Source organism: Mytilus californianus, unplaced genomic scaffold (genome assembly GCF_021869535.1).
Source record: "Mytilus californianus isolate M0D057914Y unplaced genomic scaffold, xbMytCali1.0.p SCAF_13, whole genome shotgun sequence".
Lineage (NCBI taxonomy): Eukaryota > Metazoa > Mollusca > Bivalvia > Mytilida > Mytilidae > Mytilus > Mytilus californianus.
Window position 1 is genome coordinate 40,844,188 of NW_026262615.1, and position 60,948 is coordinate 40,905,135.

Genomic DNA, 60,948 nt, shown 5'->3' on the forward strand with positions numbered 1-60,948 from the left:
CAGATGTTCATACTGGAGGTGAAAATGGTATGAAAAATACTAAAAAAACATCATTGAAACAGAACAGCCACTTGGAAACATGCATAGGTTTTCCCATATTTTCATACCATTTTCCAGAAAATCTGCCCCCTATCCAATATATATGGCATCATTAGTTAATGAAGTTCTGTATTGTCAACTTATATTATTTTTTTTAGATTTTTTTAAAGACTAAAGACACTTTTAAGACAGACTATTAAATTTAAATGTTTCTTTGAAGTAATAATATGTATGGCTAAAGTCAAACTTGTCTAGACTAGTGGCCGTAATGAGTCACAGCTATTTATTTTACAGGGGGCCAGGGGCGTAGCAACTTTTACTGCAGGCACATTCGCCATACCAATTATTTTTTAAACACCTCATTGATATACCAATTATTCTTATGATATGGCACAAACCCTTCTAGAAAGGACATTTTGCCGTACAAATATTAAATACTTTCCCTGCTACGCCTCTGATTAATCCCTTTTGAACTCTGTGTCCCGACGGCCAAGTCAGAAAATACTTAAATAGCTCCCGACACATTCAAAGGGGGTTACGCCTCTGATTATCAGAGTGAACTCCATTTCAGAGATACTTATTGCTATTATAATCATTTCTAACTATTTATGTCTATGTCTACGTAGTGAACTGTACATAAATGTCATTTTTTTTATGTGGCCAGTGTGGGGAAAAAGGACCCCCCTTTTTTTCCCAAAATACATAAACAAAACAAAACCGTAATCGTATTTAAAGGATCCGGTAAGTCTTAGAAAACATTAACCAAAATGATTAAAGGAATCATGTGCAACAGACTCAAATATAAGTGAATATATCACATGCATGTTTCCGCGGTTTCTGCAAATTCAGTGAAAATCAGTTCAATGGAAATGCTCACAAACGTCATCAACATTTTGGTGATATGATGCATAAAAGAATAAAATATTAATAACTTAACTTACCTCAAACTTGCTGTCACTCGTCTTGCATCTATAAAGTAAATATTAATCGACCTTCGGCGTCTTTCAATTTCCTACCTAGCTTGCGGAAATGTTACAATTACTCTAAAAGAAACACGAATCCGGATACGGTCTGATATTCAGGGAAGTTCTCGTTTTTACATGTTTCGGTTCCAATTAAAATTAATGTTTACATTGTTTATAATAATGTACAGACGAGAAGCAAAATACTTTTCTTTAAATACAAAATATTTATTGGCACAAAGTCATTAATTATAACAATGAATGGTTCCATTGAAAAGTCAGTCCTGTACAGTAGTATTGCATATAATAATATTTAAACAGACATATATTTATAATGAAAAGTTTATAGGATATTTTAGAAAAATGTGAGTGGAAATAATTAGACCATATTACAATAATCACATGGGATGTTTTAAATCTGAATTAGGATAAGAAAAAATTGACATGAAAAAATATTACGGCCTTTTCACTGGTTTCAACAACCAGTGAAAAGGCCGTGATATTTTTTATTAAGCATGAAAGGACAAATTATCACGGCCTTTTCACGGGATATTGAAATTTCACGGTCTTTTTCTAACATCAAATATTTTTCACGGCCTTAAGAAATATTTTTTTTACAAAAGTCACGGGGTATTTTCACGGGGTTTTCACGGCACTGTGATATTTCACAGACATTTCACGGCCTTTTCATGGGCTGTTGTTACAGTAGTGATAATGGCCAAATCAACCAATAAAATTCAGAAAATTAATTAAGCATAATGGATGCCTAGCTCTTAAAATTCCATCAACAAACGCCTATAAAAAATTGAAAAGGTGTTGTAGCAGAATATTTTTTGTTAACGCATTTTCTGTTCATGCACTGTAGATAAGAACAAAATCAATGTAGAGACCTGATAGCGTATGTAGGATATCTTGTTTTGAGGTCACATGTATCAAAATTTCTACTAAATATTTCTGCACTAAGTATTACTATAGTATACACTTTGAAAGTAGACCGAATATAAGGAAAAACAGATAAGATAAGAGGGCGATGTAAAGAAGGCGATGAAAAGAAGGCGATGGAAAGAAGGCGATGGAAAAACAGTGTTATTTCGACTTTATTAGAAAAAAAATACAAATAAGACTGGGCGTATCCAAAGCATTACAATCTAAAGTTGGAACGAATTATCCTTTTTTTTTTTTGCATTATACACTCGTATATCTTAAAACTTCTAAGTACTTTCATTACTCAGTTATAATGTTTAGATATTTTAAAAGACGTTAAAAACAAAATACTCATTTAGACTTAAACCAGTGAACCAATAATTTCAATAAATCAACACAATGGCAACAACAATGCAGTAGTTAATATGCCAATCCAACAAATGTACCTATTCTGAGCTGGTAATATAAGAATTATGGTGAAGTATGATTGCCAAAAATACAACTCTCTACTAAAGACTAAATTACATAGAATACAGTGAAAAGTTAGCTAACAAATGACATAAAGTGGCATTTTGTACCCTGTGTTTAGCTAATTATCTGAAAGGAAAATACAAAGAGACCATATAAATTTTGAAACATTGGCATAATAAGCTATCTGATGACATCTGAAGTGGGTTTATTTCATCCTCAAGTTGTTTATCGTTTCCTGTATTTAAAGGAATTGGATCTTATGTTTTCAGTCTTGTAAGCCATTTTGATTGGCAGTCTAACTCATGAGAAATTTTTTTTTATTTAAATAACTCAAATATTATTGTTGTCTAATTTGTTGATAATATTGGCCCAGTAGTTTCAGAAAAATATCTTTCGAAAATAAACGAATGACGACGGATGTAAAATGACGAGAAAAATTCAACTGACCTTTTGGACCAAATGTAAGTGAAACGTTATGCTGTGCACCACATGCACTTATATACTGTTTTAAAAAAATGACATAAAGATCCAAAATTCTTTATGTGCGGATCCATCGTATGTTGGTGTTGAAATGAAGAAACGGGAAATGAGAATAATCTTTCACCAAAGTTTATATGTATTTCTAACTTTTTTTAAAAGAACAGTGAAACCTGTGTATAAAGGTCACACGCGTGATTAAAGGTAACTGGCCTCATTAGAGATATTGCTAGTACATTGAAGCTGAAAATGCATAGGTGTTACTACAGTGGCAAAAGACGAAGGTTACTAGCTAATACTTTGGTTTTTTTTTTTTTAATACAGATGACCTTTATTGCAGATTTGACTTTATATATATAAAGGCCTTTATTGCGTGCTTTCAAACATGTTTTAAGTTTTTAATTGTTAAATTAGCTATGTTTAATTTTTTAACACAGAGCTCTGGTTCAACATGTTGTTTCGTGTAAAATACGTTGACTATATATGATGAAGAAATGACAGCACCAAAATAACATTAAAGGCCTTTCACATATTGCTATTGAAGTCAAATAAAATGTTCACAATATGAAAACTTTTTGTCAATCTCTAATGTTTCGGTATAACCTTTTTTTTGCCATGAATTTACAGGTTTGTGCATATTTTGTAGTACAATAATCCAGCAAGTGAAACAATAAGTCTTATATAGGATAACAGTATGTGTGTTCTTTTAAAATTTTCATAGGTTAATATATTTCCATATTCATTATCTAACATTTCATATACAGTCAATACGCATGAATGCCTAATTTTTATAGTAAACGCTGACATTGTCAGTTTTAATGTTCTCAACTCTCCACCAGAGACTAAATTACATAGAATACAGTGACAAGTTAGCTAACAAATGACACCAGAAGTGGCATTGTGTACTCCGAAAGTGGCATGTTGTACCCTGTAAATGTTCATTTATCTCAAAGGGAAATACAAAAAGACCATATAAATTGTGTTACAGTGAATAACACGCTACCTGATGACATCTGAAGATTTATTTTTTTTCAAACTGAAGTTGTTTATCATGTCCTGTATTTTAAGGAATATGCTCTTTTGTTTTCAGTCTGGGAAGCCATGTTGATTGGATGTCTAACACATCAGATATTATTTTTTTATTTAAACACTCAAAGATTATTGTAGTCTAATTTGTTAATAATATAGGTCCAGTAGTTTCAAAAAACATCTTTCTAAAAATAAACAGATGGCGACGGACGGAGAGTGACGACAAAAATTCACATGACCTACCTTTCGGCCAGATGTAAATAAAATGTTATGCTGTGCACCACATGCACTTATATAATGTTTAAAAAAATGACATAGAGACCATACATTGTATATGTGCAGATCCTTTGTATGTTGGTGTTGAAATGTAGAAACCGGAAATGAGAAAAATCTTTCACTAAAGTTTAGATAAAATTGAGAATGGAAATGGGGAATGTGTCGAAGAGACAACAACCAGACCAAAAGGCAGAAAGCATGCCACCAATGGGTCTTCAACACAGCGAGAAAATCCCGAGCCCGGAGGCGGGCTTCAGCTGGCCCTAAAGAAAAATGTGTACCTGTTCAGTGATAATGGACGTCATACTAAATTCCGAAGCATATAAATGAACTAAAATTAAAAATGCATACAAGACAAATTTTTTTAACTTGTTTATAAAGAACGGTGAAACATGTGTATAAATGTCTAACACGTGAGTAGAGGTAACTAAACTCATTAGAAATATCACTATTAATTTGAGTCTGAAAATTCATAGGTGTTACTGCAGTAGCAAAAGAAGAAGGTTAGCACCGTTAGAAGCTCATACTTGGGGTATTGTTTTAATAGATGATGACATTTATAGCAGATTTGGCTTTATATATATTGACCTTTATTGAGTGCTTTAAACATATTTTAAGTTTTTACTTGCTCAAATTGGCTATGTGTCATTTTTTAACACAGAGCTGTGGTTCAACATGTTGTTTGGTGTAAAAGTATGTTGACTTCATTATGATGAAGATATTACAGTACCAAAATAACATGAAAAGCCTTTTACATATTGCCGTAATAAAACGTTCACATAATGAAAACTTTTTGTCAATCTCAAATGTTTCCTTTTTTCCCATGAACTTATAGGTATTCACATATTTTGTAGCACACTGATCAAGCAAATGAAAAACTACATCGTATATAGAATAACAGTATGTGGGTTTGAAACTTTACATTCTTTCAAAATTTGCATATATATATATATATAGGTTAATATATTTCCATTTTCATCATCTAACATGTCATTTACAATCAATACGCATGAATGCTTAATTTTATAGTAAACGCTGACATTATCAATAGTGTGCTCATTATTTCATATCGATGTCGAATCACTGTCGAAATGGCAAGCACTTCTAAGTTTTGCCATATTTTTCCAGACACAAAAAAACAACATTCCAACTGTTGTCTTTTTTTTATATTTCAATTGTTCCAAAATACGTCAACCCCATAAAATTTATATTTTGGGTACAGGTAAATAGTTTTATCTACATTGAATTTGACTCGTGTAATCTTCCAACCAAAGTCAGTTATAACACTTATACAAAATTTTCAAATCAATTATTTTCAGCCCCTTCTGTAGTATTCTTCACAAATGTTGGTGACAAGGAAGATCCCGCTCACACTTGTCAGTACGATCCCAAATGAATTTATAAATATTACTTTACGTTGACATACCATATAGTCATCTAGACCTGATACAATGATGAAATCGACGTTTTAAGTTCAAACAATGTAACCAGGAAGAAAACAAACTATAACTAGTCAACAAGAGTCACGGTTACTTGCATGATAGTCGAACGAAAGTTTTAAATAGATAATAGTATACTTCAAATGATTTCTATTTTGATATGCCCAGGATTTTTATAGCTTGCCGGTATCGTGTTACGACTGTTCATATCAAATGTACGTCAATCTATAATTTTTCAAAGTTAATTTCTTGACAACTAACATACACCCTTTTATTAGTCATAGTTATGCTTGATAACTCTGTCGTTGCAACTTGTTGAGTGCAACATTTTAAAAATATTAAAAATTGTATCCATTGAATATGTTTATTTCCGACTAGATATAAATATAAAAATGTTTAAGTAAATTTCAATACGTCCTTACTCATAACTGTTTTATGTGCTACACTATAGACATGATAAACCAAACGTTCAATTAACACGTCTGTTTGTTTCTTTACACAAGTGTATCGGCAAAGTATTTCCGTTAGCTTATTTTTGGAGTTGGCACAATTTTCATTCTTTATATAACGTGTAATATTATCAATTCGTATATTTTAACTAATTTGATTCGTTTAGGGATAGTCACATGTTAAACTATATTTTCGAAGGTAGATAGAAAACGGCGGATTTGCACGGTTATTTTTAGAATATCTAAAAACCGATATACTTTGTGACGTCATCTAATGAAATTCATAATATTGTTAAAGTTTTTAAAAGTGTATATTTATGATCGATTATTTGAAACAATAATCTTCAAATACATAAGATGTACACAAAAAATAAAAAAAAAATAATTGAAATAACAACCAATAAAGTGACAATATGATATCTATAAAATTTCAACAAAATTAAATGATCGAAAAAAGAGAACTTGATACAAATATGGTCGGAAATTAATAATATAACAATTATATAACAATATGATAATATAACAGATAAATTCGACCCAAAGAAGTATATCGACCTCGGACTTCGTCCTCGTTCAATATACTTTTTTTCAGGTCAATATATCCTTGTATCGACCTCACACAAAGGCTATAATTGTATTATTGCAAAATAATTTGTAGAAACCATCTGGGTTTTTTTTCTTTGAAAACCAGTACACATTTTACAATATACAAATGATATATGTTAAATTGCCTAGTAAAAAAAAAATTGTTCACCCAAAAAACTGAAGTGTCCTTGAATTACTTTCTAATACATTATGGGGTAATGGGGCATACACAATCAAGAATAATCATTATTGTACCTCATGACGGATTGTTTTCAATAGAATGTTAACAATTTGAGTCTACATAGGCCGTGTTCACATTGAGCTAAACTCGGTGTGGTGTTAGGGTACTCTACACTTTAACTTTTAGCACGTTTTATTGATAAAAATCAATGTTTACATGTTAGTAGTTTAAGGTTTTCACTACATACAGTCTATAGTCAACGTAGGCCTTGTGTCGGTTAAGTGTTCATAGTAAGGATATCAAGAACATGGATTTTCTTGTGAATATTTAAGGAAGTTACATATTTTGTATAAAAATCACTATTATAATAATATTGCAAATTAATTTATTTTCCTATTGATATGACAAAAACTCAAAAATTGCTCCCTTAGAAACATAATTAGATTTAATTGCCTTAGTAGACCATTTGATTTTCAGTGGTAGGGGGAATATTTTGCTGATGGAATATTCATTTTACACCGTTTGACAGTACGGCTTATTTATCAAGCGAGATTTTTGTACGCAACTATTTCTGGCAAAGTCCTGCATTTTGTATGAGAAAATAATCATTTTCATCATGTCTTTGACAAGGTTATTTTTACAGTCAGTACCATTCCTGACTATTTACTTCCAAAATCACCTAATATGTGACTGAAGAATAGAAATATGCTCACTTAGATCTTCTTCCTATCGGCAATAGAACCCTTGCCTAAGTAGGGTATCTGTTTTGGCTGTGCGGGATGTACAAGTACTCAGCCACGTCCATCTTTATCTCGGACGTCCTCTATTACAGGATTTACCTATTGTATTTATTTTGAATTTTTTCTCGTCCTGAACATGCACGAAATATGCTCATTCAATCTTCTTTCAATCGGCAATAGAACCCTTGCCTAAGTAGGGTATCCGTTTGGCTGTGCGGGATGTACAAGTACTCAGCCACGTCCATCTTCATCTCGGACGTCCTCTATTACAGGACCTACCTTTTGTATTTATTTTGAATTTGTTCTTGTCCTGAACACGCAGTCAATTTATATTAAACTAAGATTTTGAGATTTTTGGAGCGTTTGAGTCTTATACAGTTTTTTGGTTTTTAGACATATCATGAAAATTGGCTGCGGGAAAAAAGTGGCTGCTATCTTGATTGGCTGCTAAAAGTGGATCCCAGAAAAAATATTTAAGTAGCGAATAGCCTCGGTCAACACCTTTGAAATCAGGTATGTCTGGTTCGGAACTTTGCCGTAGGGGGTTGCCGAGAAGTACCCAAAGCATGTGTGGTTAATATGAAAAGTACGTTAAGGGACAACTTTGCATGCCGTACAAAATAGTCCACGTAGGATGTTTATAGAAAATACTTGTTCACATTAAAAAAGAGATAATCATTACATATATATCGTATTTTTTTTCATTTCATATATACAGAAATAGATATAAATATGGTTTCAACTGAAATACTGGATATTTGAGGATGCCGAGTGTATGGAAAGTTTGTATGTATTTTTTCTAACGTGCATTGCATTTATTTATTTAGTCCAAATTGGTTTGAATTATATATATGTATATATATATAAAACACGATTCCGCACGATATTTTATTAAATGAATAGTGTCCTCCGAAAAAAAAGTAGCTGCTATCATCATTGGTAGTTAAAACGGACTGTCATCTTTTGATAATCACGGAAACCCGGGAAGATGTCGAATTGCGCAGTCAAATTGTATTAAACTAAGATTTTTAGATTTTTTGGAACGTTTGAGTCTCATACAGTTTTTTCGGTTTTAGACATATCATGAAAATTGGCTGCTGGAAAAAAGTGGCTGCTATCTTGTTTGGCTGCTAAAAGTGGCTGCCAGCTTGAGTCTGGTACTTTATGATCAGTATCTGAGGATAATCAAGTTTCAAAAGAACACCGTTTTTACAAAAATACAAAAGGCAAATTGCTCATCGACATTTCAATGACAAAAAAATGTAAACAAACATAAATAAATGCAATGCACGATAGAAAAAATACATACATACTTTCCATACACTCGGCATCCTCAAATATCCAGTATTTCAGTTGAAACCATTTTTATATCTATTTCTGAATATATGAAATGAAAAAAAATCGATATATATGTAATGATTATCTCTTTTTTAATGTGAACAAGTATTTTGTTAGTTTGTCCCTTAATGTCAGGGTGCGGAAGTTTCTCGCTGCATTGAAGACCCATTGGTGGCCTTCGGCTGTTGTCTGCTCTATGGTCGGGTTGTTGTCTCTTTGACACATTCCCAATTTCCATTCTCAATTCTATGATTTGTTTTTCATATCCTTAATACATAAGCTACTTTTTTTTTTCAAATATCATTCCATATTACTGTTTTAAATCGTTCTCAAAGTTATTTGTTTTAGTTTAATCAGAATCTTTGAAAATTGTGAATATTTGTAATAATTTGATATTTCCGATCGTGAAAGATCGGGTACCGCTTTTTGATGATCATGAAAAGGGTCGTGAAAGATCTGTTGCCGCTCCATTTATTCCTTTAAGCAAAATTCATCGAAAACGATCAAATCATTCTTTAAAAGGGTGATATGATAATTTATTTTCGTAATTGCTATAGTAAAATATTGGATTTGCTTGACTAATTTCGCTTCACTTTAGTTTGTGAACAGGGCTATGATTGTTCAATACAATTGGATCTGATTATTTGCTAATAACACACCGACAAGTTACCTTATAATAATATAAGTACTTCTGTGAAATGAAAATAACAATATAAAAACCTCATGTGCCCGAAACGCATCTTTTGACTCACTCACATAAGGAACGCCAAAAAGCCAAAAACCTGAAAGCTGGATGCACATATACTGAACCACGTCAAGAGCAATACGACCAAATCGAACTTTCTAGTACAAACTCTGGCTCATTAATTTTTCGCTAAGACACTAATGACGTTTTACATATTCAGAGCTGCAGCTGCAAGTTCCTGAATATCGTATGCATTGAAAAATGTATAATCCATACGGGGATGAAGTTGGTAAATTGTTGCTAAGGTAAGGAACATTTATAATTTCAAATTTAAATTAATTTCGTTTGTCAGAGATTCAGGTATTGAGATGACCGCTGTAGTCAAATTCTGATTATATATAGGTCTGAATATGAAGCTTAGGAAGCTGTGCATGTGGTGTCTGTAATCTCCAGTTCGGGACTATTACTTGGAGACAATCAGAAAGATTTATATTGTTAATGGAAAGAACATCTTCAATATACCTGTATGTACACTTAAATGATATAGCTTCTTTGATATAACCCTTACTAAAACAAAAACGTACACATTAAGATATTTCCAGGGAAAGACCACCAGACCCCCTCTCGCTTCACACATTCGTGGATGCATTTAGCATTATAAATACAAACACATTTACTTTTCGACAATTTGAGCTCTTGCAGGGTTTATTATCTTGGATTCTGTGTTAGCGCTGCCGCTTAAATGAAAACCGGTCTAAATACAGGGGTTTATGTATACACGTATTTATATTTCACCAAAAATAGCATTAGTAAGTGATTACAAGCTTCAACAAATTACTGAAGATGTGGTTTGATTGACAATGAGACAATTTCCACAAGAAACAAAATAACACAGAAATTAACAACTATAGGTCACCTTACGGCCTTCAACAATGAGCAATTTCAATACCGCATAGTCAGCTATAAAGGCATGCACAGCATTATTAAGGAAGTTGAATTGTTGTGACAGACAAATTTCCCTTTTTTTCTGATTTGTTCCACCGTTTAAAAAATACAGCAGATTTTTTATAGATTTTGAAGTAGAATTACACTTAACTGTATTCACGATCCGATGGCATGGTTTTTTGTTCTAAGTAAATAACGTTATTTCATATCGGTTAAGAATTAACTTATTTTATTGGATAACAAGGGGCCACGTGACATTCCTTATTCTTCAGTAAAAAAAAACCATCGGTCTTTAACGGACCAGAAAACCTGTCGTCAACGGACTTTTACATGTTAATGACCAGTGGGGCGTGGTTTCTCTATTCAAAGTTATGTCCCTGTAATCGCAATCGCGATTCAGACGTTTGGAACATGGCTGAACATGAAAGCACCAAATCAGCCACCAAATTTGCAGTCAAGACTTTCATGAGTATTGCATGACAGCGGGGAGCTCCCAGACTATATTGAAGTTGTTGAATTGTTTACCACATGTTTTCGTTAATTATAGAATCAACGAAAACTTTATTTTGTATTCATATACTGAAAAATTGCACTTAAATGAATGGCAGTGACTTATAGTTATCACTATGACTGGTCTTCACTCTTTCCTATAGAAATCGCTTTGAACAATTTGAATTTATGAAAATTTTTAAAAACATGGTTCCTCAATGAAATAAACATAATAATTATTGAAGAACAGTTTTTCAATAACTATTATGTAATTATGCTGTTTTTTTAGAAAAAAAAGTATTTTGACTATGGAGGTAAAAAAAAATATATAAAATAATGTTAAAAGAAATAAGATGTCGCGGTTAAAAGCTAAAAACAAATCTCGAAAATATCATTCTTGCTCCAAAAAAAAAACATGCCCCCTTCAGTTATATATTCGGTCCCTAACTGATATAAATCAAAGACGCATAGAGCACAAATATAAGATTACCTCTTTTGAGGCCGACTCTTATTCAGCCCTAAAACAGTTTGAAATTGAAATTTATACGAGAATATACTACGGTTACAAAGTTACTATGCAAAACCATAATAATTGTGTGCCACCTGTTGAGTAAGCTCCCTATAGAAATGCTCCTGTTGAGTTCGATAGAACCCATCGTGCAGAAACGGGGATTCATATGCGGGTGTTGTTAATCTGAGTGCAACACTCCGTGCGCCAGCACTTTGAAGTACAACTGTGGTGGTCTGGTACACAGCAACTACGTTTTGCTATAATAGTTTCGGCACCACCAATAAACATACGCATTCGGCTTATAAAATTTCTTAATTCTTCCTGCGCACCAATATTTGGCTTTAACTTTTTTTTCAAAAACGGCTGCATCCTCTCAATCTTTGGATTTATTCTTTTTATTTCCAAATTTCCGACCATGCAGACCTATGTAGGTATAGTTATGTCGTTCAATTTCTTCAGTCCCGAGAAGACAGATAAAAAGCATAAAAGGATTGAAAAATATCGATTAAGCCTATTTTTTTCATCGCTTGCCCACACGATTTTTTTTTTGTATTCCAAATCATCTTATTTTGCGGTCATTTTTTTTTTTATTCTGCCTTTTGATTTTGAAAATACTCATCCAAAATTTGTTTCACCATAAATTCGGGTACTGCCTGTTTATTTCAAATTTGATCTAAGCCCCCTCCCCAAAAAATAATAAATGTTTGCTGCCTAAGGTTTATTCAAATGTATTTGATTATATAAATAAGAAACCCATGTTTAACGCATAAGCTTGTTTAATTTGTTATTTAGAGACCGATCATTTAATTTATTTTTTTTGGGGGGGGGGGGGGGGGGGGGCAGGGATTTTGATGCTGAACGGACATTTATTTAGCAAGCTTCGCGGGCCAGATTATGTTAATATAAGAAAACTTTGTATTGAAAATTATCTAATGGGCAAAATGTATAGGCCATTTTTTTAACTCATGGTGATGGCCAATTGTGAAATTAATTTCATTTCAGTCTAAATCCGGGCCAGAAATATTTTCATCTTAAACCCCCACCTGTTTCGTTTGAAACTTAAAATTCTATTAAAACGAAGGTTTGCTAGAAAAAAGAATAGGCAGTATTCTATTACTTTGAAATACTTCAATAAAATAAGATAAATGTAAATAAGGCAAATTTTTCCACACCCTTTCATATTTATGGAATTTGGAGTATTGAAAAAGTTCACCTTTCAGTCAACGAAAACACTTTTGAGACTGCACGTTCCGTGAAAGATTGGTGTATGGTTTTGGCATACCATTAAAAAGTAGTTTTTTTTGTTTTTTTTTTTACAAAAACATATAGTGAACGATGAACTGTAAGTAAATAGATATGATCTTGAAAATAAATTTTATATATATTCTAAGCATCTTATAAGTCAACAATAATGACGTAAGTGCACACTTTAATAATGTACAAAATATACAATATTTAGATGTGGTATGATTGCAAATGAGACAACTGTGTTTTTATCAGGGTCTAAATGGGGTTTACAGAATAGAAAATATTGGACAAACATTGCTGACCAAAGAAAAAAAAATAGAGAAAAATAGACAACAGAAACAAACAATAGAGAATAACGCGGTCTTTAAATATGAAGAATAGAGAACTATGCGATGCTTTAACATGAAAAAATAGATACTAATAAGCAAAATGAATCAAATGAATAAAGGAAACAGAACAATTAGTTTCTAAGGAAAATTAAGAAATGAAGCCGCCCTCGCATTCAGACCTTTATTATAAATATGGCAAATGAAGCGGATTGATGTGACTACTGTTATAGTGTCTAATTCAATTTTGCGAGGTAAATAAATCCGGTTTCAAAACGATAAAAAGATGCTTTTTAAGTAAAAACAAAATATACAGATAGGTCAGATGTTGACTCAATATTTATTCACTTGTTTTCGTTTGAGTTAAATTTGAATGACAACAGTATAAGTGTATATCGACGAAAAGACTGAAAAAATTCATTTGTAGACTCCTTGAGTAAACGTGCGTAAGTATACTGTACATGTATCTCGATTTTTATGTTCAAAATAATGGTCAGTTGTTTATACAGGTACCCCCGCTTTCTCTACAAATAAACTCCTAACCGGTATAATATAGTAAAGAGCGTAGAATTCAGTAATGAGGCGTTGAGTTGTAGTGTTTCACCACTGTCCCAGGTTAGGGGAGGGTTTGGCGCCGACTAGTGTAATCCCGCCACGTTCTATATGTGCATTTCCCAAGTTTAGAGCCTGTTATTGAGTGATTGTCGTTTATTGCTGTTTCTACCACTGGTTTTCCGTTTATTGTTTTGTATAGTTTGTTCTTACATTGCGCCGTTGCACCGCAGTCAATGGTTGGAGAGAGAGTTTGGTTGCTGTGTAACATATTTGTTTTTCGTTCATTATTTTGAACTTAATTAAATTAGCCCGTTAGTTTTCTCGTTTGAATTGTTTTACATTTGTCATTTCGGGACCTTTTTGGCTGACTATGCGGTATAGACTTTGTTCATTGTTGGAGGCTGTACGGTGACCTGTAGTTGTTAATTTCTGTGTCATTCGGTCTTTTGTGGAAAACTGTCCCAGTGGCAATCATACCACCTCTTCTTATTCTTATATTAAACACAAACAATCGATTATTTCAAATAATTATCGATTATCTGACAGCGTAAAGATTCTCAAAATATTTAACAATTGGCTAATTCAGTATTGTTTAATTGATCTTTTCTATGAACCCTTCGTGATTTAGTCTTAATTGTTTAGTGCGTTTTACATGTTTTAATTGAACCATGATATTTTAAACACCGAAGGAAGTATCTACTCATGCGTGTGTTTAAAAGTATATATCCGGACATCTTTGTTGACACATTATAAAAGTAAGTTTTAGCTGATCTAATAGATTCATATTCAACGAATTAATTTGACATTTCTTAAATGAATGAACACTTAGTTTATGTTATTAACTTATCTAGACTTTATAAACATGTATAATATAATAAAGATGTGATTATGTACTGGAAAAAAATGTGAAACGAATGACCTTCTAACAATTTAAATGTTACAACATGTGTAGTTCACTGTATATGTGTAAGTGTTTGTCAATAAGTATAATATCATGTTATTCTACATGTTCTACTATATATATAAACAAATAAATACTACAAACGTCATTGAAACAGTAACACACCACAAACAGACACTTAAGACATTGAATATTTATCATGTTGATGGTATACATGGTTTACGAATCCTCAGATGTTGACCGCCTGAAAATCTTATTGATAAGATCAAAAGAAAATGTTATTATGAGAACATGTTATAGTTTATAAGGGATAACTTTGAACACGGAGATGATTACTTCCTGTTGTGATATTAGTTTATTTGTTTATTTTTGTTTAAAGGTAAAAATATTTGGTTTTAACATTTATCGTCATAAAAATCTACATTTTTGAAAGATCATGTAAAGGTACCCGAGGTTAAAACACTAAAAATACCACTCCTGGATCTATTCTTGGTACGATGAAACGAAAATACGAATACTATATATTTTTAGGTATTGCAAATTATCTTACATATAAATACACACACACACACACACACACACACACACACACACACACACACACACTAAAACTATTAAAAGAGGGACGGAAATATTCAGTAAGGTCTAAATCACTCACCTGCTGATACGGCACCTGCTGATTTTGCACCATCAGCTGGCGATACGGCACCTTTTTGGTAAAATTTGATTTGCCTCCCTTTGCACAGTATCTTAAGTTTTCAGAGAATAACTAAACGAGATGTGTGCTCCCACAACCATTTTGAAATTACAAATATATATCCACAAATGTATTTTTCACAAAAAGATGTAATATACATCTCTTTTCTTCTCATTTTAAACTTATTCAAATTGTTTTTGTCAGGATTTATATGAATTAATATTTAGAAAATGTAAGTATTTTTCATTGGCTCGGTAGTTTAAATATTATGTAAACTATAAGCTAAAAAGACTAAGATATAAATTTTGTTTTAAATATATTTTTATATAACTATACAAATAATGATGCCTGTAGTGTCATATGCATAATGAAGTTTTGGGTGGAGTTTATACGATAGAGAATCATAAACAAAGACCACAGAAAAGACACAAAAAAAGGAATAAAAATAATAGGATAAAAATAGAGAATAATATGTAAACTAAAACAAAAAGACTAAAATGTAAATTTCGTTCTGAATTTTTTTATATAACTAGACAAATCGTGATGCCTGTCATATACATGAATGAAGGTTTGGGTAGGGTGTTGAGAGAGAATTATGGAAAAAGACTACAGAATGGACTAAAAATAAACAGAAAAAAAAGAGTAAAAATAGAGAATAATGTGATGCTAAAATTTAAAGAATAGAGAATAAATAATAGGGTACTAACATATATAGAATAGAAAAAAAAACTGGGGTGCTAAAATACAACGAACATATAGATAGAGCAGGAGTGATTTTTTTTTCTATTTGAATTTATTGTCCAAAAAAAGAATTGCTCTGCGAAATAACTGTGTTCAATTTATTTTAGAATTCTTTGACTGCACTACCTAGTACTCATCCCGTTATTACATGTATGATCCAATTCAAAGGCTTTGTCTTTCGGCCTCTTTTATTTATCTTCTCTTAAACTATGATAATAATGATTAAAAAAAACCGGTAAAATAACTAAAAAACTCTCTGTGCATGACACTTCGAATATTCACCTGCTTAAAAAATCGCGTTTATAATATAAATTCGACTTCCGCTAATCGAAATTGAACTTAAAAACTTAACACATTTCGTAATCACGACAATTGTGGTATAATTCTGAAGCTCAGTAGATTGTTCAACAAAAACACACTTGTATAGATCCACAAATATTTCCGAGTAATGAAAAACTAAAAATGGACTTCTGTGATTTAACTATTCCATTTGAATAATACATCAAGACAAATTTAAAAATTTAGATTTGTCAGTGAATGTCTTTTAATTTTACACCCTTATTTAGTTCTACATTAATTAGAAAAGACTTGCAATCTTCGATGTATTAAAGACATTTAAGTAAAAAATATATACCATCTTCAATTTCTTTTTTTGCAGTTTTAAATCTTTCAATAAAATTGAAAATGGAAATGGGGAATGTGTCAAAGAGACAACAACCCGACCAAAGTGCAAAAACAACCGAAGTCAACCAATGGGTCTTCAACAAAACGAGTAAATCCCGCACCCGAAGGCGTGCTTCAGATGGCCCTTAAACAAAAATGTGTACTAGTTTAGTGATAATGGAGGCCATATTAAATTCAAAACATACAAATAAACTAAAATTCAAAATCATACAAGACTAACAAAGGCCGGAGACTCCTGACTTGGAACAGGCGCAAAAATGCGGCGGGGTTAAACATGTTTTGTGAGATTTCAACCCTCCCCATACCTCTAGCCAATGTAGAAAAAACAAACACATCAAAACATACAGTTAATCTCATTTAAAAAAAAAATCCGAGTCCGATGTCATAATAGGTAACAAAAGAAACTAAGCAAAATGACAATAATACATAAATTAATAAAGGACTACTAGAAGTTACTAACATGCCAGCTCCAGACCACCATACCAATGAAACAACTCTCTACAAGAGACACAGAAACTAATTACTACTTTAGTTGTTATTTCTCGAAACAGTGCCACACACGTACCTCGTGAGAAAAAAAAATGCGGTTTCAATACGTTAGTTAACGCAATGGCTGCATGAGGGCGATGGAGAGTCCTTCAATTCTGTATTCTTTAATTTTCTATGCCATTTTTCTCTATTCTTTATTCTTTCTTTTTTAATAAGGAGTGACAAAGGGACAACTATCCACGCGATTTCAAATGAATATGACGCAAACAATCATAGGCAACCATACGGCCTTTATTCTCTATTCATTATAAGTAATTTAGCAACTCGTTATTCTCTATTCTGTAAACCCCCATCCACATCCTCATAACTTGTTCCAAAAATGCCCAGCATGATATTAAGTCGCAAAATAAATCTTACCATAATCCTAAAAATGTAAGTATATAAGGATCTATGGTATATAAGACAAGATAACCTGTGCATTTGCTTATAAATGGTACCTAGAACCAGATGCATTTCTTTGATAGAACGAGTGTATTATACATATACAGACATCCCATGCTTCCTATATTTCATTGTCCATTTTAGTAAATTGTTAAAATCCGAATGTAATCTGTGTAAAAAGTGCAAAGTTCTGAAATTTGATCAAAATTTACGTGAACGACTTCGCGTAACGTTACCATTGGTAAACCGAACATTTCAATATTTTCATCAAATCACGTTCACGGTTTAAAGTTTTTAGTGTACATTTTTCAAACAGAATAAATTATCAACCCCCCCCCCCAACCCCAACCCCCCCCCCCCCCCCCCCCCCCCCGCCACTAAAAAAATCATTGTTACATTTCTGTATTCTTTAATTTTTTGACCGTTTTTCTCTAGTCTTTATACTTTTTATTCATCATCCTCTATTCCTCATATTTTAGCTTCTAATTATTGTCTATTTTCTATTTGTTTGGTCTATTTTTTTCTCTATACTTTATATTTCTTTGTCCATTGTTCTCTTTACTATAAACCCTTGCCCACATCCTCGTGTGCCTATTAATCAAATTTGTTCTGATTGATTGATTGATTGTTGGTTGCTTAACGTCCAGTGGCAAATGTTTCATGCATATTCAGGACGAGAACAAGTTAACAATAAATAAAATAGGCAGGTCCTGCAATAGAGGCCATCCGGAATGATGGTCGGGGAAATTTGGACGGCCACTGGAAAATGAGGGTATATTGGATAGGGACAGAAATTTTGCCTTGCAACAGGCCACCTACGGACCCCTCAAAGAGTTGTTGCAAGGGTTCTTAAAATGCAAAGAGCATGGCAAACTCTTTACACGAGGCATCGGATTAAACGTCCCCATTCTGATCGGACGTGGCTGCAAACTTGATACATCCCGCACAGCCAAACGGACGCCCCACTTTGGCAAGCGTTTTACTGCCGGTCGGAAGAATACCAAATGACCATATTTCTATTCCCCAGTAGTGTTTTTCTCAGAACTGAATAAAGGCATGGCATTTTGTTTACCAAAAGGGCACTTTGCGCGTCGACTATACCAAATAGGGCACATAAATAAACCAGTAAGTTATACATATTCAGTGTTTCTCATTAAAAGATATATAAATTTAACAAAGTTAAGCTGATACATTGTATAATGATATAATTATAATAGTCCCAGAGTTGAGCAACTTTAATAAATAAATTGAAACAATGCATATACATGGAAATATATACATTAATCAAGTTGATCTAAATAAAAGTATGTTATTGCGTGTAGAAAGCGTAATATTTCCCTTCGGGATCAATATTCTTCCGTCAGCTGTGCCATTCATGCGTCCGTAGTCATTATCGTAAAGATCCGGATTTCGTTCATAGCTGGTCCGTTTCCCGACTCCGATAAACATTTCAATGGCGGACGAGGAAATTTACAAAAAAAAAAATTGTGTTTGTCACGCAATTTGGAAAGGAATATGACGTTTTTAATGCAATAAATGAATAACAAATTTACTTCATGCAACTTTCACCACGTTCTTACGAAGTAACCGACTTATTATGCCGAAATTAAGAATGATTTGAGGTACGCTCTCGAGTATCGCGGAAGACTAGTGATAAATACTGTCTTCATGAAATAACATGCAACTTACTTTAGACGATGTTTGTCGCCTTCCGATCAGCGAAAAAAACTCAATACCGCGATCCAATCTCGACCCTTATTTCGCTTAAGGGCAAATGGCGTCAAATTTTTCAGAAGAAAAAGGGCATGGCGTCGAAAAAAGGGCATGGCGTCCGATAAAAAGGGCATGGCGTCAGGAAAAAAGGGCATGTCACCCTTTGGGGGGGGGGGGGGGGGCAAATTTGTTCTGTGATCGGTCCGAAGACATGATTTAGAGTGAACTGAGGACTGTTTTATCCTACGATGCCGAGCATGTACATCAATGGGTTTTACAGAATAGAGAATAATGACCCAAAAAGCCACGGTAAAGAAAAGAGAAAAATGAGATGCTCAAATATAAGGAATTGAGAAAAATGTGGTGCTAAAATATAAAGAATATTCTGTAAAAAATAAAGAATAAGGAAAAAAAATGATTTAAGAAATAAATGATTAACAGAAAAATAATGAATGTAAGTTTCGATCGGATGAGTTAAATTCTTTTGAACTGCTTTTTTATAGTTTGCTCTTATGTTGTACTTTTACACCACTGATCCAGGTTTGTGGAGGGTTGGCGCCTTCAAAGATGTTTAATCCCGCCACATTATTTATGTGCCTGTCCCAAGTCAGGAGCCTGTAGTTCAGTGGTTGCCGTTGGTCCATGCTTGTTATATTTGTTTTTCGTAAATAGTTTTGTTATTATTCGACCCGTCCTGCGCCCTCAAACTGCATTATTAAAGTGGCATGTTTTTTTCTAGATTTCAAAATAAGCTCAGGATATAAAATCGGTACCCCTACATATATATTGAGTGTAATCCATATGTCTGATCGACCGTTATTGTAGGTGCCGCGTACTATCTCCGTATTTCGTGGATTCGTATTTTCGAACATGACATTTATCAAACCGCAATTTAGGTGTCTTGATAGCAGCTAGAGTTGCTAATCTGTTCGGAGTACATACATAGTTTGTTCTATATGTCCTATTTTTTATGGGCCCTGGGTTTGTATTTGTCTGGTGATTTTCAAATTACTAACCAACTTTTTTTTCTGAAACATGCCATTCCATTTTCATGATTTAAATGGTTCCTAAAGTTATCTTGTGTAAGCATAATCAGACATTCTGCAAAAAATGAAATATTTACAAAACATTGATTTTTATGATCGTGTAAGATCGCGTACCGCTTTTCGAAGATCGTGAAAAGGATCGGGGAAGATTTGATGGAACGAAAAGGTTCAAACCATTATTTAATTATATGATGGTTTATACTTCTAATTGGTATAGCAAATATTGGATATGCATGACTCATTGCTGTTCTCTTTTGTTGGTGAATAGGGCTATACTCGTTCAATGCCATATGATCTGATTATTTTATACAAATTAAGATTGAGAATAGAGCCTAATCTGAATTACAGTTCAAGCATGGCACCAGGCAGAATCTAAAGCGATGTTTGTTGATTGGTGATTTGTCACAAACTTAATGTTTAAAGTTTATATGGCAATAAATATTTGAATTGGTAATTTCGCCACTAAGTTGGGTACAATGACGTATCGCTATTGTGAACACACTGATCAAACAATCAAGTAAAATAACGTTATCTTGGTACCTTTTCAGTTTATGCCAGAGCATCCACGAAATAAACAATAAATAAACCAATATTATATAAATAACACATAGCTGAGAGGGTGATAGAGCAGATTGTTACCCCGAGAAAACATTGTCAACTGAGGCGAAGCCAAGGTCGACAATGACTTTTCGAGGGGTAACAATCTGCTCTATCACCCTCTCAGATATGTGTTATTTAATTTATTATACTGAATGTTCTGTTATTACTGTCGATTAAATTTCAAATTCAAAGTAATAAACTATGACGTCTTGTACATAACAACCATCCATATTTAATAAAGTGCACACTTGATCAAGCGTCTCCGTGAAGGGTAATAGAGTATTTGCCATAGGATAGAGTCGTATTTAATAAAGCGCACACTTGATCAAGCGTCTCCGAGAAGGGTAATAGAGTATTTACCATAGAATAGTATATAAATAACACAGAGCTGAGAGGGTGATAGAGCAGATTGTTACCCCGAGAAAACATTGTCAACCGCGGCGAATCCAAGGTTGATAATGCTTTTTCGAGGGGTACCAATCTGCTCTATCACCCTCTCAGCTATGTGTTATTTATATATTATACTGAATGTCCTATCATTATTGTCTTTTACAGATTAATTTTATTTTAAAAGTATCTTCTATGACGTCACGTAACAACGTTACGGGTATTAGAAAAAAAAAAAAAAGTGAGGCAAGATGTTTTATTTTTTTATTTTGACAGTCAAATAATAAAATCTGAGCCAAAACATAGAACTTAAGCATTGTATTTAATTACTTGATGTAAATTCAATTCATTGTCCTTTAAATTATCGATTTTTGATTGGTCTGAACGAGAGGGTGACATTAAAAAAATTGTCATCCGCTCAGCCATGTGATAGAGTAAATTAACACCCTCGTATTAGCCAATCAAAATATGGCATTTTAACGTGAAGTATAATAAAGTAAATTAACACCCTCGTATAAGCCAATCAAAATATTCCATTTTTACGTGAAGTATAATAATGTCATATATACTATGTACGCACGAACGACACTCCATATAACTGAAGGTAACAACCCTTACACACAAAAAATGTGTACATATGCATATATTGCCAGGGCGGATGCATTAAGCATTACAGATACATAAATATTTTTACTTTTCAAAAATCTTACGCTGCTGAAGGTCCTTTTATCTTTGATATCTTCTTATTTAGACACGTTTTTGGTTATTTTAATAACTTTTAAGTAAAAGTGTTGAAAAAAAATAAAGAAAAAAAATGAAAGCATTAATGTTCTTTCTTATTAGAATAATTACACGCTTCAACTAGTTGCAAATAGATCAATTGGTAAACAAATTTTTAATGCTGGTCCGGCGCAGGACGTTTGCGCTTTTTGATAGGACGTTTGCGCTTTTTAATAGGACGTTTGCGCTTAAATTTTTAGGATATTGCGCTTTTTAAAAAAAAAGACATTGGCTTTTTTTAATAGGACATTTGCGCTTTATCAACATAAAAAAATCATTTAATATATAAAAAAAGCACAAAACATTCATATATTTATATACAGCCAAAATCATCAATACCTTTCGGAAGAACTATCAAAGAATATGTGAACATCTTTTCATGACTTTGGTAAATTTCTAAAGATTACATGTAAACTATTATGGGTAAAAAGCGCAAATGTCTTGTCAATTTTATTCAGGTGTATCAAAGTCTAAGGCGCAAATGTTCTTTATAGTGCTACAGGTAAAAGCAAAAACGTCAGGTGCGTCCGTCTGGTCACGCCATTTTTTTCACGATCAAAATTATGCGTTGCCCGATCTTTCACGATCAATTTTGATAAAAAAATTAACAAAATTCAATGTTTTCAAAAACAAAATGAACGGTTTCAAGGGGTAAAAACTTATATGTTTACTGTACTATCTGACACACCAAAGATTCAGTTTCAAATATACCATTATATATTGGAATGTGACCATTATAGGTACACAACGTGTTTTGTTTCAATACATCCAATATACTTGTGTTGCGCCTTTTGTGTTTTCTCATAAAGTACTGCATATTTTATTTATCTTATTACACAGTATTATTGAGAAAGTTAAATCATTTTGACAGACAATTTATTTGTCCGGATTTGTTCCGCGTTTTGAAAATACTATCGATTTTTCACAGATTTTGAAGAAGAACTACTATTAATTACATTCACAATCCGATACCAGATCCTCGCGATCCGATCGCAATGCTTGACCACCATTAGGTATTCTTTCACGATCATTTTCTCGATATACCGAATGACAGCCGTGATGATGGCCATAGGACATATCATAATCATAAGACTGCTTCGATAAACAGGCATTAGCAATATAACTTGACACTATAATTCATGTTTAAATCAGTGTATAATACAGAACTGTTTTAAATCTTACGACTGCAAAATAAGATAATGGCATCTATCAAAAAAATGTAAAAATGTAAACAATCCTAAAATTGCAGTTTTTACATTCAGTAAAAGTGTTCTTTTTTCTATTGACCGTTTGTTTAATGTAAATACCCAAACGTATATTCGCATTCTTTTTTTATACTATTATTGTGTCAAAATTATTTCAGCGTTTTTTTCACACCAAAACATTAACACAAATCGAAAGTTTCCATAGAAATATAAAAACTGAATCCTTTAGGTTTACGACGGTGAATTATTGGAAAATTCGATGATGTTTTGTTTTGTTTTAAAAAAATGTAAAAGTGCTGCATATAAAGTTTATATAGCCTAGAATTTGATATAATCTATATATTTTATTTTTATTTTTGTCATTCTTTAATTAACAACTCAAATATCGTTTGACATGACTGGCTGAGATATCAATTTAAAACAAAATATAATAGATTATCAGTTGGTGTCCCAACTATTTTTGATTTTTTTTCTATTTCTTATAAGATTGCATGGATTAAATATATAGAGTTATTTTATCAGAGGGGAAAATATTGGTGAATAATCGTTATATTGTCTTATAACATGATAGGATAACTTCACTGACGGTTAATTATCTGTGAAGATTCCATGAAATAAATATCTCAATAAAGCAATTGAATGTAAATAAAATGCAATCTAATGTCTAATACTGTTAATATCAAATGACACGAATGCAATAAAGATGTCATTGAAGCAATCTCTTCATGGGCTGACAACTGTAACAGGTGCTCATCTCTGACCGCTATGATAAGCACCTCGTATACATGCATTATCATCATAAATATCTTGGTTCCATTGCGTATAATTATGATCTGATTTAAATTCCTTAGATTTTGCTGACATCAGAGAAGCTACCTGATTGTGCAGTTGATATAAAAATAAGAAGATGTGGTATGATTTCCAATGAGACAACTCTCCACAAGACACCAAATGACATAGAAATGAAAAGTCTACATTATTTATGTGTTAAAAATTTAAACTATATATGCGTGCTTGACCATACAGTTAAACCTACACCGTTATATGATAATTAAGTGTGGAGAATGTTTAACTCGCGTTCAAATCTAAATTAAGGAATGGTTTGATGTCCTTTTACCGAATGTATGACAAAAGTTTTGCAGAAAAAAAGCATTTGTAAATTTATTCTTAGTACCCACCAAAAGCAACATATATAGCTGTTAAAATGGATTAGGAAGAATTCCTTTATATTGCGATATTGATATGGATATACCTCATTTGAAGTTAAAGTGCAGGTGATGTTATAAATAAAGAAAGGGTCCATACAGACACTTTCCATGGAGCCTATAACAAGGGGTCATATCAGCAGGTGATGTTTTAAGTAAAGAAAGGGTCAATAGAGACACTTTCAATGATGCCTATAGGAAGGGGTCATATCGGCAGATGATGTTATAAGTAAGTAAGGGTCTATACAGACACTTTCCATGGAGCCTATAACAAGGGGTCATATCAGCAGGTGATGTTTTAAGTAAAGAAAGGGTCAATATGGACACTTTCTATGATGCCTTTAGGAAGAGGTCATATCGGCAGATGATGTTATTAGTAAGTAAGGGTCAATAGAAACACTTTCTATTGTGTCTATAGGAAGGGGTCGTATCAGCAGGTGATGTTATAAGTAAAGAAAGGGTCAATAGAGACACTTTCTATTGTGTCTATAAGAAGGGGTCGTATCAGCAGCTGATGTTCTAAGTAAAGAAATGATCAATAGAGACACTTTCTAGTGTGCCTATAGAAAGAGGTCATATCAGCAGGTGATGTTATAAGGAAAGAAAGAGTTAATAGAGACACTCTCTATGGTGCCTATAGAAAGGGGTCATATCAGCAGGTGATGTTTTAAGTAAAGAAATGGTCTATAGAGACACTTTATATGGTGCCTGTAGGAAGAAGTTATATCAGCAGTTGATGTTTTAAGTAAAGAAATGGTCAATAGAGACACTTTCTACTGTCCCTATAAGAAGAGTTCATATAAGCAGGTGATGTTATAAGAAAAGAAAGGGTCAATAGAGACACTTTCCATTTGTGTATATCAGAAGGTGTCATATCAGCAGGTGATGTTTTAAGTAAAGAAAGGGTCAATAGAGACACTTTCTATGATGACTATAGGAAGGGGTCATATCAGCAGGTGATGTTTTAAGTAAAGAAAGGGTCAATAGAGACACTTTCTATGGTGACTATAGGAAGGGTCATATCAGCAGTTGATGTTATAAGTAAAGAAAGGGTCAATAGAGACACTTTCTATGGTACCTATAGGAAGGGGTCATATCAGCAGGTGATGTTATAAGTAAAGAAAGGGTCAATAGAGACACTTTCTATGGTGCCTACAGAAAGGGGTCATATCAGCAGGTGATGTTTTAAGAAAAGAAATGGTCAATAGAGACACTTTCTACTGTCCCTATAAGAAGGGGTCATATTAGCAAGAGATGTTATAAGTAAAGAAAGGGGCAATAGAGACACTTTCTGTGATGCTTATAAGAAGGGGTTATATCAGCAGGTGATGTTATGAGTAATGAAAGGGTCAATAGAGACACTTTCTATTGTGTCTATAGGAAGGGGTCATATCGCGAGGTGATGTTATAAGTAAAGAAAGGGTTTATAGAGACACTTTCCATGGTGCCTATAACAAGGGGTCATATCAGCAGGTGATGTTTTAAGTAAAGAAAGGGTCAATAGAGACACTTTCTATGATGCCTATAGGAAGGGGTCATATCGGCAGATGATGTTATAAGTAAGTAAGGGTCAATGGAGACGCTTTCTATTGTGCCTATAGAAAGGGGTCATATCAGCAGGTGATGTTTTAAGTTAAGAAAGGGTCAATAGAGACACTTTCCATTTGTGTATATAAGAAGGGGCCATATCAACAGGTGATGTTTTAAGTAAAGAAAGGGTCAATAGAGACACTTTCTATGATGACTATAAGAAGGGGTCATATCAGCAGGTGATGTTTTAAGTAAAGAAAGGGTCAATAGAGACACTTTCTATGATGCCTATAAGAAAGGGGCCATATCAGCAGGTGATGTTTTAAGTAAAGAAAGGGTCAATAGAGACACTTTCCATGATGACTATAGGAAGGGGTCATATCGGGAGGTGATGTTATTAGTAAGTAAGGGTCAAAAGAGACACTTTCTAATGTGCCTATAGGAAGGGGTCATATCAGCAGGTGATGTTATAAGTAAAGAAAGGGTGAATAGAGACACATCCAATGGTGCCTATAGGAAGATGCATATCAGCAGGTGATGTTATAAGTAAAGAAAGGGTCAATAGAGACACTTTCCATGATGCCTTTAGGAAGGGGTCATATCGGCAGGAGATGTTGTAATAAGTAAGGGTCAATAGAGATACTTTCTATTGTGTCTATAGGAAGGACTCGTATCAGCAGGTGATGTTATAAGTAAAGAAAAGATTGATCCTTTCTTAACTTATAACATCACCTGCTGATATGACCCCATCCTATAGGCACCATAGAAAGTGTCTCTATTGACCATTTCTTTACTTGAAACATCACTTGCTGATATGACCCCTTCCTAAAGGCACCAAAGAAAGTGTCTCTATAGACCCTTTCGTTACATATAACATCACCTGCTGATATGACCCCTTGTTATAGGCACCATGGAAAGTGTCTCTACTGACCCTTTCATTACTCATAACATCACATGTCGATATGACCGTTTCCTAAAGGCACCATAGAAAGTGTCTCTATGTACCAATTCTTTACTTATAACATCACCTGCTGATATGACCCCTTCTAATAGGGACGGTAGAAAGTGTCTCTATTGACCATTTTTTACTTATAACATCACCTGCTGATATGACCCCTTCCTAAAGGCACCATAGAAACTGTCTCTATAGACCCTTTCGTTACTTATAACATCACCTGCTGATATGACGCCTTTCTATAGGCACCATAGAAAGTGTCTCTATTGCCCCTTTGTTTACTTATAACATCACCTGCTGATATGACCCCTTCTTATAGGCACAATAGAAAGTGTCTCTATTGGTACTTTCTTCACTTATAAGATCACCTGCCGATATGACCCCTTTCTATTGGCACAATAGAAAGTGTCTCTATTGACCCTTTCTTTACTTAAATTATCACCTACTGATATGACCCCTTGTTATAGGCACCATGGAAAGTGTCTACGTAGTGCCTTTCTTTACATATAACATCACTTGCTGATATGACCCCTTCTTACAGACACAATAAAAAGTGTCTCTATTGACCATTTCTTTACTTAGAACATCATCTGTTGATGTGACCCCTTCTTATAGGCACAATAGAAAGTGTCTCTATTGACCATTTCTTTACTTAAAACATCACCTGCTGATATGGCCCCTTCCTAAAGGCACCATAGAAAGTGTCTTTATAGACCCTTTCGTTACTTATAACATCACCTGCTGATATGACCCCTATCTATAGGCACAATAGAAAGTATCTCTATTGATCCTTTCTTTACTTATAACATCACCTGCTGATATGACCCCTTTCTATAGGCACAATAGACAGTGTCTCTATTGATCCTTTCTGTACTTAGAACATCACCTGCTGATATGACCCCTTCCTATAGGCATCATAGAAAGTGTCTCTATTGACCATTTCTTTACTTAATCATCACCTTGCTGATATGGCCCCTTCTTAAAGGCACCATAGAAAGTGTCTCTATTGCCCCTTTGTTTACTTATAACATCACCTGCTGATATGACCCCTTCCTATAAGCATCATAGAAAGTATCTCTATTGACCCTTTCTTTACTTAAAACATCACCTGCTGATATGACCCCTTGTTAAAGGCACCATAGAAAGTGTCTCTATAGACCCTTTCGTTACTTATAACATCACCTGCTGATATGATCCCTTTCTGTAGGTACCATAGAAAGTGTCTATATTGACCCTTTCTTTACTTATAACATCACCTGCTGATATGGCCCCTTCTTATAGGGACAGTAGAAAGTGTCTCTATTGACCCTTTCTTTACTTATAACATCACCTGCTGATATGACCCCTTCCTATAGGCACCATAGAAAGTGTCTCTCTTGACCCTTTCTTTACTTATAACATCATCTGCTGATATGACCCCTTCCTATAGGCACAATAGAAAGTGTCTCTATTCACCCTTTCTTTACTTATAACATCACCTGCTGATATGACCCCTTCTTAAAGGCACCATAAAAATTGTCTCTATTGTCCCTTTGTTTACTTATAACATCACCTGCTGATATGACCCTTGTTATAGGCACCATGGAAAGTGTCTCTATTGACCCTTTCTTTACTAATAACATCACCTCCTGATATGACCCCTTCCTATAGGCATCATAGAAAGTGTCTCTATTGACCCTTCCTTTACCTAAAACATCACCTGCTGATATGACCCCTTCCTATAGGAACAATAGAAAGTGTCTCTATTCACCCTTTCTTTACTTATAACATCACCTGCTGATATGACCCCTTTCTATGGGCACAATAGAAAGTGTCTCTATTGACCCTTTCTTTACTGATAACATCACCTGCTGATATGACCCCTTCCTATAAGCATCATAGAAAGTGTCTCTATTGACCCTTTCTTTACTTAAAACATCACCTGCTTATATGACCCTTTCCTATAGGCACCATAGAAATTGTCTCTATTGATCCTTTCTTTATTTATAACATCACCTGCTGATATGACCCCTTCCTATAGGCACAATAGAAAATGTCTCTTTTGATAATTTCTTTACTTAAAACATCACATGCTGATATGACCCCTTCCTAAAGGCACAATAGAAAGTGTCTCTATTGACCCTTTCTTTACTTAAAACTTCACCTGCTGATATGACCCCTTCCTATAGGAACAATAGAAAGTGTCTCTATTGACCCTTTCTTTACTTATAACATCACCTGCTGATATGACCCCTTCCTATAGGCACAATAGAAAGTGTCTCTATAGACCTTTTCTTTACTTATAACATCACCTGCTGATATGACCCCTTCCTATAGGCACCATAGAAATTGTCTCTATTGATCCTTTCTTTACTTATAACATTACCTGCTGATATGACCCCTTCCTATAGGCATCATAGAAAGTGTCTCTATTGATCATTTCTTTACTTAAAACATCACCTGATGATATGACCCCTTCCTATAGACACAATAGAAAGTGTCTCTATTGACCATTTCTTTACTTAAAACATCACCTGCTGACATGACCCCTTCCTAAAGGCACCATAGAAAGTGTCTCTATAGACCCTTTCTTTACTTATAACATCACCTGCTGATATGACCCTTTCCTATAGGCCTAATAGAAAGTGTCTCTATTGACCATTTCTTTACTTATAACATCACCTGCTGATATGACCCCTTCCTATAGGCATCATAGAAAGTATCTCCATTGACCATTTCTTTACTTATAACATCACCTGCTGATATGACCCCTTGTTAAAGGCACCATAGAAAGTGTCCCTATAGACCATTTCTTTACTTATAACATCACCTGCTGATATGACCCCTTCCTAAAGGCACCATAGAAAGTGTCTCTATAGACCATTTCTTTACTTATAACATCACCTGCTGATATGACCCCTTCCTAAAGGTACCATAGAAAGTGTCTCTATCACTACAAAAGTCTAAAAGTCTGAAAAGACCAGTTTTTGTCTTATTTTGCATGAACTTTTACTCGACATTCTCCAAAAGTATGACTTGTGTCTTAATTTTTCTTGACAAATTCTCATTTATATTAAATTTGTATGAAATTTACTCGACATATTCTCGACATTCTGAATATGGTCTTAAAATTTCTTGACAAATTCTTGACATTTGAATACTGTCTTGAAATTTCTCGACAAATTCTCGACATTCTTATTTTTCTGAGTATGGCTTGACATATTCTGAACATTTTGAATCGTGTCTTAAATTTACTTGACAGTTCTGAGTTTTACAAATCATGACCAATATTCATGATATAACTTTAATCTTTATTTCTCTTTATATGATATACTGTTGTTTCAAGTTACACTTCTTTACAACAAAAATAAAAGTTGGGCATGTAAAATAATTGAAAATTTGGGTATATAAATATTTTTACAAATGCAAATATGGCTATGAAATCTAAAGTATAAAATAATTCAAATGTGGGTGTGTTGATATAAAACAATTTCAATGTGGGTTTTTAAATAATTACAAATTTTGATTCCTAAATCTTATAAATTAAATGATTCAAACCAATCATACTGTAGACATATTTCATTCTACATTCATAATATTCAATGTTGATATGATAAATAATTATTATACCAAAATGTGGTTTATATAAATAGCAAATTATGATGATATACAAATCATTCATTTAACAGAAGAAAAATTTGTGTAATGTCATCTGTTGGAATATATTAAGTATTACACATGGACAGGATTAAGGTATTCCACACCCCAGAGTACACGCAACTGTCAAATAGAAGTTATTGCTTTACCTGTAATCAGCCATACAACTTATCAGTTGACTGACCATGCCACTACAATTTAAAAAGTTTGTTGATAGATGAAATTGAAAATCATCATTTTGATGAAAAAAAATTGAATTGAAATGGATTTTCTTCATCAAACTTATGAAGTTAATTATTTTAACATACAAACAAATTGAATAATTCCCAAAGATTAAAAGAAAATTATTATCTACTCCAGGATTAATAAAAAAATGTATTTATAATGGGTCCCATCAATGATATCTATAGAAATCATCGGTCTTATGAAATGGTTCTCATATAGATCTAAACATTTTTTTCTTTTCAGGAAGGAGTTATCACAAATATTTATTTTTGATAAAAAATTATAAAATTCAACACTCAAATTTGAATAAAAAAATGTTTTTGGGTTGTTCTAAAAAATGAAGAAGGTTTTTGAATCAAGATGGGAACAAATTCTTTGACCTAAATGAAAGCCCCCCCCCCCCCCCCCCCCCCCTCTTTTTTTAGCCACACAAACCCAAAAGATGAATTGTGGGGTCCAAAACAGATACAAGACACCTATTTTAGTAAAGCAAATTTGACTGGCAGTTTTGTGAACGGCAAAAATCTAAATGCTGTTTGTCAATACCTTCGACTTATATTCCAAGTGAAAACAATTACTTAAATTTTTAATAAAAACAAATCAAAATTAAACTACATGGGGGATTATTCAGGGTATTCCAACTTAGTTGCACCAAAAGGGTATCTTACTATACCAAATTAATCCTTGATTCTTCAAAGTTTAGTTTAGCCATAATAAAAAGGTGTATATAACAGCAACAGAATGTCATAAACAGTGCAGAATAAGTCTGTTCACATTTCAGGCGAAATTTATACTGTTGAGATAGTGTCAAGACATATTTAAGACTGTCAAGAATGTGTCGAGACATATTCAGACATTATTTAGAATGTCAAGAATATGTCGAGACATATTCAGACATTATTAAGAATGTCAAGAATATGTCAAGAATATGTCGAGACATATTCAGACATTATTAAGAATGTCAAGAATATGTCAAGACAGATCGAGACAAATTTAAGACAGTCAAGAATTGGTCGAGACTAATCCAGACTCTTATGGGTACGTCTAAACACCGCTCAGGACATACAATGTGCACTCAGGACCCTTTATAGTCATCGTATTTGCACACAGGATGGATGAATATATTCGTTAAACGCTGCTTATTTAAGAGTTAAATTTTGGTAGAATTTGAAATCGAACTTAGATAGATATGTTAATTCTTATGAAATAATGAGAGCACGTGTCACTGATTACACAACTACTGAGCCGTGAATTATCCAATCAACAAAATTGATTGGATTATCTTCATTGTTGTTTATGAATTGTGTTGTTAGTACTGTGAGTAGTTAAAATGAATAACACGATGTTATTAAGTTTTGTGAAAGTTGCTGTGTAGAGACTGAAAAACATTTCCTTATGGAATGCACACTTTATGACGATATTCGATATAACCTTTTTCATGAATGTTCAAACTTTATTCAAGAGCCTTGATAATATAGATAACAAATTTATTGAAATTATGAACTGGTCCTATATTTCCAATGACAATATTTAGAATTTAACCTTAATAAGACAAATCAGTATTTATTTATATGATTTGCTAAGTCTAATGACGTGACTAGAAAATCCTTTGTTTGGCGTAATTAAAATAATTGATTATAAACAGTGTTTGTTTCGTATGTGTGTTGCGTTTTTGGTAACTCAATTCCATCATAGATAAATAGCAGTGTTTTACAATCCAACAAACTTAGCCCAATTTCAGATGACAAAGGTTCCATACTGGGAAGTTGTTGTAAATCAATACACGAGACAGGATACATGAACGTTCACGTACTTTATTTTTTCCATCCAACATATTTACAGTCAGTTCATAAAACATATTTACAAAACAGCAATCATGGCAACATACATTAACCCACCGCTACTCGCAGATCGAGAGCGGGTCGAACCGGTGTGTCACATCGTTCTCTATTTTTCTCTCCCCTCTCCCTTTTCGTTTCTAAATCAACCTTTATAAAACATGATCATAGAAACGTTTTGACCAATGAAAATAGAAAAAGGTACTTCTAAACAAATAGTTTCCAAACAATGAAATATATCAAAAGCAGATTAAATTAAGACTTAGTGTTAATTGACATTAGCATATACTTACAACTTCTCGTCCAATCAAATTGCTTATATTTCTAATTTTTATAGTACATACTTTTCCCGTGTACTAAGTAACTACGCATGAATGACCACAAGGGTAAGATTTCATTGTATCGTAATCAAGATATTTAAAACAAAAATTGCAAGCCCCTCGCTCTAAATTTCATAGTATATACCTTTCCATAGACTAACCTAGACTTATTCAATCTATATACAATTTGTATGTTGACAAGTAAATTAAATTGATGACAGTTGTTGTCAAAAAGTATTCTCATGACACAATCTTAATCTTAATCCATAAACATTTCCTAGTAACGCTAACACGATTAATAAATGTCTCTTATAAAATTATTTGAAAAATAGTTCAAAATCTTGTTTCCCGAACAAAATGCACTTTTAGCTTAATAAAAATATTGTAACTTAACTACTCATAAGAAATAATGAGTTTTGATACCAAACACGACATAAAAAGAAGAAAATGCTCAAATCCACAATTTCACGCATTTTCACAACATGACAACTCTCCCAACATCCCTCTAGCTTCGGACCCCGAAGCTGTATAAATTTTGACATCAACATCTACATTTGACCAAGGATTTGTATAGTGATTTGACATAAACTTTTCTCAATTTTTATAATCTTGCATATTAATTTTGAAAAAAAATCTATCATGCGGACGAACCTCTACTTCGTAAACGTAATTGAGAACCATTTACACGAAAATCGTTATGTTATACTAAATGAATCTCAAAGACAAGAAAATAGAACAAAACACACACACACAATTATATAAATAAGAATTAGAGCGCAATGGTACCAATTTTTTTTTAATTCAACGCTATTTTTAGTGAGTGATCAGATTAACTGTTAGCTTGAAAGTAAATTATAAATAGTGTTTCACCGATTCTTTTTTTTACTATGGAACAATGCAATTAAAATCTATTGTAATATATCTAGAGATATGAAAATACGAAAGAATTATTCTTCTTAATTTTTGAACTAAGAATAAAACTAAACATTTTATTGCACGAATTTTTAATAAAATACGAAAATCTATACAAAGAAAATAATAACGATATTTTTTTTTATCTATTAAGTTAATGAAATGAAATGAATTGAATGAAAATTTCCCAACTATATATATGTAGATTTCTCATATTTCTCGACTGGCTTCTATTATTACAAACAAAAAGAAAAATGTTTATTTAACGGTTTTTTTCTAAAACAATATATCTTTATTTTTCAATAGACATCTTGATTTTGTTTGTTTGCCAATCTTACTTGTATGAGGTTAGTACCATCACTAATCACTCCTAATTATCAAAGATCAAACGACCTAATCAACATGATAATTGGTATTCAATATAATCCTCGGTCATGCCTGACATATTTCACAAAAACGGCGCGTGCCGATGAAAATTTCAATAACTCCTTAAATGTTAAAATGATTTTATCAAAACAAAAAATATTAGATGAAGAATTAAATTATCTATCGAATGCATACCTTCACCACTCACTAAAACATATATTTCATGTCCTGAGTGCACTTTGTATGTCCTGAGTGCACTCAGGAGGTCCTGAGCGGTGTTTAGACGTACCGGACTCTTATCAGATGATACAGGAAGTGTCGAGAAATTTTAAGACAATGTTCATACTGTCAAGACACTTGTCAAGAAAAATCAAGAACCTTATTAGACAAATTCATACTATGTCAAGAATTTTTAAAAATTATTCAGACAAATTAAGAATGTCAAGTAAAAATTCATGCAAATTCAGACAAAAACTGGTCTTTTCAGACTTTTTGACTTTTGTAGTGTATAGACCCTTTCTTTACTTATAACATCACCTACTGATATGACCCTTTCCTATAGGCCTAATAGAAAGTGTCTCTATAGACCCTTTCTTTACTTATAACATCACCTGCTGATATGACCCCTTTCTATGGGCACAATAGAAAGTGTCTCTATTAACCCTTTCTTTACTTAAAACATCACCAACTGATAAAACCCCTTGTTAAAGGCACCATAGAAAGTGTCTCTAAAGACCCTTTCTTTACTTAAAACATCACCTGCTGATATGACCCCTTCCTATATGCACCATAGAAAGTGTCTCTTTAGACCATTTCTTTACGTATAACATCACCTGCTGATATGACCCCTTTCTATGGGCACAATAGAAAGTGTCTCTATCGACCCTTTCTTTACTTAAAACATCACCAACTGATATGACCCCTTGTTAAAGGCACCATAGAAAGTGTCTCTATAGACCCTTTCTTTACTTAAAACATCACCTGCTGATACGACCCCTTCCTATAGACACAATAGAAAGTGTCTCTATTGACCCTTACTTACTAATACCATTATCTGCCGATATGACCCCTTCCTATAGGCTTCATAGAAAGTTTTTCTATTGACCCTTTCTTTACTTAAAACATCACCTGCTGATATGATCCCTTGTTATAGGCACCATGGAAAGTGTCTCTATAGACCCTTTCTTTACTTATAACATCACCTGCTGATATGACCCCTCCTTATAGGCACAATAGAAAGTGTCTCTATTGACCCTTACTTACTAATACCATTACCTGCCGATATGACCCCTTCCTATAGGCATCATAGAAAGTTTCTCTATTGACCCTTTCTTTACTTAAAACATCACCTGCTGATATGTTCCCTTGTTATAGGCACCATGGAAAGTGTCTCTATAGACCCTTTCTTAACTTATAACATCACCTGCTGATATGACCCCTCCTTATAGGCACAATAGAAAGTGTCTCTATTGACCCTTTCTTTACTTAAACATCACCTGCTGATATGACCCCTTCCTAAAGGCACCATAGAAAGTGTCTCTATAGACCCTTTCGTTACTTATAACATCACCTGCTGATATGACCCCTATCTATAGGCACAATAGAAAGTGTCTCTATTGATCCTTTCTTTACTTATAACATCACCTGCTGATATGACCCCTTTCTATAGGCACAATAGAAAGTGTCTCTATTGATCCTTTCTTTACTTATAACATCACCTGCTGATATGACCCCTTCCTATAGGCATCATAGAAAGTGTCTCTATTGACCATTGCTTTACTTAATCATCACCTTGCTGATATGATCTAAAAGGAACCATAGAAAGTAAAATTGAGAATGGAAATGGGGAATGTGTCAAAGAGACAACAACCCGACCATAGAACAGACAACAGCAGAAGGTCACCAACAGGTCTTCAATGCAGCGAGAAATTGTCTCTATTGCCCCTTTGTTTACTTATCACATCACCTGCTGATATGAACCCTTGTTATAGGCACCATGGAAAGTGTCTCTATTGACCCTTTCTTTACTTATAACATCACCTGCTGATATTACCCCTTCCTATAAGCATCATAGAAAGTGTCTCTATTGACCCTTTCTTTACTTGAAACATCACCTGCGGATATGACCCCTTGTTAAAGGCACCATAGAAAGTGTCTCTATAGACCCTTTCTTTACTTAAAACATCACCTGCTGATATGACCCCTTCCTATATGCACCATAGAAAGTGTCTCTTTAGACCATTTCTTTACTTTTAACATCACCTGCTGATATGACCCCTTCTTATAGGCACCATAGAAATTGTCTCTATTGATCCTTTTTTTACTTATAAAATCACCTGCTGATATGACCCCTTCCTATAGGCATCATAGAAAGTGTCTCTATTGATCATTTCTTTACTTAAAACATCACCTGCTGATATGACCCCTTCCTATAGACACAATAGAAAGTGTCTCTGTTGACCATTTCTTTACTTACAACATCACCTGCTGACATCACCCCTTCCTAAAGGCACCATAGAAAGTGTCTCTATAGACCCTTTCTTTACTTATATCATCACCTGCTGATATGACCCTTTCCCATAGGCCTAATAGAAAGTGTCTCTATTGACCCTTTCTTTACTTATAACATCACCTGCTGATATGACCCCTTCCTATAGGCATCATAGAAAGTGTCTCCGTTGACCATTTCTTTACTTAAAACATCACCTGCTGATATGACCCCTTCCTATAGGCAATAAAGAAGTTGTCTCTTTTGACCCTTTCTTTACTTAAAACATCACCTGCTGATACGACCCCTTCCTATAGACACAATAGAAAGTGTCTCTATTGACCCTTACTTACTAATAACATTACCTGCCGATATGACCCCTTCCTATAGGCATCATAGAAAGTTTCTCTATTGACCCTTTCTTTACTTAAAACATCACCTGCTGATATGATCCCTTGTTATAGGCACATGGAAAGTGTCTCTATAGACCCTTTCTTTACTTATAACATCACCTGCTGATGTGACCCCTCCTTATAGGCACAATAGAAAGTGTCTCTATTGACCCTTTCTTTACTTAAACATCACCTGCTGATATGACCTCTTCCTAAAGGCACCATAGAAAGTGTCTCAATAGACCCTTTCTTTACTTATAACATCACCTGCTGATATGACCCCTATCTATAGGCACAATAGAAAGTGTCTCTATTGATCCTTTCTTTACTTATAACATCACCTGCTGATATGACCCCTTTCTATAGGCACAATAGATAGTGTCTCTAATGATCCTTTCTTTACTTATAACATCACCTGCTGATGTGACCCCTTCCTATAGGCATCATAGAAAGTGTCTCTATTGACCATTTCTTTACTTAATCATCACCTTGCTGATATGACCCTTCTTAAAGGCACCATAGAAAGTAAAATTGAAAATGGAAATGGGGAATGTGTCAAAGAGACAACAATCCGACCATAGAACAGACAACAGCAGAAGGTCACCAACAGGTCTTCAATGCAGCGAGAAATTGTCTCTATTGCCCCTGTGTTTACTTATCACATCACCTGCTGATATGACCCTTTCCTATAGGCCTAATAGAAAGTGTCTCTATTGACCATTTCTTTACTTATAACATCACCTGCTGATATGACCCCTTCCTATATGCACCATAGAAAGTGTCTCTTTAGACCATTTCTTTACTTTTAACATCACCTGCTGATATGACCCCTTCCTATAGGCACCATAGAAATTGTCTCTATTGATCCTTTCTTTACTTATAAAATCATCTGCTGATATGACCCCTTCCTATAGGCATCATAGAAAGTGTCTCTATTGATCATTTCTTTACTTAAAACATCACCTGCTGATATGACCCCTTCCTATAGACACAATAGAAAGTGTCTCTATTGACCATTTCTTTACTTAAAACATCACCTGCTGACATGACCCCTTCCTAAAGGCACCATAGAAAGTGTCTCTATAGACCATTTCTTTACTTATAACATCACCTGCTGATATGACCCTTTCCTATAGGCCTAACAGAAAGTGTCTCTATTGACCCTTTCTTTACTTATAACATCACCTGCTGATATGACCCCTTCATATAGGCATCATAGAAATTGTCTCTTTTGACCCTTTCTTTACCTAAAACATCACCTGCTGATACGACCCCTTCCTATAGACACAATAGAAAGTGTATCTATTGACCCTTACTTACTAATAACATTACCTGCCGATATGACCCCTTCCTATAGGCATCATAGAAAGTTTCTCTATTGACCCTTTCTTTACTTAAAACATCACCTGCTGATATGATCCCTTGTTATAGGCACCATGGAAAGTGTCTCTATAGACCCTTTCTTTACTTATAACATCACCTGCTGATATGACCCCTCCTTATAGGCACAATAGAAAGTGTCTCTATTGACCCTTTCTTTACTTAAACATCACCTGCTGATATGACCTTTTCCTAAAGGCACCATAGAAAGTGTCTCTATAGACCCTTTCGTTACTTATAACATCACCTGTTGATATGACCCCTATCTATAGGCACAATAGAAAGTGTCTCTATTGATCCTTTCTTTACTTATAACATCACCTGCTGATATGACCCCTTTCTATAGGCACAATAGAAAGTGTCTCTATTGACCATTTCTTTACTTAAAACATCACCTGCTGATATGACCCTTGTTAAAGGCACCATAGAAAGTGTCTCTATAGACCCTTTCGTTACTTATAACATCACCTGCTGATATGACCCCTTTCTGTAGGTACCATAGAAAGTGTCTCTATTGACCCTTTCTTTACTTAAAACATCACCTGCTGATATGACCCCTTGTTAAAGGCACCATAGAAAATGTCTCTATAGACCCTTTCGTTACTTATAACATCACCTGCTGATATGACCCCTTTCTGTAGGTACCATAGAAAGTGTCTCTATTAACCCTTTCTTTACTTATAACATCACCTGCTGATATGACCCCTTCCGATAGGTACCATAGAAAGTGTCTCTATTGATCCTTTCTTTACTTATGACATCACCTGCTGATATGACCCCTTGTTATAGGCAACATGGAAAGTGTCTCTATAGTACCTTTCTTTACTTATAACATCACCTTCTGATATGACCCCTTCTTATAGACACTATAGAAAGTGTCTCTACTGACCCTTTCATTACTTATAACATCACCTGCCGATATGACCCCTTCCTAAAGGCACCATAGAAAGTGTCTCTATATACCAATTCTTTACTTATAACATCACCTGCTGATATGACCCCTTCTTATTGGGACAGTAGAAAGTGTCTCTATTGACCATTTCTTTACTTAACACATCACCTGCTGAAATGACTCCTTCTTATAGGCACAATAGAAAGTGTCTCTATTGACCCTTTCTTTACTTATAACATCACCTGCTGATATGACCCCTTCCTATAGGCACAATAGAAAGTGTCTCTATAGACCTTTTCTTTACTGATAACATCACCTGCTGATATGACCCCTTCCTATAGGCATCATAGAAAGTGTCTCTATTGATCATTTCTTTACTTAAAACATCACCTGCTGATACGACCCCTTCCTATAGACACAATAAAAAGTGTCTCTATTGACCCTTTCATTACTTATAACATCACCTGCCGATATGACCCCTTCCTAAAGGCACCATAGAATCGTGCAATCTGTGGCCACCACCTGTAAAAACGGCTGGTTTGGTTCCAACATAATGCACTTATTGTGAATGACTTTATCCTCCCATTCCTTGTCCAACAGAGTACGGGGTATACGGGTAACTGCATGTGTATCTGTCCGTGCGTCCGTCCGTAACAACATTTTTCTCAGCAACTATTCATCACAGCAAAATACTACACAGTTTCGTACTTCCTGTTTCCCCAACTCTTTTTATTTTCGTACATATGGAAGTTTTGATGGCATTTTCTCAGAAACTATTTCCGGCAGAAATCTAATATTAAGAAGCAAGCTTCATGAATGTTTACCTGTCAGTTCCCTTCCTACTTCTTATCTTCCAACTGAAAAAGTAAAATAACAAAAATTCCGAACTCAATGGGAAATTCAGAACGGAAATTCCTTTATAAAATGGTAAAATTAAATGCTCAAACACATCTAACGAATGGAAAACAACTGATGCCACTTTGTTATGTATGGGTTGTACTTATTGTTGAAGGCCGTACGGTGACATATAGTTAATAATTTCTGTGTCATTTGGTCTCTTCTGGAGAGTTGTCTCATTGGCAATCATACCACATCTCCTTAATTTTATATCTACTTTCCTCAATACAAATACTAAAATATGGAACAAATCTCCGTGATTTTAAAAGCTCTCACGGCGAACAAAAAACGCACATAACAATTTTAGTCTTCATTCGACTCGTATATGTCGAAGTTAAACAAATAACTGACCAAAAAACCACAACAAAACTACAAATTTTAATACGGTTGTGATTGTTTTGAAACGCTATATATGAGGAGCTTCCGGGTGACTTCGTCCCCGGCACCCTACCAGGACTTTCAACGGCCCTGGACCAACTGGGGGCCTTATATCCCTCGCTCTTCAGTTTGTGATTCCACTTCATTAACAAGGTAGCTACGCCCCCGATTAAATTGTTTTTAATATTATAAGTAATACCCAATGAAAACTAAAGCAACATTATAAATAATAATGGCATAATCGCTTTATAATAGTGCAATATTATCATCTTATTAAGCATTAATTCTCATAAAATAACACAAGTTTACAATTATAATAATATCAACAGTTTAATTAAATTTGTTTAATATTATAAAGTAACACCAAAAGAAAACTAAAGCAACACTATAATTAATAACGGCATATTTGTTATATAATATTCCTATATTTTCATCTTTTAAGGCATTATTTATCGTAAAATAACACAAATTTACATCGAAATAACTAATAACGCTTGACCGATATACGCTATAAGGTATCTCTATCAAAATATATGTGATTAAAATAAGTAATAAAATTGTATGTATTTATACAAATTATAAAATACATTTACACCATGATTACATTGATAGTATAAGGATACCCTACATTTTATCATAATAATTATGATCATCATAAACGTAGTCAAATTTCAGAATGACTACCTCCCCCTTTTTACCCCTGGTAAATTACTGAAATATATTATATTATATTTAAATTATAATTTCCTGCGATTTTACATAATTATTTTCTAGCTGTTATTTATCTTAACTTAATTAATAAAGTAACATGACATTAATTTTCAATTTAAAATCGGTTAATGTACAAAGGGAAACAACTTTAGTTGTTCTACATAGGGGCAAAATTGGCTGGTTAATGGTGCAAAATCAGCAGGTGCCGTATCAGCAGGTGAGTGATTTAGACCCGTCTCGAAATATTGTATAGCTAACAACAAATAGTATTTGATAATACTTAAATGAAACATTGATAAAAAGAAGTGCATTTGGTACTAAGTTCTCTGCTTTGTTAATTTTCAGAATGCCTTGTGACAAATTGTGTGCTGGATGTTTGCGCGATAACGAAGAAAATATAGCAGAAACATGGTGCAGTAATTGTTCAGAATTAGTGTGTAAGTTTTGTGCTAAAGTTCACCGGCGATTTGACCCTCCGCATAAAATAGTACAACTCAATGATGTAAGTGAGAACAGTATTTCTCTTATCGAATCTTCAAAGTATTGTGGAACTCATAGTGATCAAAAATCGCTTCTGTTTTGTTCTCAGCATGATCAATCTATATGCGATCTGTGTCTTTCCGGCGATCATGCTAACTGTAAATCAATTATTTCGATTGAACGAGCAGCTAAAGGGGCGAAAGAAGGCACGGCGGCAGATGATTTAGAAAAACGTTTAAAAGATGTCAAAACAGTGGCAAGGACATCGCTGAAAGAAGTCAAGACAAATGTTGATTCTCTTATTATGCAAAAGAGCGATATTCTACAAATGGTATCGACTTTTAGAAAAGAAATCGAAAAACGTCTTGACGAGCTGGAACAAGATATAACGAAGGTAATAGAGAAACAGTACACTATCTGCCAACAGCGGGTCATGGAACAGAAAACAGTAATGGAGAAACAAGAGAAGGAACTTATGGACCGAAACGCCGATATAAACTCGTTAAAACTGTGTACAAATGACATTCAGTTTTTTCAAACTATTAAGACACTAGACGTCAGTACGCATCAATACGAAACAGAGATGACCACTAAGATAACAAGAATCAGCTTGGAATATGAACCGAATGAAGAGATACCGAAACTAGTTGCTGCCCTGAAAACGTTTGGAAATGTTCGTATATCTGAAACCGATGTGGAATTGCATCATATTCCAGATAAAATGCAGCAAAGTCAAGTTGAAGTAAAAAACACAAAGGATACAGTACGTACGCATAACTTTGATATTTTAAATATAAAAATACGATGTGGTATGATTGTCAATGAGACAACCCTCCTCCAGAGACCAAATGAAATAATTGTTATTAAATTTGCCGATTGCTTCTGACATGAATATATATAGATAATGATCGGGTCCATTTCAGTTTCCTGCAAACAAATTTGCATTTCCATGTTTTAAGATTATTCATATATGTTAATGTTAGTGTTTCATTTACACACTTTCAAGCTAGAATTTTTTATACTTTCTCTTTTGATGGTACATGAACAGAGCTATAACCCATCTATATCAATACAACAGCAATACATTTTTTATGTTTTTACACCCCCCCCCCCCCCCCCCCCAAAACAAATTTATTCAACGCTTATTTATACATCAATGTCAGAGGCATGTTTCTTTCTTTTCCCGGTCAAATTCTACAAATTTGAACTTGCTTATATGAATATAACTATTTTGTTTAGGACCTTTTTGATCATGTAACTCCGAACGTTGTCGTGTATTTACGCATGCGTGGCTTTCAAATTAATTAGGTTTGAGTGTTCATGATAACTAGAGGCTCTCAAGAGCCTGTGTCGCTCACCTGCATCTACTGTGTTTTTGCAAATCATGTAAAATCAGGTTAAAATCATGATTACTAGTATTAGATACACTAATAATGATTGAGGCCAAGTTTGGTTTAATTTGGCCCAGTAGTTTTATTAAAAGCAGGTCATCCCATTGTAGTCTTACAATAGTTACTGAAGACCCATTATCATTATTTAAATTAGTTTTCAAGTTGTGACCATTTGAAATTGGTTTTTTTCAATTTTTCCTTAGACTTCTAAAGTAAACCCTATGTTCTATTTTTAGTCATGGCGGCATGTTGGTAGGATAAAAGGGTCATCGGATACATTTTTCAATTAAGATACCCTATTGAAAATTATGGCTAAGATTAATCATATTTGGCCCAGTAGAATAAGTGGAGAAGATTTTTGTAAAAGATTACAAAAAATTACGAAAAATTTAGAATAGAGAAATATAAAGGCCAATAACTCCTTAATGGGGCAATTGAACATTTTGGTCATACTTACTTATTTGTAGATTTTACTTTGCTGAACATTATTGCTGTTTACAGTTTATGTCTTTCTATAATAATATTCAAGAAAATAACCAAAAACTGTAAAATTTCCTTAAAATTTCCAATTCAGGGGCAGCAACCCGACAACGGGTTGTCTGATTCGTTTGAAAATTTCAGGGCAGACAGATCTCAACCTAATAAACATTTGTATTTAATTTGATTTGCTGTAAATGCTTTAGTTTCAGAGATATAAGCCAACACTGCATTTTACCCCAATGTTCTATTAGAGCCATGTCGGCGATGTTGAAATTATTTATCTATTTTATATATATATATATGTATGTGTTCTCTTTTTGCTTGTTCCGATTTTTTTTATGTAAAAACTGACACATTTTATAAACTGCAATCATAATATTGTAAGTGCTGCATTTTATAAATAAATGTTTCATGACTGGTCATTCATGTGATCTTGACCTACTAGCCTATTATTTCGACTAAATCTGTTTAAGGGTGATTGACTACAATTCAGTTATTTTTTAGAATTCAAACACTCTACTCTTCGATGAAGGAACATACTTCAAACAGAATTGTCATTGTCATTTATTTCTTCGTCCTGAACATGTATAAAATGCTTGCCACTGGACGTTAAGTGAACAACAATCAAACATAAGTTTTTCCTCTTTTCCATATTTCATTCAATTTTGATAACTGTTATAAATATCAGGATATTTCAGATTTAGCACCGTGAAATGACCCTTTTTGTCTCGTTTACTGATTGTAGGAATAAAAGTAGGTATCCTCACACACAAACATTGTGTATTTCAATACATTATGTTCGATTTATTTTCTTCAAAACAGAAAAGTAATGGACGAACTGGACATTGGTCGGGATTCTACAACCAACATAGCAGACAACATCAATTTGAGCTAGATATTGCATTCTTGGAAGAAAAAGTTACCGGTGAAGGAATCGATAAGATTGGAAAATTTACTATTACTGGTACATGTGACGTTTCTAGCAGAAGAATCCAGTTTAGAAAGCAGTACAAAGGTGCACATAGTGTTGATTACAGTGGGCAGCTATCACAGGATGGTTGTAAGATGGAAGGACATTACAATGTTGGTGGTTCTACAGACAAATTCACAATGACATTTGTTCCAGTATGTATTTGAAAATTGTATGGTAAGATGCTAAAGATCTTTTGTCGAGCCTGCGAAATTTAATTCGCGAAAGCCAGACATAGCGATCCTAAATTTTGTCGGCAGCGGTTATTTCAAAAAACACATTACGATAAAACTATAATCTGATGATTAAGGAGTAAGGTGAGGTGTAAAAAAACTTGAAAGGACGACGGCATCAATATTGATCATGCTGATTTATCCGTATTAATATAAAAATAAGGAGATGTGGTATGATAACCAATGAGACAACTATCCACTAAAGTTCAAATGAAGTGTATTTAAGCAATTATAGGCAACCGTACGGCCTTCAACAATGAGAAAACCCATCCCTTATGGTCGGCTATAAAAGGCCCCGAAATGACAAATATAAAACAATTCATTTGAGAAAACTAACGGCCTAATTTATAACAAAACAATTTACGAAAAACAAATATGACAAATATAAGGCCGATTTTTATCATATTCTTGAATAACTGATAAAGAAAATTATGTATTTTAGTCTTTTCTCATATACACGTATCGTGTGTAAATATTAATGAAACACCAAGCTCAAAATCTCAAAATAGAAGAAATACATGTCGAATCTAACAACTATATATTATATGTATATTCTGAATGTCATAGAAAGTGAGATTATGTTTTCATTATACAGAGATTAAGAACCCTGATTTTGTTTTTTATTCAATGATTAATTCCTTTCTAGTCATATAATGCAGTCTCTGGACATTGGACCGGCTTCTACAATCAATATGGTGATCGACATGCCTTTGAGCTAGACATTGCGTTTGAAGGGGATAAAGTCAGCGGAAATGGAGATGACGGAATAGGCAAATTTAGCATTAATGGTGATTGGATCTCTTCTTCTGGTAAAATACAATTCTTTAAGCAGTACCACGGTGCACATAGTGTAGACTACAGTGGTCAACTATCATGCGATGGTCGCAGCATGAAAGGAAAGTATAATGTCAATGGTTTTTCAGACAATTTTACTATGACCGTCGTATCACTTTGATATGATATTGTCTGACTCTTATAATTGGAATATCTTAATAAAGTTTCTGTTACCACACAATATGTATCTTACATTGAGTTTGTGAATATTTCTGTTAAATGGGTCCGATGATTCACCAAACATTTCGAATGTTTACATGAGACATATGTGTAAGACTGCTAAAATACTTGTGTCACTTTCATATACAAAACTATATAAATAATCTCGACATGTAATTGTATAAAGGTCGATGGTTCTCTCCGGGCACTTCGGCTTCATCAACTAATACACACTGACCGCCACGAAATAGCACGATAGGGCTAAAAAATGAGTTAAACACCAATCAATCAATCAATCAATCAATATGCATTTTTAACAGTGTTAAAACACTTAAGTCACTTTCAAAAACGTTCCCATTCTGATCGAGAGAAATCAAAGGAATGTCTGTTGAATAAAATTAACTTTATATAGTCTTCTACCGTCCCAAAGTAAACCCAAATTAAAACACGAAACCTGAAGATCCCAAAGGGTCTTTAAAACAGAAAGTATAACGGATTGCTTCTTATTCTTGTGGGCAAAGCATAGACACGGTTAATGCAGTGATTGCACGGTCCAAAACAATTAACAAGCTGTTTTGTTTGATCTTATATTACAATCGTCATTCTGTGATACGATAAATGTTTTACTACGATGTCATTATTCCCGTAGTTGATGAGCGTCTTTAGACTTTCCCCCCAAGGGTGACTGGGGAATAGAAATATGTTCACCATTGGTCTTCCTCCGACCGGCGGTAAAACCCTCGCTAAAGTGGGGCGTCCGTTTGGCTGTGCGGGATGTACAAGTTCGCAGTCACGTCCGGTCAGAATGGGGACGTTAAATCCGATGCCTCGTGTAAAGAGAGTACCACGTTCTTTGCACGTTAAGAACCCTTGCAACAACTCTTTGAGGGGTCCGTAGGTGACCTGTTGCAAGGCTAAATTTATGTCCCTATCTAATATACCCTCAATTCCTGTGGCAGTATAAATTTCTACGACCTTAATCCCAGACGCCTCTGTTACAGAGTCTACCTTTTGTATTTATTGTTAATTTGTTCTCGTCCTGAATATGCATGAAATATTTGCCACTGGACGTTAAGCAACAAACAATCAATCAATCAATCTTTAGACTTGCGTTAAATCCAGTAATCATCATTTAACAAATTTTAATCTCCATTTTGAAACATTTCAAAGAACGCATTCAATGTTTTACTGGTAAATTATTTAGTCAGGGATTACGTTACCTTTTCTAAATTCTTCCATAGATACACAGATTTGGTTTAGAAGTTTGGTTGTACCTGTAGAAAACTATTTCATAAGGGATAGCACATCCTATTTTTTACGGAGTAGTTGTACCGAGCCCGGAAATTAAATACGATCAGGGTAAACTTATCGATCCTTTAAATAAACTTCTAATTCTAAAAGGTTACCAATCCAACATTGTAATAAGATCTTAGAACATTGTTTTTATTGTTATTAGTAAATTAAAATCAAACTAAATATTTTATTTTTTACATACATATGCACATCCATGGCTCTACATCTATCGATACATGTATCTTGGCATTGCACTAGGTCTTGTTTTTTCTGTGACTGTTAATGACGATTTTACACTAAATCCATTGAATGTTGGATGTGTACTGATTGATATTTTAGTCTTTAAGTTAGATGCATGATTTTTTTGTATTAGTTGTTATTGGCTTTGAACTAGCTGTCAATGAATGCGAGTACTCTCAGATCTGTTATTAGTGTCTTTTGTTGTGGGGATGTATTTATAAGTACCCTGCTACGTCCACTCTGTGTTTTTGTTAGATGTATTCCTGCTTTGTATCCATCTGAAGAGTTAAGCCCTTTTGAACTGATTTATATAGATTAATCTTATGTTGTAATGTTACAACACTGTTCCAGGTAAGGGGAGGGTTGGCGCCTTCAAACTAGTTTGTACATAAATTATGCCGTTAGTTTTATCGTTTGAATTGTTTTACATTTGTCATTTCGGGACCTTTTATAGCTGATTATGCGGTATGGATTTTACTCATTGTTGAAGGCCGTACGGTGACCTACAGTTGTAAATATCTGTGCCTTTTGGTCTCTTGTGGAGAGTTGTCTCATTGGCAATCATATCATATCTTCTTATTTTGATATCTATAAGTCTGTGCTTAATATAGATATATCGTGGATTTTAGTACTCTGTTGTTTGTAAAGCGAACAAAGTACGTCATATTTAGATATACAATGATAAAAGATTTCTTAAATTTTGTTGTTTAAATTCAAGTCAAGCTGAAATTCATTTTCTGATAGAATGTCCAGCATTAGAACAACAATAATGTTAGATTCTGCTTTGAAAATATGTAATAATTTAAAAAATCTAAATACAAAAACAACAAAAAATTAGTTTGTTTCTTGTGAACATGAAGAAATATGAAAACTAAGATTGTGGCTTTAATTTTGTATAAAATAAAATTAAGAATGGAAACGGGGAATGTGTCAAAGAGACAACAACCTGACTAAAGAATGGTATACAGCAACAAACGACAACCACTGAAATAACTAAACAACTGCTATATATATAGTTAAATCCATATTATCGTAAACATTATCATTATTGTTTTCTTTTTCTTATATCTATTGGTAATCATTATATGTAACATGTCCTTTATGGGCCGACAATTGGTTTGATAAATTATTCATATACGTATTCGTATTATAAATTACCAACAGCTTTTCCGTTTGCTGCGACATCGGCAATCGGATAACGCAACGGCAATAGGAAACCAAAGTTGAAAACATGGGTAAACAAACGTGGAAGGAAGATAATATCAACCGATTTTGATATAACCAAAAATAATACACCCAATCATTTAATACATTTTGTAACAAAGTTTGATTTACATATGTAAACGGATGAAACACATAAAAAGAATGAACATCACTCTAATATCGCACTTGTTATACGTGTGCTCCTTTTTAAGTTGATTGTTTATAACGTGTATGATCTGTAATTGTCGGCACCAAAATCCGGAGATTAGTCTACAACAACATTTATCAATCAACATCACCAAAATGAATTATTTTTCAAGATTATACCTTATGGATTCGTAATAAATGTCTTTTTTAACGTGTACAGATGACTTAGTTTATATTTTAATTCGCGTAGCTCAAACCAATATAAATCATTTAATAAAAAAAAATATACATAAATAGTATAAGCATGATAAGTATGTATTCTTCAAACTAATGTCAAATCACCATTGGCTATCATCAGACATGCATTACCAATTCAAACATATACAGTATATACACAATCAAAACCATTTCCAAAAGGGGAAAAAGACACATTACTTTAAGTTAATATAATTTATATAATATACTCAAATAAACAATAATCAACTTAAAAACGTTTGAGTGGGCGGATAAACATTAGTACAGATTTACGGAAAGTATCGGTACCGACTGTTTATACCAACTTTGATATATTAAATTGAGGGTGTCGTCTCAAAATTATATAAAAAGGACTAAACAGGTAGCATGTCAAGGTAAAAGTTACAAAGAATAGTTTTACAAGATTTTACAAACGATTTATGTAATTTAGAAAATAAAAATTGTCTTCGGTTCACAAGTCCTGTACATATCTCAATAATTTGTCTGATGTCTCCATATAGGTTTTTTATTGACGCGTAAATGGACATAGTTAATGTCAAAACCATAAAATTAAACAAGACGTGTTATTTATAGTCTAAGAAAAACGGAAGATAGCCAATATACATAGCAACAATATATTACTTCGCCAATTACAATACAACGATTAATAAATATATAGAGGAAATAAAAAATTAAAAAAATAGTTAAATACTTTGAATCACTTCACTTAGGATTTTCTTTTTCGCATTAAAAGGGCATCTGATTTTTATCAGCATGTCCCCTTTTGCCATCGTGGAAATCGTTGTTTTCTGTAAAAAAAAATGTCTTTGTCTTTTAAGGCCAACTATACGGTATGGGTTTTTTCTTATTGTTGAAGGCGGCCGTGCGTTGGTCTATAATTGCTTACTACCACTAACTTTTTACTGTTAGGAGATTATAGTTGTCTCGTTGGTAATCATACCCCTTCCCTATTTGTATGTGAAGCTACTATTACCATAACATATAATATATCAATCACGAGTAACACATACACTGTTCAATCAAAAATAGTAATAAAGCATTTTAATTATAACATTACATGCTGCTGAAGTATCTAAATATTAAAACGTTTCAGATAGTTTTTAACAATTGCTTCTTGTATCACCAGCATCAACCAATCGTTCTCAACACAAACAAAAACAAGTTTAATTTGATCGACCAATAAAAAAGATAGAACAGAATTAACAGTATTACAATGAGTATGATCAGTGTAACTAGAAAATTAACGCATTTTGCACTACGATTGCTGCACAGTTGTGTACTTGAAATAAGAGGAAGAGGCGTTGATTCTTGTATTTGTTGGGGTAGAGGTTGTGTTGTTACAACAGCTACAAGTGTTGGAAGTTTTGGTGTCTGCAGTGATTGAGCCGATGGTCTTAGGGATGGAGTAAGTAGGCAGAATGGTGGTGGGGTTTTACAACATGTGCATTCGAACCAATCAACATCTTGATTAGGAAGATCATCAGGAAAACAGCGTAGTATACAACAGCAACAATTAGTTTTGCATGAAAGGCACTTGCGGCATGTGTACTCAAATATATCCATATTTGGATGATCCAGTTGAGAGGGAAAACATCTGCACAAACAGCATGCAAATGATCTTTGACATGCTAGGCATTTCCTCAAGAAATATGTACAGAAGTCATTTTCCTTAGAATTAGAAGGACAACACCGTAAAATACAACAACAGCAATTTCGATCACAACTCATGCAATCCCTACATTTGTACATGTACATTCAAACCAGTCTGATTCTTGGGGTGTTTGATATTCAATAAAGCAACGAAAAATACACCTTTTTGGTTTATTGCTCTTCATGTTTTTAATAAGCTTTAGATTTTCAAATATTTTGGCCTCGAGCATCACTGAAGAGACATTGATTGTCGAAATGCGCATCTGGTGCAGAAAAATTGGTACCGTTTATGTTATAACTACCACTGGGTCGATGCCTCTGCTGGTGGACTGATAGTTCCCGAGGGTATCACCAGCCCAGTAGCCAGTACTTCGGTACTGGCATGAAAATACGGATTTTGTTTTATTAAAATTTGCTGTTACAAAATTTTGGAAATTATTTAAAACTAAGGAATGTATCTCCCTCATGCAGAGCTCTGATTCCTTGCCCAGCTTTGGCTATACTTTTTGTCCTTTTTGGTTTATTACTCTTCATGTTTTTAATAAGCTTTAGATTTTCAAATATTTTGGCCTCGAGCATCACTGAAAAGACATTGATTGTCGAAATGCGCATCTATGCAGAAAAATTTGTACCGTTTATGTTATTGCACGGTAGACTACACGACAAGCATTCACAACATCCACATGTGCATAAATAAAATTGAGATGGATCAAGATATGTCGGACAACAACGAAGTATACAACAACAACAACATTTGTTTTCACAGCTCATGCATTTACCAGCATGGTAAATACAGATACAGTTAAGTCTGCCTCATATCGTGACTTACATCTAGAAATTGACAATGAGGGTCGGTTGAAAACAAACCTTTACGACAAAAGAGATGATTTCAGCTTCCCAATTGTGAACTTTCAATTTCTATGTAGCAACATTCCAGCAGCGCCTACATACGGAGTATACTGTACGCCAACTAATTTTTGCGAGCGATATATTTTCGCGACTTTCGCGAATATGTAAAACTTGGATTTTCCATATTTAACTACATCAAGTAAATTTTAGAATCGCGAAATTAAATCGTCGCGAAATGGACTGGAAAGTGCTAATCGCGAAATAAACTATCCGCGAAGATAAGTTGGTTTACAGTATATCTCCCAATTGATACGATATTCCCGGGCTTGTATTTCCTATCATGATTTCCTTGATAGAGGATTGCTGCTCGCAAGGAAGCTATTAAACCAAGAGTTTCAAATGGTGAAGTTGAAATCATCCCTTCGTAAATTTTACGGACGTCATCACGAGTTGGTTGACCGTTATGATTTGTGTACTAATCGTAGGTCCAGAGTTTTTATTATGTATTGCTCCTCTATGTTTTATACCACTTGGGGTTCTTGCCGTTTCTGGTGATATTATTCCCGAAGACGAACATGGTTGGTTTGCGTCTTTAAAATCAGTCGTTTCCGGAGAATATTTTTGTTCAATGTCTACTGCAACAATTGATCCAGATTTAGGTACAACTAATTTTAGTGTGGAATTTTTATTGTCGGAAATTTCAAATATTCCATCTGTTTTTTTTTCTCCTATTTTTATTTGCTGCCTTTGGTGCAAGAATTGTTTCTAGATCCATTACATCCGATGTTCTCTTTGTCTCCTGATCCTCTGCTTGTGCTGTTTGCACTATATCTGTTGTCTCGAATTATCCTTGTCTCTAAATTTGTAGGCTCTGACGTTACAGTTGTCTGTAGATCCGCGATGTCTGGTATTAACCTCATATCTATTTCTATTCCCCGTTGTTTCTGGTTTTGTTGTTTCTGGTTTTGTTGTTTCTGATGCATTGATCATCTCTGAATCCGTTGTCTCTGTTGTTTCCATACACCTTATCGCTATTCCCGCTTGACCCGAGAATCTGTCCCACTCGAACTTTTGACGTCACACAACAATCACATTTCCATTGTGGCGTCAGATATTTTCTATTATGACGTCAAAATTTTACGGGAACTTGTGTGATGTCCAGTAATGGCGGACAAATAGCGATAAGGTGTATTGTATCTATATATGTTGCTTCTACTGGTGTCATAGTTTCTCGATCCTGACCAGGATAACTTTCAGTATACAATTCAGTTATTTGCTTCGTTTCAAAAAAAAGATCGCATGAATTAAAATCATAATTGCCAGTCCTCTCTATTGATATTGTATCCTGATCTAAAGTATTACTCTCCGTTTTGGTCGCCATGATTGCTATGAGGATTTAGTGCATTGATCTAAAATTAAATACAATGGAGGTATTATTGCCTTACAAAATTTGAAGTGTATTAATAATTTCACAATTTTATACATCTTTTTTTCGATTTTTAGTTATAAGTTCAACGAGTCAAAGTTGCATGCAAATTTTAAAAAAAAACTGTGCCATAGCCTATTTACTCTACCTTGATCTAAAAATAATCGGTATTCACAGTGTTTCGTGCCTCTTCGAATGCAGGAAATAATAGGTCAACCCCATTTCAGATTAGGTAAAAAATTTAAACTCGCTTATCCGTAAAGTACATTGCAGTACGGAGTAAATGCATAAGCAAGTTGCTTCAGTCAGAATAATGTTTGGATCTGAATCTGAAACAACCTTAAAATAAACTTTATACATCAAGTTAATAAGGTTAGGCACATAGATCATATTTTTACTAATAAAACGTTGATGAATAACAATGATTCTTTGTTTAATGGGAGATAACTTGTTGTAAGATGTACAGAAATTAAGACTAAAATATGTGTAGCTATAAACATTTAGGTAGGGTATTGAAACACGAAACCGATTGATAAGTTTTTCCCCAGGTTGTTTAAATTTTGCAAAAGATTTGTTTCTTTCGCCTCTGCTTTTTTGTTGACTTTACCAATATAACAAGCAGTTTAAGGTCTGATTTGTCACTAAGACAACTTTCAATTAGGAACCAGATGACGTAGAAGATTGAAACTAAAGGTCACTGTACAGATTTCAACAATGAGCAAAATTCAAACAAGGTTTACTAAACCAAAACATGATACATGTTCAACAATTCCATCGAAAATTCTAAAAGAAATTGAATAAATCAGCAACAATTATTATAATCCATATTTTTGTGCGCTATCTTATCATTTCGAAGCTTAAAGTCCTGAAAATAACTAACGCTATTGATTTGATAGAACTATTATATGAAATATGCAAAACTCATCATATCTATTCCATCAAAAAATTTATAATCATGAGGTATTGTCTACCTACCTTGTGCTAGTTTAAAAGATTATAAAATGCATTAAAGGTATCACCAGAGTACTTCAAAGTATGACAGACAACATCAATCGCATCAAAAAGAATAGTTTAGGTAAAACAAATATTCGAATATGTTTTTATCATTCTTTTGATTCACTAATGGTTTATTTATTGGATACTCTTAAGCCAATAAAAACGTAAACCAATCAAACGTAGACGACTGAATAGATTTTTATAGTAATACATATTATATGGTATGGTAGTTCCCAGTATCGAACCCTTATTACAAGGATATATTTTGATCATGTGTACAATGAATGCAAATACCTATGTTTAGCCTAATGGAAGGTTTATCGAAATAGATTTGTATTTTACGAATCTATCGATACCATGAATAAAGTTTAACTAACGCATTACTTATAGTTTTAATGGAAACTTGTTGTCGCAGTAGAACTATTTAATATCATGTATTTATTAGTGTAAAAGTAAAGAGATGTGGTATGATTGCCAATGAGATAACTATCCACCAGAGTTCAAATGAAGTGAATATAAGCAATAATAGGACACCGTACGGTCTTCAACAATGAGAAAAAACCCATACCGTGTAGTCGGCTTTAAAAGGACCCGACATTAGAATTGTAAAACAGTCCCAACGAGAAAAATGATGGCCTTATTTATAATGTATATATTTTACAATAGGTTTTAATTTATTGGTTTTACGTATAAGAATAAATTTCACGTTTTTTATGCAGTCTTTAATATAGCAATTACTGATAATTACAAATAGAATTATATACGCATTGTGTTTTTATTATGATTATTATAATTTCTTTAATGTGTATGTAATATGTCTGTTTGTTTTGTTCAGGCATCGTTGTCAATATAATGGAATTTGATGCGACTGTCATACAAGTGAGAGGTTTATCTAGCTATAAAACCAGGTTCAATCCACCATTTTCTACATAAGAATATGCCTGTACCAATTCAGGAATATGACAGTTGTTATCAATTCGTTCGATGTGTTTGAGCTTTTGATTTCGCCATTTGATTAGGGACTTTTCCTCGGAGTTCAGTATTTTTGTGATTTTACTTTTTGCCATACATTCGTAAAACTAATATAAAAATACGATATTAATAGAATCAACTACGTATAATGATATTACTTGAAACGCAATGTTCCGGATTATGTCTTTTGTATTCAGAAGATTGAATTTGTTTTGACGACCATACTTGCAAAGAAAAATAGATCAACCTTTTCGAAGAAAAGAAAGGAAGTACAACTCGTTTACTGACACGAACCCAACAAATTAATGATACTGTGTTTGTCTGACATTTAATAAATGTGTTTTAAGCTTTTAAGTAACATGGACTATTTTTTATTTTTATTATGTTAATGATAACATTGACAACAACATGTATAATAAACACGTGCCTGCTTATAACATATATCTTTCAATCTTCTTTAATCTGTCTTAACAAAGACCCATTGTTAGTCTTGATGTATGTTCTGCTCTTTGTCGGGTTGTTGTCTGTTTGATACATTCCCTGTTTCCATTCCCTATTCTATTCATAGTCTGTCTTTAAATACAGTCTACTTTTCACAGCGTCATCTAAATTAACAAATTGTTTGGTTAACATGATTTTTTTTTCTTTCTATCTTATGATTATCACGTTGATTAGATATCCGCTGAAATGTTAAACCAAGTACACATTTTTTATTAGCTTGAATGCAGACTTTTGTAAAACCTTGAAATCATGACAAATATCCTCGAAAATACAACTTTTTTTAATCCAGTAAAATTGATTCCAACAAAGATAAATGAATCCACAGTATGGCCTAATCTATAGTACGTTTATTAACGATATTTTTTGTTGGATATATTACAAAACACTCAAGTCAAAAACATTTGCAGGTTCCTTTAAGCTACTTTGATTCTCCTAGATTTATAAATTTGAGATTTTCCACATCTATCAACAGGAACGTACCTCTTCGATGTTAATACAGGAATGTACTAACATAATTTAGTTATGTTTATTTTTATAGATAATTTGAAAAGAAGAAGTTTTATACACACTTTGTCAGTAAGAAAAGGTTACTTTTAACGGTCATGTAATTACTTGATGCAACTGGATTATGTGCGCGTAGCCTGCAGTAGAGAATGCAACACATAATTGGTCCCCTAGCAATGGTTGACATGCATGGTTTTCAAATCTGCGGATAATGAGGAGGAAAGTAGTTTTTATACATTGTGCAGAATATTCTGACTTGAGAGTTGTTTGTTCAAATAAATTTTAAAATATATTAAAAGAGAGTTAAACTGTTATGCCAACAAAATAACATTGTATCTGATCACCAAACTCCTTAAATATACCTAAGTATGACTTTCTCTTTCTTTGGCAATTGCTGTGTACATATAACTAATAATACCTTATTAATATTGTTATGTGTGAATAAACTCATCAAAGATACAAGGATTACAATTGTATACGCTCATTTCGTCTACAAAAGACTCATCAGTACGCTCGAATCAAAAAAAGTAAAAATGTTCAAATTTAGTACGAAGTTGAAGAGCACTGAGGACAAACAAAATTCCGAAAAAATAGTTTGCCGGATAAAGCATAGGTAATCTATTCCTGGGGTACAAAACCATAAGTATTTCCAAAATATCTAAGGTTTTGTAAACAGGTGATTCGTAATTATGACCATATCAATGATAATTTATGGTAACACTGAGATATGTTGTATTGTATTACACCCAAATGAATCAAATCCCGTTATGTTATATTTTTATAAACCAGTGTTTCAAATATGGGTATTTGACCTTTTTCAATTTTGATTTAAATTGCATGTGTGTCAAAAACATTTTTTGTATTTGTTTTTGGACGTCTTGATTTTAAAGATTTAATAATGACCCGCATATGAAGATTTCTAAGCCTTCATACTTTACCAAACGTTTTAACGAGTTTGCTTGATTTGATGTTTGATTAATTTTAACACATATAATTAGTATAAATCGTCTTAGTATTTATTAGGAGTGTTTAGCGCAGTCGTAGACCAAGATATAGACAAACAAGCAACACTGAATAGATAAGTTCCTTGAATGTCCGTAGTAATGTTATGAACGTATAAATGAGCATAGACTTGCGCAATTATTGTTCGAATTATTTTTTGTGAATTTTTTAGTTTTTATTTATTTATCTTTTTTATTATTATTAATTCTTTATTGTTATTTCGCTTCCAGACAATGAAAACAATACATACAGCCAACTTGCTGTTCAAAATAGCTAAGATTGTTTTCAGCACCATACATGAACTACTTCTCAAATAAACTCATCATAGATACCAGGATTAATATTTTGAAAGACAGACGCGCGTTTCGTCTCCAAAGACTCATTAGTGAAGCTCGAATCAAACAATTTAAAAGGCCAAATAAAGTACGAAGTTGAAGAGCAATGAAGGCCCAATATTCCAAAAAAGGTTTTCCAAATACAGCTACGGTTATCTATTCCTTGCGTAGAAGTTAGAGTTAGCATCTTGGCATGATATGGGTTATGTTCTTCTTATATATTTTATTATGGCATGATATTAAACCCCTAACGGGAGGGATTTTGCTTGATTTTCATATGATGTAGACATAATCTTTCAATCAGTTGAATTGAGGTCTGGAGCTGGGATGTCAGTAACTGCTAGTAGTTCTTTGTTAATTTATGTGTCATTTTGCTAAGTTTCTTCTGTTACCTATTCTGACATCGGACTCCGACTTCTTTTAAACTGAGTTTTGCTATGCGTATTGCTGTGTTTTTTTTATTCTACATTGGCTAGATGTATAAGGGAGGGTTGATATCTCACAAAACATGTTTAACCCCGCCGCATTTTTGCGCCTGTCACAAGTCAGGAGCCTCTGGCCTTTGTTAGTCTTGTATGTTGTTTTTTTTTAATTTTAGTTCATATATACGTTTCTGGGTTTAAGTATGACGTTCATTTTCACAGAACTAGTACACATTTTTGTTTAGGGGCCAACTGAAGCCCGCCTCCGTGTGCGGGATTTTCTCGCTGTGTTGAAGACCCATTGGTGGCGTTGGGTTTTTTCTGCTCTTTGGGCGGGTTGTTGCCTCTGTGACACATTACCCATTTCCATTCTCAACTTTATAAGGGTGGTAATTTATGGTTTTCATATTAAATTATATTCAAATTTTATCAAACTTATGTGTACTTTAAGTATTTTAAACAATATTAAACAATTAATGGAAGATAAATGTTAGAACTTCTTCTCGAAGCCAAACATACGGTCATTTACACGGTTGACCTACATAAGTTATGAGGAAAAAAGAGGGGTTTAGGACTACACTTATTTTCAAAACAAGAATAATCTTTAAAAACAAATAAATGTTTTCCAGTATTGTATAGTTTAAGATGGAGATGTGGGGTAACACCAATGATAAAGCTAACCAACATCTTAAAAACCTTAACGAAATCTAGTATTACTGATATGGTCTTCAACAATACCCAGCTTCTAATGGTATTAATAGAACAAATAATGTTTGGTATATATTTTTGTCAATTTTCATTGTTTGCTTTTTTATCTTTTTTGATTTCTTGTAAAAATGTTATTTCATTGTTATATTACGTTCTTACTTTCCTCATCAATGTTATTACCATTATTATTATTAATCTTTATTAAAATTATTATCATTACTATTATATTTGTTAATTCATGATAGAAAAATTCTAAATGTTTACCTATGATGTATGTTTGGTATTTACGTATTTATGACAAACAGAGATGTTTACTGATACGTATGTATTGTTTTTGTATTATTATATACTTAGTAGTAAATACATGTGAAGTGTATGTGTAATACGATCAATAGCAATCGTGCTGTATCAGCCATCCGTGATGATATCGATATTAGTCACGGTTGCAAAGGCTTTATCACACCCATACTCTGTATGACGTCACGTCATCGACATCTGTCACCGTTGAAAAAGCTTTACCAAACCCCTTGTCTATATGACGTCACGTCACATGAAAAAACATCTACTTGAGATTTATATAATAAAGTGTATATGATATGGCTTTTTCAATATCACACACCGTAACAACCCTCAACCAATATAATCCCTCGAGCAGAGCTCTTGGGATTATATTGGTGTCTCGGGTTGATACGGATGTGATATTGAAAAAGCCATATAATATTCTCTATTTAATAGATAGAGATGCTGGATATACTTCAATGAGAAAGCAACCCAATACAAAAAGTCACATTATCCAAGTATTATTATCTATAAGGTATCAATTCACAATACATGAATGCAATTTTAAAAAATGAACATTTACATTTAAAGAAATTTACATATTCACACACACAAAAGACTTTTTTTTCTACAAAATAAAGTAATTCGATACCTTAAAGTACACTCTTGTTATTTGCCCTTTTCTAGTCTATTTTAACAAATGCATAGTTAGTCTTTATATATAGAATACTTTTCACTGTTACTGGGAATCACGAATATATTTATAGAAATGAAGAATATTTCACTGAAAAGCCTTTAATACTTCCCACCACAAACCAATCACGTTTGATAAGATTTTCACTCAAATTAAGGTGTATCATACATATGATATTGATTTCTGTATTAGACATTAATCGTCTGATTTCTAGTTACAAACGGGTTTGCAAGATAAACATGATAAATGAAAGGTATATCTTTCTAACATACTTACTCGCTCAAACTTTGAATATAGACAATTAACTTGTAATTTTAGTGAAAAAAAAAACAATCATTGTCTAGCAATAGAAATTGGTAGAAACTAGAAAATTTACTTGTACCAGATTCTCTATCCATCATAACGGCATGGAAAACGAATTCCATATGTTAGTAAAGAACAATTAAGAAAATACTTTTTTTAACAATATCATAAAAAACATTGATTATATACATAAATTGAAACACATAGGTATTACTAATACAATACAGAAGTATAAACGGTCGACGACTAAAGGTATTCCATTACAAATATTGATTAAATTAACACATTTGTATGATGTTAGTGTATATATAATTTGTTTCGTGTTTCATTACAGCCATTATGCCCTATTTACATAGAGTGACTTTCAAAAAGTATTGTTTTAATTATTGTATTGATGACCTTGATGGTAAAAACATTTTTATCCACCAACCTTATCAAAGCTATATCATTTTGAGAATGACTTTTAGATGAAAAAAGACATGGTATATTAATGAGATATATAAAATCGCCAAATACACTTGACAAAAAGCTAAAGCAAAGGAACAATGTTTGTATTGCTGTTTTCAGTTTGACCTTTAACATACAGCAACAATTCAAACTTCACTGCATGCTTAAGAAAGGCAGAATTTTTTGCTATTTTTAATCATGCTACAGAACATTTGTGCCTGCTGTTAGAATTGCTCAGCCATTTATAACCTCAAACTAAAATAACAATACACACATTCAGATTAAACCATGGGCTACAGTAAGATAAATCTGTAAGGATACTATTCAGAATGTAGTTGTTTTTCATCCGGAAACATTTGTGCTTTGGAATCAAAACATTTCCATTACAAATATTTGATTAGATTAGCATAAATATATTGTATGATGTTAATGTATAATTGTTTTCATGTTTGATGACAGCCATTATGCCATATTTACATAGAGTAACTTTCAAAAAGTATTGTTTTAAATGTTGTGTTGATTGACCTTGATGGTAAGAACATTTTTATCCACCAATCTTGTCAAAGCTATATCATTTGGAGAATGACTTTTACATGAAAAAAGACATGATTTATTAATGATATATATGAAATCGCCAAATACGCTAAAGCAAAGGAACAATGTTTGTATTGCTGTTTTTAGTTTGACCTTTAACAGA

The 60,948-nt window shown here is 33.4% G+C and overlaps 1 protein-coding gene across 3 annotated transcripts; it reads left to right on the forward strand.

Annotated features, from left to right (window-relative positions):
* Positions 1–10,013: 10,013 nt before the first annotated feature.
* On the forward strand, positions 10,014–47,988 carry LOC127723669 (uncharacterized). Of its 3 annotated transcripts, none has more exons than XM_052230408.1 (4): positions 10,014–10,119; positions 41,824–42,721; positions 44,652–44,976; positions 45,679–47,988. In XM_052230408.1, exons 1-3 carry the CDS (start codon positions 10,094–10,096, stop codon positions 44,964–44,966), a joined length of 1,239 nt encoding a protein of 412 aa, XP_052086368.1. In that variant the 5' UTR covers positions 10,014–10,093; the 3' UTR covers positions 44,967–44,976; positions 45,679–47,988. The 3 variants fall into 3 exon arrangements, with proteins under 3 accessions (XP_052086368.1, XP_052086366.1, XP_052086367.1); XM_052230406.1 differs by having other exon boundaries at positions 10,016–10,119; positions 44,652–44,954; XM_052230407.1 differs by lacking the exon at positions 10,014–10,119 and adding an exon at positions 14,325–14,424 and having other exon boundaries at positions 44,652–44,954.
* Positions 47,989–60,948: the final 12,960 nt, after the last annotated feature.

Bases quoted from the DNA above. Each gene is read 5' to 3' on its own strand.
- LOC127723669 (XM_052230406.1), top strand. From the start codon at position 10,094: ATGGAAAGAACATCTTCAATATACCT. The intron at 10,120-41,823 runs GTATGTACACTT...GTTAATTTTCAG, and splicing joins AGAACATCTTCAATATACCT to AATGCCTTGTGACAAATTGT. The intron at 42,722-44,651 runs GTACGTACGCAT...TCTTCAAAACAG, and splicing joins TAAAAAACACAAAGGATACA to AAAAGTAATGGACGAACTGG.